Source organism: Anopheles arabiensis, chromosome X (assembly GCF_016920715.1).
Source record: "Anopheles arabiensis isolate DONGOLA chromosome X, AaraD3, whole genome shotgun sequence".
NCBI lineage: Eukaryota > Metazoa > Arthropoda > Insecta > Diptera > Culicidae > Anopheles > Anopheles arabiensis.
Genome location: NC_053519.1, coordinates 24,258,993 through 24,326,142, shown reverse-complemented (window position 1 = coordinate 24,326,142; position 67,150 = coordinate 24,258,993). Strand labels below are relative to the sequence as shown.

Below are 67,150 nucleotides of genomic sequence, written 5' to 3'. Positions count from 1 at the left end.
GGCTGGGAACTCCTAGCTTATCGAGTTTAGCGAGAAGAATTGCGTGCGGAAGAGAGTCGAATGCTGCTTTTAGATCTGTATAAATTGCATCGACTTGAGCTCCGGCATCAATTTGACTAGTGCAATAGGTTACAAATTCAACCAGGTTCGTGGTAGTCGACTTTTTGGCACGAATCCATGTTGATACGGACTTAGGTAGCTGCGGCATGCATGTAGCAGATTTTTGTATATCACTAGTTCGAACACCTTGGCAATGGCACACAAGGATGTAATACCCCGGTAGTTGATGGCATCTGTCCTGTCGCCCTTTTGTAAATAGGAACCATCCAAGATTTCCTCCATGCTTTGGGAAAGTAGCCATTGGCTAGCGATGCATTGAACAATTTTGCAAGGATAGGTGCTACTGTCGTTTGACAGCGTTTCAGCACGGTAGAAGGAATTCCGTCGGGTCCAGGAGCGAAGGAAGGCTTTAGTTGCGCTAGGGCAGATAAAACGATCTCACTGTCGATGAAAGGAGTGCTCATGTTAATTGCTCCAGCCGGAGTGTTGACGAGAGCAGCATCAATGGTATCGGTATCATTCATGGCCGGTGAAAAGCAATCTGCGAAGCGATCCGCGAAGAGATTGCACATTTCATTAGTGTTGGCACTTGTTGCTCCTTTGTACGTAATGGATTTCGGTGTATGCGTGGATTTTGTTTTGCTGTTGTAGAAGCGCCAAAACGAGTCAGGCCACCTGCAGAGGTTACGTTGAATTTTACTCAAATATCTGCGATATCGAAACCTGTTATAGCTGCAGTATAAAGAGTGCGTGTCAAAGTAGATCGAGCGGGATCTTTGGCAGCGGCGCGTTTGGTAGTGACGATAAGCAGCTCTTTTTACACGTTTGAGTCGTTTGAGTGTGCGGTCCGCCCAGGGGGGGTTAGGTTTAGGACGCTGAACTGGGACGCATACAACAAAGGCTTGCAGCATGAAGGACGAGAATGAACATACTGCTTCGTCAAGTGAAATAAAATTGGAACAATGAAAGCTATTGTTAAACATTGATATCATGTCGTTCAGTTTCACATAGTCAGCTTTAGCAAAGTTATAACGATAAAATGCGGTTGTCGTCGAGTTTTGTCGAGTCGTCGAATTGCGTCGGGTCGACGAGTTAATACGTATATTGAAGTCTAACGCCGGATGGTAGGAGTCAAGAGGTACAAGCGGAACAACACTTGGAAAGACAGGCGAACACAATTTAGCTGCAGCATTGTTAGCGTAGAGCAGGTCAAGCATGCGTCCGTGCGAATTATTGATGTGATTAAGTTGCACTAATCCGTTAAATTTAAATCCATCCACAAAAGTGTTGTTGGCCAGTGAGCGCGCAGTTGGTTCATAGTGCGTGATTGATGAGTATGCTGGCGAGGACGAAGGATCAGCTGTGGACCAGCTTATGCTAGGCTGATTGAAATCGCCAATAACAAACAGCAGATCCGAAGGCTTCAGTGTGAGAGTGAAGCTGCTGATACAATCATGTAGAGAGCGAAGAGTCGATATCTCGGAGCTAAGCTGCGGTGGAATGTATACTACCATGACGTACAGATGTGCGTTATTACAGGCGACGCGCACACAAATATACTCGAGAGAACGATCACGGGAAGGTAATTCTATCGACTCGTATGCGTTAGAAACGGCTAGCAAAACACCACCACCGCGAGAGCTAGAGCCGCTGAGAGAGCGATCACAGCGGTAAACAGAGAAGTTGTTGTTGAAGAGAAGAGCAGATGGAATGTTGTCAACAAGCCAAGTTTCCGTGAGTGCGATGAGATCGAAGTCAGCCTCCGATACAGCTAAGTGAAATTCTTTTGTTTTAGTACGCAAACCTCTAACGTTTTGATAATAGCAGCTTAAATACTCAGCGGTAGCGTTGTCATTGTGGCGGTTGGATAAAGCGGGTAAACGGTAAGTCAATTGAGCTGCGTTGTCAGAGCATGAGGCTTGGCGTGTTTGTTGCGTGCAATGAGCGGAACTTCGTCTAGTTGAGAAAAAAGCGATCGATTGTAGACTGGTGTAGGTGCGGAGATGAAGCACGGTGGTTTTGGGGCGGTCCAGAAACAAGTGTTGAGTTGGGTGCTTCCAAGGTATCATTCACCGGGGGGTGACACTGTTGTGATGATGTTGTTTCAGGATCAGGTGGAGTAGACGTGCGTGCGGCTAAACGGTGAGTCGTTGTTGGTGTGCGTGTGGTGTAGCGGTGTTCAGTACTAGTAGCTGGTGTGCGTGTAGTAAAGCGGTTTCGGGTGGCTATAGGAGATGAGGTTTGGTGGTCGTGTTGACGGGATTGAAAAAACTCACGTACACCGATACCGACGGGCCAGGTGGATGGTGTGAGTGCCACATCTCGAAGGATAGCCGGTACCCTCACTTTGAATGAAAGCCAATTCATGCTGTCCACACTAACCCCTCTTCTCAGCAGGCAATACGCTATAACGTCATCGGTGGCTAAGCGACGCTTTACAGAAGCGACCACTTGTTCCACGGTGACGGCCGTTGATAAGCGGGATAGGCGGATCCAGATCCTATCTGTGAATGGCTCACGAGGTGCAGCTTGAAGCGGTGATGATAACGGATCGGTTCCCACCAGTTCATGCGGTTGTGTAGGTGCCGGCTGGACGGCAATCGTGGTGTTGGTGTATGCGTTTGGCGATGACGCGGCACAAAGGGTGTTGCCGCGACTGTTTACAATTTTGTTTACACCAGGAGATGCCGAATCCTCGATTATACGCCTCCGCTTTCTACCAGTAGCTGGTCGAGGATCAGAGTTCCGATTGTGAGGCGTGGATGCAGTTTGAAGGAGGGTAAAACCACTGCGAACTTCGGCGACAATAGGCTCAACGAGCTTGCCAATAGCTGCTACAGCTGAGTTGAGGGCGGCTTGGAAACCGACCTGGGCGCCTATTTCTTTTACCGAACGGCAGCGCGGATTTTTAAGCATGTTAGTGCAGCCAATGCAGCTCCAGTGCAGGTCGACATTGGACAATACTGCGTCAATCAGCTCGGGGGGGCAATTTGCAACAGCCGCGGTGGAACGTAGCGTCACAATATGCACAACTGATGATGCAGTCGGTGGCCTCTAGCGGTTCAGCACACGAGAAGCAAATAGCCGCCATCGCGAAATCACGCGTAATCACAGCACAACACTGCTAAGCCGAGCAGGAAAAAACAGCAGGAAACCACAGTTGTGATGCAACTAAACAATTCGCCAAGACGAAGCGATGATGTTAAACAGTTTAATAGTCCGTAGAAAAGGCAACAATGCGATGCGACGCAGAAAACACAAGAGAGTTATTGAAAAATCACGGAGCGCGACGGAAATGCGGCCGAACAATTAAACGTCAAACGTAGCGGTATAGAATTATCTAGTTTTTTTACAAGCCAGATTAATGGCAAATGCCAAAAAATAGATTTGAACACATTTTAACCTATTTTTGTGTGTTTACAAATAAAAAAACAAGTTGGTTGACTGAGTCAAATGAGCTACTTTGATCTACACCGAGTGAAATTTTGAGCTATTTTTCGTCGCGCGCGACGTTGTCGCTCTATGTCTATTTGGATGGTGAGAGATGACCCCCACAATGTCGTCCAGCAAAAGCGATAAAAATCAACCTTCTAAATACATTATCCTTGCTCTGAAGCATTTAACCTCCTAATATTCAAACACCTTGCTAGAGTCCACCACCTGATATTTTTAAATCCACCTTGCTTCTATATACATACACTTTAATGAAAAATCAAATACAGGTGTCCCCCGAGATACGACGGTATTTGGGACCGAAAAAATGTCCCAAAGCAAGGCGTAAGTCGAAAAAGTCGTATGTCGAATATCTATGAATATAAAGTTTATAACCGAAGTTGAAGAGTTGGAATCTATTATATCGTGTATATGATTTAAAATAATGTTCGATAATGTAATAATTATATTTTAAAAGACGTACACAATATAGATATTCAAGATAGAGTAGTTGTGTAATCTTTAGAAATGTGTGTATAACGGTTATTAGCCCAGAAATTCAAAAAATACATCCATTTCTTGTCAATGACAACTTTTAACTGTCAAAATCAAAATCGTCGTATCTGCGAATCGTCGTTACTCGAGGGGGTCGTAACTCGGGGGACGCCTGTATGCCGAAATCTGTCTCGAGTTTTCGGGTCTCGATACACACACGCACACACACAGCGCAGGTTAAGTGACCGTTCACTCTATCATGTCGCGATTCCCCACCCCGCCCGGCGCTAGCCCAAGCGCCACAGATTAAGCTTAAACGACTGGAAAATTGAATATCCATAGAAAAAAATGAAAGCTCCACAGCTTCATTGGTTGGATCAATAGATGGCGTATTAAAACTAATCTGCTATCCGAACGTCCGATCTGCTAAACGAAGTCTTTCTATATTCCGTTTAGGTAGAGTGCTTGAGTCATTTAGAAGCCGTTTAGTGGTCGTTTAGTGGATTTGTGGCACTTGGGAGGGATGAGGATGCGCTACATGATAGCTGAACCAGCCTTTCTTCCGATAAGGTAGCCGTACTCGCTCGTGCGGGTGGGGGGGGGGGTTGGTGGAGGGTGCGTGCGCGACATCGGGGGCGCGTGCTCGCGCGCGCTTTCATAGGTGCGTGCTGGCGTGCGCGCTTTCGTGCGTGCGTGCTCGCGTGCGCGCGTACGTGCATGTGTGCGTGCATGAGTGCGTGTGTGTGTTTGAGTTTGAGCGCGCGTTTTTGTGTGTTTGTGTGTGTACATGCGTTTGGAAACCCCAAAACTATTTGATTCTGATGCGTACATTTTCATCCGCTGCGGCTACAAAGTCGGTGCATTTTCGATCTCGCTACCTGAGAGACAACACAATCATTGGCATTGGCATCTTTGCGATCGGCTCTGCTGTTGGAGGTATTAAAAAGACACATGATTTAAGCAAACGTGCGTGTGATTTGTTGCACATTTATTTCTAATTCAGCTAGCGGACGCAAGTGGAAACAACATTTTGAATTGAATCCATACAAAAGAGGATTCTGGATTTGTTTATTACGGTGAGCGTATGGTGCTGCACCTGCCCGTCCAGAATCTGGAGGCTTGTTGGTTAGGAGTAGTTATCATGACGCCGATTGACCGGCAATGCCTTGGAATGGGTTCGGATCGGTAGGTTCATGTTTTGGTCGAGTGCATTCCGTGCATTTGTCGCGCCACAGCGGTAGACCCGGCAGCACCAAAAACAAAACAAAAACCTTTCCCGAGTGTGGACTGCTATGCTAAGTTCTTCTTCTTCTTATTATTATTGTGGTACTCTGCTATTCCAGTCCGGTCGTGATCGCGTACATGAATATACAGGACGATCTGCTCGTCATCCCTTGACAGCACCGCTGTCATCCGTGGATCGGTTGGTGTCATCCGATCTGGAACTATCGTTCAATGTAGTGATGTGCAATCTAAATATTATTGCAATACCACATCACTCCCTTTTGTTTTTGTTTACATTATTTCTCAATTAGTTCACAGTTTGTTTATTTTAACTTATTCTACTATGTAATCATTAAGTTTAGGAGGAACTTTCCTTACTCGCTGGTTTCGGCACCTCATTTCTTCTCCCTCGTTGTTACCTAAGTCCTTCCCGTTGTTTTCCTGTTTTTCGTTGCTATTTTCCTGTACTTTGTTTGACTGGCCTATTTTTTTTTAAGTGTGCTGAATTTCTTACGAAAAATTTTCCTGTCTCAGGATCTGTTATTGTTGTCCTAGGACCACTTTTCTCTAGTACCACAAATTCAGTCGGATTAAACGTGGTTTGTAATTTGTTTCCAGGTATCAAATTCTGCGCAAGGACTGTGTCTCCTTCTTCTAACGTTGATTCCTTAGCTCTTCTTTCCCTGTCTTCGTTTTCTTTTCCTTTCCACTTTTTAGTTCGGTCCCGATCTTGAATTTCTTCTCGGCTTACCGATGTTTCAACATCTTCAAACGCTGGGATCTTTGATCTAATCGTTCGCCCGTACATTAACTCTGTAGGTGTTTTCCCCGTGGTCGAATGTGGTGTGGTGTAGTACATCATTAAATATTCGTGAAGGTCCGTTTTCCAATCGCGTCCTAACGCTGAACTTATTTTTAATCTTTTAAGCAATGACCTGTTTTGCCGCTCCACCAACCCGTTTTCTTGCGGCCAATAAGGTGTGGAGTGGTTGAGGTGGATCCCATGTCTCGTGCTAAACTCTTCTAGTTCTGTTCCAATTAATTGTTTTGCGTTATCTAGAGTAATCGTTCTAGGATATCCTAGTCTCGTGAATATGCCGTTAAGTCTAGTTACTGTTTCTTTTGCAGTTATTCGTGTCATTACTTCGATTTCCTTATAGCGGCTGAAGTAGTCTATAATAACTAATAAATAAGTTCCGCATGGCATCGGCCCTAAAAAATCTAATGCTAAGTCTATCCACGGTCTTAACGGGAGGGCGCGGCGCGTCATTGGTTCTGGTCTGCCTGGGGCTTCTACTAGCCTACAACCTTCACAAGTGGCTACCCGTTTGGTCGCATCTTGGTCCATACCTGGCCACCAAACTCTGTTTCGAAGGCGGCGTTTCATGACCGACTCGCCTGGATGTCCTTCATGTGCCAGGTCGAGCATTCTCTCTCGCAGTGCGGTTGGTATTACCAGCTTATTTCCCCTGACCACCATTTCCCCTATCATACCTAACTCTTCTTTAAATGGTATGTAAGCTTTAACCTCCGATTCCGTCCATATGCCCGTCTGTAAGCACATTTTTAGCTTCCCTAGTATTTCATCCTTTCTAGCACTCTCTTCCACTTCATCAACGTCTATAGCCGCTGATTCTATTACCGCCCCCACCATAAACTTATTCTCTTCCTCAAACGGTTCATCTCTCTCATTTACTACCAATCGGGATAATGGATCTGCGATGTTTCCTTTCCCTTTCCGATACTTTACTATAAATCTAAATGATTGCAGTCTTAAAATCCATCTTTCAATTCTGGCGCATGGCCGTGCTGCCGGCTTGAATATGGTCTCTAGTGGTTTATGATCCGTCTCTAATTCAAAAAGACGGCCGAGCAAGTATGGTGCGAACCGTTCTACCGCCCAAACCAGAGCTAATGCCTCTCTTTCGGTCTGACAGTAGCGTTGCTCGGTGGCCGTTAAACTTTTGCTTGCATAAGCTATCGGTCTTGGTTCAATGTCGGTTGGTCCGTTAAATTGAACTAGCACGGCTCCTAACGCAACAGGTGAAGCGTCAGCTATCACTCTAGTTCTCAAACTGTTGTCGAAGAAGCACAATAGCTTAACATCTGAGACCATCTCTTTTAATTTCTTGAATGCTTCTTCTTGCCTTTTTCCCCAGATAAACCTGGATTTTCCATGGGTCAGTTCGCGTAACGGAGCTGTTGTTGTTGCTAAATCAGCTAGGAATCTGCCTAAATACGTAATCAACCCTAAAAAACTTCGAACTTCTTCCGTCGATGAAGGTGCTCGAAATTTCTGCAGTGCTTCTACCTTCTTGTCGCTAGGTTCTATGCCTTTGTTTGAAATTTTATGCCCTAAAAATTCAACAGCTGTAACCTTGAAAATGCATTTTTCCTGGTTTAGCAAAATTCCTTTCTCCTTTAATATTCCAAGTACTCTTTTTAGCATTTCATCGTGTTCCTCTTCCGTATTTCCATACACTAATATGTCGTCCATATAATTAACGACGTTGCTACTAACCGTGGCAAGCATTTGTTCCATTATTCGTTGGAACACTTCTGGTGCAATTACTATGCCAAACATCAACCTTTTGTATCTATACAATCCTGTATGCGTAATAAAGGTAGTGATGTATCGACTGTCTTTATGCAATTCTACCTGATGGAATGCTTCCTTTATATCTAGCCGAGTGAATAATTTGGCTGCAGAAAATCGCGGAAGAAAATCTTCTATTGTTGGCATTAGGTGCCTTTCTCTTAATATTGCTGCGTTTGCCCTACGCATATCAACACAAAGGCGAAGATCCCCATTATCCTTGATAATTGGTACTAACGGAGAAACCCATTCGCATCCTCCTTCCACTGGTTCAATTATATCTCTATCTAATAGATATTGGATTTTTTCCTCAATTTTTGCTAATAGAGCCACAGGTGGCCTTCTGGGATGTTGGCAAATGGGTTGAACATCTCTGTCAACGGGAATTTTTACTATCACATCCTTAATCTTTGGAAAAGGCTGCTTTGTTCTTCCCTCCACAGCTCTCACCCCGTGTGTGCTTGGTAGTCCAATAAAAAGAACTCTTAGTTCCTGTCGTGATCTGGCCAAGCCACCATCCTTTAAAGCAACCTTTCGGATTCAAGAAATTAAGGAACACACGGTGTCATGCTCTTCCGTTGATTAATCCAACACGACTGACGTTTATTCGCATTTCCTGTCATCTCGAATGATCTTTCACGCTCGTCCTATCTCTCTCTATCTATCACTTCCTTGTCTATCCTAAACCCTACAATCTACTTCTTCCGTACTCTCAACAGTGCAATAAATTCAAAAATGTATCTTAAGTAATAAAATAATTTTACTAATAACTATCACTGCTTATATTTAATTGAGTTTGAAAAAAAATATTAATATGTATAAGGAAAGAAATTGTGGCACCTAATACATCTCCATGTCGTCCCACCAAGCAGGTTTACAACGATTTCTCTGTGGTCTTGATGAGGCAGCAGATGTACTTGTTGCGTTAGGGGCCTGAGTATCATTATCTGTCGCTTCATTGTGATTGTTTACATTACTGGGGTATAACTTGAAATCTTGTATATTCATAGCAAATTGATTCCCGTTTTCACCACGAACAACAATCTTTGCTCCTTCTCTTGTTAAAACAGTAAAGGTCTCTTCAGAGAATAATCGATCAGTTTTAGTCCTTTGGGGTACAGCTACTACCACTTTATCTCCTACGTTTATACTGCTTTCCTTCGCGCCTCGTCTATCATCAGCATATTTTTTGCTAATTAATTTAGCATGTGCATCGTCTTCTCTTATGTCCATTCTATCTACACCGGTTTTTCTCTCCCACAAACCAGGAAACGACCCTCTATAACGCCATCCAACAAGAAGCTCAAATGGAGTCGCGTTTAACCTAGAGTGATGTTTACGCGTGTTATGTATCTGTACGTATTCCTGAAGCGCTTCATTCCAATTCTTTTTTTCTACTTTCGCCGCTGAAACTGCCTTTATTATTCCCTGGTTCTGACGTTCGACGGCCCCGTTAGATTGTGCACTTAACGGAATCGACTTATGTATTTTAACTCCTTTTTGTTCCCAAAACTCTATGAATTCTTTGCTTTTGAATGGTGGCCCATTATCGCTTTGAATCACACTAGGTAATCCCCATTGCTTAAATATATTACAAAGCGCTATATTAGTTGACTTGGCATCAGTGGATTTCAAATGTACGACATGTAAGAATCTAGAGTAGGTATCTACACAGACCAAGAAATGTTCCGAACCACATCCTTGTAAAGATAAAAAATCGATTTGTAATTTCTCCCATGGCCCTTCTGGAAGCTCTCGACTGGATAAAGGAACAGGAGGATTTCTTCTGGAAATTGCTAGACAAGTAGCACAATTACTGACGAATTCTTGGGCCTCTTTAGACATATTGGGCCACCAGAAATGTTCGCGTAAAATTCTTTTAGTAGCTCCACATCCAACATGTCCTTCGTGAGATGTTTCGATTGCCCTTTTCCGGAGATATTTAGGTAATACAATAAAGTTGTTTTTGAAAACTAGAGCATCAAGACTTCTCAATTGTTTTTCAAGACATTCGTACCTTCTTAGATGACGAGGCCAATGACCTGTTTGAATTGCCAAACGCACTTCAGCTATCTCCTTGTCTTCTTCTGAAGCCAGTTGGATTTCTGACCATGTCATACTCATGTTAAATGCATCAACCGTGTATAATATGTGCTTATCATCGTTTTCATCGAAGGGTTCATCCGCTTGACAATTGCTAATCAATCGTGAAACAACGTCTGCAATATTCTGATCACCAGGAACACATCGGGTTTCAAAGTTAAATGGTTGTAACCGCAGAGCCCACGATTCGGCACGAGTAATAGATCTTTTTCCGGATCGATATTGTCCGCCGAAGATAAACATATTCGCAACCGAGTCGGTCCAAACGGTAAAGTTAATGCTCGTTAAGTAGTATTTGAACCGTTCAACTGACCATACTATGGCTAACGTCTCTTTTTGGGTATGAGGGTATCGTTGTTCTGTTACCGTCAATGATTTGGAAATACATGCTATTACACGAGGTACACCTGCAGAATTGAATTGGGCAAGAACTGCTCCGAGACTGAATGGTGACGCATCCACGAATAATTCTGTTCTGTCCTTGTGATCAAAATAACCCAATTTGTCGATTGAATTTATAGCTGCGTTCCTTATATCAATGAACTCAAATTCTTCTAATTCAGTCCAATAAAATGATGATGAATTTGCAAGAGCTCTTAAATGTTTAGTTCTCTCTGCTCTATGAAGAGTGAATCTTTCGAGGAAATTAATGAGGCCTAAGAAGCTCTTTACTTCTGATAATGTTTCTGGCCGTCGAAACCCATCAATGGCTTTTCTCTTGTCTTCGTCGACTCGTCACCCATCGTGAGAAAGTAAGAAACCTAAGAATTTAACCGTTTGTTTACCGAAAACGCATTTACTGGAGTTTAATAACACGTTGTGTTTCTGTAGACGTGAAAGTGTATAGCGAAGATTATCGTCGTGTTCTTCCTTCGTATTGCCGAATACAAGGATATCATCAAGATAGTTTACCGTTCCGGGGCAATCTGCAAGTACAACTGTCTGAAGTATTTCTTGAAAGATATCAGGAGCATTGCATAATCCAAAGGGTAATCGAATGAAGCGGTAAGTATTGTTACCTGAGAAGAAATTGGTTAAATGTCTGCATGATTCATCTAGCACAATATGGTAGAATGCATTAGTCAAATCTATAGTAGAGAACCAACTAGCTCCATTAAGTTTTGATAGAATTTCTTCCAACGTAGGCATTCTAAATGGGGTCCTCATAATACATTTGTTCGGGCCCCGTAAATCGACTACCAAACGAATGTCTTGTTTACCTTTCGGAACAACTAACAGCGATGAGCAAAAAGTTTTATCCATGCCGCTAGTCACCTTTTCAATTATATTAGATGATAGAAGGTTTTCAAGTCGATTTTCAACTTCGGTTATGAATGCGGGGGGAATATTTGTATATACCTTTCTAGATGGTGGCAAGCTTTTATCATAAAAAAGCATAACTGGAGGTACATTGAATTTTGAAAAATGTTTCAACACACCTACAGCATTTACATCTCCCGACTCTAATTTGTGTCCTGTCCTATGATATTCAAATGATACAATGGGAACGCTTAAGCCAAGCTGTAATACACTATATCTTGTCGCAGTCGAACGCCCTAAAAGTGGTTTTGCTCCTGGTATGACATAAAATTTTTCAATTGCGGAAGGCCGATCAGGGGAAATAAACAGTTCAGCGAGGAATGTAGCGATAACTGAAATAGGTTTACTTGTAGCATATGCCCTCAACGGTTTATCCGTGCCGTTTTTCAATTCATAAATTGGATGAGAAATGGTATCTCTCATTATTTGATCAAAAATATTATCACCGACAGTATTCACTTCGGCCCCAGAATCTATCAAAAACTTTACCTCAACACCCGCTACTGTACATGTAATTGATCACGTCACGTACGAATCCAACCCGCACATTGATACCTTTGTTGGGCTGACGAAAATATTTGGCTCCGATAGCTTACTTGAGCTAGTTGGTATTGAATAATTGCTCGTACGCATGTTGATATTATAAACTGCTGGAATTAGTTGAAGAGTTGTCTAAAATGATACAAAATGCCGATTAATGTCTAATTCAAATCCATCAAGTGAAAAGTTTATTAATTTCTTCTGTGCACAACTACTATGTCATTAATTCATTTCTTTGATCAAAACTTACAGCTTCCTCTTCTTGGTCGTTGGACGCAACTGCTGCAATTTTCCTAATTTTAGAAGCGGGCGAACCATCTCGATCTCTACCGGTTTCACGTTTAACACGAGATGACGTACATGCTCTTTGAATATGCCCTTTAGCTCGGCACAAATGGCAAAACTTCGCAATGGCAAAACAGTGATCCGGTTGATGACCTGTGCTCGTACAACGCCAGCACGGTTTAGATGAAGACGAAACGGGTCCACTCATGCGTGAATATCCTCCGCGGCTACGCGGAAAATATCCTCTGCCTCTGTAGCCGAATGTTGATGTTCGAATCTCTCCTCGGCTCGAACCCGGAACACCATACGACACCGCCAATACATTTGAAGCTTCTTCCGTAGGATACTTCTTGCTAAAATTTTCCTCTGCTTGTTGTTCAATCTCGACCGTACGCACACGGTCCAATAACTCTTGTAAAGAGTTCCCTTTACGGGCAGCTTTTCGGGCTACTTCGCGGACTTTACGGTTTCTGGCATGGTTCTGTAAAACATCTGCTACAGTCTCGACAAGTTGGTCATGAACATAACCGCAAAGTTTGGCAATAGTTGACACACGACGCACATATTTTAGGTCAGATTCGTCCTTATTCTGCGGCAACGATCGAAGTTTCTGCCGCTGGAATAGCAAATAATCCCTTGAACCAAAATACTCCTCAAGGCGATAAATTGCACTGGAATATGGCTGGGTAAGTGCATCAGGCCCGCCTTTATTAGATGTGTTGTTCAAGATGTCAAGCAATTTTGAGCCCGCTTTCATTTTAAAAATGTTTGCTTTCGTCGACTCTTCCTTTATTCCTGCTAATGCCATACCCGATTCGAGGATCTCACGCCATCTATTGAAGGAAATTTTGTCAATTTCCTCATCTCCGTCTAAGGCTTTGCATTCCCCAACTTGTAGCGTAGAAAATGAAAGCGAGGGAAATGTTGAAGCTTCCTCTATTCCTGGTTTGAACGAACACACACTATGCTCGTCGTCATCCTCCACCGTCCACCCGGAATCCCGCAAGTTTCTTGGCATGATTGTAACTTTATAAATGTTATCTCCGTAGTTTAATTGACAAGCCGTAATTAAACAATATGCAAGTAGATTAACAACGCGACTTTTGTGTAATCAGGAACCTTTGTTCAGTTAACACGTTGATTCACGTTTCCGCCATTTCATCGCGTCGCTTGACATTACTCACACCAACAAGTGTGATCTCCCTTCAGAAACGGTGAAAACTGCTGAACCGGTTCGCTGATGATAAACTTAACCCTTACCACCGTGTGTAACATGAACGTGGGCTAACCCTAGACATTGTAACGATCATCATTATTTGATTGTTTATTATTATAATTATAAACTGAAGTATTACTTATTTTTGTTGTATATATATATATATATATATATATATATATATATATATATATATATATATATATATATATATATATATATATATATATATATATACAATATGTTATATATTGTACATATATGTTATATATGTTGTATATATATATACTATATATACTATATATATATATATATGTATATATATATATATATATATATATATATATATATATATATATATTTTTTTTTTTTTTATTTTTTTATTAATTCCTATTGGAATGTGTCTTAATATTTACGATTGCATCAATCCTATTGAAGGATATGCTTTAACACTTATAACACTGTTGCAACGATTTTCGGTGAAATGTGCATTAATGTGGTCTATTCCATCGATCCTCATGGAGGATGTGCCTTAACATTTAATTTCATTTTTTTTTTTGTGTAACATCAATTCCTGGTGGAATGTGCTTTAATGTGGTCTATTGCGTCGGTCCTCTTGAAGGATGTGCTTTAACTCTTCATCTCTGATTATTAATATTATTCTTATTATTATTATTATTTTTATTTTTTTTTGTTACATCGATTCCTGGTGGAATGTGCTTTAATGTGGTCTATTGCATCGATCCTCTTGGAGGATGTGCCTTAACATTTAATTTCATTTTTTTTTTTGGAACATCAATTCCTGGTGGAATGTGCTTTAATGTGGTCTATTGCATCGGTCCTCTTGAAGGATGTGCCTTAACTCTTCATCTCTGATTATTAATTTTATTATTATTATTATTTTTTTTTTGTTACATCGATTCCTAGTGGAATGTGCTTTAATGTGGTCTATTGCATCAATTCATACAAGTATGACCGTTTTATAAGTAAGATTATGCGTCAGCACTATAAGGCACTGAGTAGGAAAATTATTATGTAGATGCCTTTATTAATTTAATTGTTTAAATTATGCATGTTATTATTATTAATAATAAGTTAACTTATTGATTGATTTATTTATTTATAAATTTATTATTTAACTCATTTTATTATATTTTGTTTATTTCATATCGTTTTATTTATTTTATTTCTTATAAACATTCTAAGAAATAATTTATTATTTTATTTATGAAGTATTATTTTTTTTTGTTTTATTTTGTTTATTGTTCCTAATTTATGTCTTGTTTTACTATGATAGTAAATACTACTTGTATTTAATGCTCATTAATCACTTACAACGTGTTCCTCAAGTAAATTTTTTTTTTATTTTTTTTTTTGTAACAGACCCCTTCAGGAACGTCTAAATCGTTTATATTGTTCAATACTTGCTAGTGTGCGTATCTTCTTCATTGATATAAACTATGTCACTGCCACATACGCACCACGTTCATCCATATTCTCACTTGTTTTGTAAAATACGCAATACCCACAATAACCAACCAAATCCTTATATTTACCATGCGTAGATTCGTCCAACTGCGCCATTGTCGTGATCTGGCCAAGCCACCATCCTTTAAAGCAACCTTTCGGATTCAAGAAATTAAGCTACACACGGTGTCATGCTCTTCCGTTGATTAATCCAACACGACTGACGTTTATTCGCATTTCCTGTCATCTCGAATGATCTTTCACGCTCGTCCTATCTCTCTCTCTATCTATCACTTCCTTGTCTATCCTAAACCCTACAGTTCCATTGCCGTTACCTTGCCTAGGAGACATTGGCGTTCTCCTTTAACTACAAATAGATCAGCTACTTTCTCTATAGTTTTGCCTTTGTCTTCTATTGAAAGCTTTGCAGCAAATTGCCCTAACACTACTAACGGTTCGGGATTGTCCCCATAAGGTAGAAACACTTCTCGACACTTTTGCGTTTCTCCAAACCGTTCGGCCTTATAGGTTTTCAAATATTCCCAAGCTTTTTCTGTGATAATGTTTTTGTTACATCCAGAATCGACCAGCATTTGTAAATTAACTCCTCCTACTTTCACCCATAGCAATTCTTCTCCATCGCTTATGCTATAAATGAAATTTCTAACCCTTTCCGATTCCTCTTCCACATTCGCAACTGCCCTCACCCTCACCACTGTTCGCGGGCGTTTAGCCGTTTGGTGGAATGCTTCAGGTCGCCGTTTCAAATTGTTCGGCGTCCGGCATTGGGCTCCGAAATGACCAACCTTTTTGCATTTGTAGCATTCCTTGTTTTTGGCTGGGCACTGGTAATCACCTGAATTGTGATCTCTTTTCCCGCAACGTGCGCACCCTAAACCTCGTTCGGTCACCCGGTTGACAAACGAGTTGCTTTGCCGCTGTTCCCATCCTAGGGCGTCATCCTTCCCTGGTGCACTCATTGCTCTTGCCTGCCTTTTCACCGACTCGTATGAACTAATCAAACGGATCGTTTCATCCCAATCCAATGACTTTTTCGCCAGTAACCTTTCCTTGAGCTCGGACGGAGCAAATAAGATTACCTTGTCGATCACGCTAATCGCTCGTGCTTCATTCTCGTTGTTTCCGAAGTTGCATTTCTGTGCCCAACTCTGGCACCGGAAAGCAAACTCCTCGACAGTTTCCGAATGTTCCGGTTTTAATGTCCAAAACCGGTTCCTTTCAAAAACATCATGCTCCTTTGGGCAGAAGTAATCGTTTAACTTCTCTACCGCCACCAGGTAAGGGTCAACGCATTCCTCCCCTCCTCCCTGTACGTCCGCTCCAGGAATGGATGTAAAAACTTCTTGTACATCAGGGCCAGCTTTCGCAAGGAAGATATTTTTTATCCTAGTGCGATCCTTTTCGCCAGTCGCGGCGATAATGTACTCGAAGTTACGCCGATATTTCACCCATTCGTTCCTAACAGCGTTTCTCTCCATCGCTTTAAAGAGAAATGGTTGTACGTTCCATGCGTCCATTTTCCTGTAATATGAAACCATTTTGTTATGTTTTTATAAACCAGTAATTTATCAGTGCCTCCATTTTCTTTCTGTTCCATCTTTCTAATAGTTACAAACCACCATTGCTTTCCCTTTGTACTGCTCTCCGGCAGGTACATTATCCCCTTTCCTTTGTTTTTTTTTTTCATCCTTTTTGTTACTGCTCTCCGGCAGCCTACCATTCCTTTCTACTGCACTCCGGCAGTTTCAGGATCGACTCAACGATTTCTCTTGACACCCTTGGCCATTCCCAAAATGCTCTCCGGCATTCCTTTATCCTTTATCCAAAAAGATATGCTTGTATGCACTCCGGCATTCCTTTCTTTCTTGTTGCTCTCCGGCAACCCTATCTACTTGGATGCTGCTCTCCTACAGGCAACCAATTACACATACACAAATTGACACAACACAGTTATTTAACATTTTCACAACTACCACATTTATTTCCAAACCTCGATGTAAATTTTTTCACTTCACTTCACTTGTTTAAACTATTTTCCTCGTCGCCAATTGTGGTACTCTGCTATTCCAGTCCGGTCGTGATCGCGTACATGAATATACAGGACGATCTGCTCGTCATCCCTTGACAGCACCGCTGTCATCCGTGGATCGGTTGGTGTCATCCGATCTGGAACTATCGTTCCATGTAGTGATGTGCAATCTAAATATTATTGCAATACCACAATTATTATTGTGGTACTCTCAATGTTCGTCTGTCTCGGTCCGCGTCCTGCATCAAACTTGCTTTATCATGTCGTCCCTTTATAGTGATGGTCCTTCATCCAGTCCCCTGTTCCATGTTGTAATCCCATCCGGATTGATCTAATCCGATCTTCTTTGCACCGCTAATCTTTGTCATCATGTTGTGGTGATGGGTAGCTACAGTTGCCGTACCACATCACTTTCTTCTTTTTTTTCTTTTGCACTGTTTGTTATGAATTCATATCTCTTGTTTCTGCATTATTTCTGTTTACCTGCCTTTCTCTAATACAATTCACAACCTAATGTTATCTCACTAATCAATTTCGTAATCCGCTAATTTGGCTGGAGCTTTCCTTTGCCGTTGCCCACGACTCGTTGTTTCCTCTAAATTATTCCTAGTTTCTTCTCGAAGTTCTCTGAGTTCTGATTCTCTGATGTCGGTGTTGGTAATTTTCTTTAAGTGTGCCGAGTTTCTTTTGAACTTTTTACCCGTCTCTGTATCCATAATAGTCACCATCGGCCCTTCCTTTTCTTTTACGAGAAACTCCTTTGGATTAAACGTGGTTTGCAGTTTGTTTCCTGGTATTGTGTATTATAGAGTTGTGCATCATTTTTTCCTACCACCACTATAGGACTCGCCCACGCCGATGTACGTGTTGGTACAAGTATACCGTCATCCACTAATTTAGTTAGGTTGGCTTCTACTTTTTCAATTAGAGCGAACGGCACTGAATACGCTTTGTGAAATATGGGTGTATAGTTTGGCTTTAACACTAAATTCGCTTCAAATCCTTCTATCGCTTCTTTATGACCACCGTTTGTTAAATTCGGAAACATTTTTTTTTATTTCTTCAAGCCATTTATCGGTATCAATTTGATTTAAATTAAAACTTTTTCGCCAATTAGGAAATAATATGTCTAACGCATCACGACCTAGTAGAGGATTCCCTTTGTTTTCAGTTGCGATTACTGTTATTTCTAGACTGACCGTTTTACTCTTTGTGCTTACATTTACACATATTTTTCCTAACGGTACTACACGTTGACCCGATGCCGTAATAAAACGCAAATGTGTTTGTTCTAATTCGATATTGGCAAATTTTTCGTTATACACACTCTCCGGTATGACTGTATTACACGCACCACAGTCTATCTCAAACGCAACGTCTTTCTCATTAACTTTTAGTACGCACACTTCTGGACTACTAATCGCGTTATCATCGAATATGCGTGTTAGTGACACATCCCTATATTCCGATCGCAAACTATGCACGTTAGTATTTCGGCAACACGACGACACATGACCATACTTCTTACAAGTGAAACACTGCCACATACGCGCAGGACATGTCTGTGGATTATGCGCTCTTCCACATCTGTAACACTTGCTCTCCTGCTTATGCGCACTGCTCTGTTGATGTATAGGTGTACTGCTTCCACGGTAGTAGTGCACTTTCGGACCGACGCTTCGTTTTGGCGCACACTTTATCACCGCCATCTCCCTCGGTTTCTCCTTCGCTGCAAACGTTTCGTTTTGTTCATCTGCAGCTTCCCACGTTCTGGCGATATTTTCTGCACTCTCGAATGTTAAATCCGACTCTCGTAGAAGACGTTTTCGTAATCCTTCATCTCGAACACCAGCTACTAGTTGATCTCGCAAGCATTGTGCTAAACAGCTCGTGAATTTACACGATTGTGCGAGTGCTTTTAGTTCAACGATGTACTCTGCAACCGACCGATCTTTTTGCAGACAGTTTCTGAAGTTAAACCGTTCCGCTACTACGTTGACTTTCTGTTCCAGCTGCTCTTGTAGCTTAATGCAAAGCTTCTCATAGTTCACCGTTTTTGGCTGTTCAGGCAACACCAGCTTTGATATGAGGCTATACAGCGACGCTCCACCCAAGGTCAGCAACATAATCGTCTTCTTCGATGGTTCCACCTCGTTTACTTGGAGAAAAATATCCATACGTTCCAAGTACTCCCTGATGCTCTCGCCCATGACAAATGGTTCAATTTCACCGATTAACGACATGACTTTAGACTTGTGTACTTTGACTTTTTCGGTAGCTTTATCCTCGTCGCCAACTATTATAGAGTTGCGTGTTGCTTAATCGAGTACTGTTTTATGACTGACGATTTATTCCTATCCTTACATATACATAGATATACTTATCTCTAACGCTTACACTATACGCTATATAACACTATACGCTTACGCTATACCTATACTTAGACACTACATTGTGTTTTGTGTAATTACTATGTCTCCTTCTGCGATGGACGATCTTCGCGCCTTTCTTTTCCCATCTTCAATTACTTTACCCTTCCATTTCTTTGCTTGATCCTGATCCTCAATCTCCTCCCTAGATATGGCAGTTTCTATGTCTTCTAGTGCCGGTATTTTAGATCTGATAGTTTTTCCGTATAAAAGATCCGTCGGCGTTTTCCCTGTAGTGGAATGAGGTGTCGTGTAATACATCATTAGGTATTCCTCCAAATCTTTCTTCCACTCCCTTCCTAGACCTGCGCTAATTTTTAATCTTTTGAGGAGCGATCTATTTTGGCGCTCGACCAGCCCATTTTCTTGTGGCCAGTATGGTGTTGAATGATTTAAATATATTCCATGCTCTCGGCTGTAAGCTTCTAACTCGGTACCAATCAGTTGTTTAGCATTGTCTAAAGTTATGGTTCTAGGGTACCCTAATCTTGTAAACATTTTCGATAATTTCCCGACCGTTTCTCTAGCTGTAATCCGACTCATTATTTCGACTTCTTTATATCGGCTAAAGTAGTCTACTACCACTAATAAATATGATCCGCATGGTAATGGTCCTAAAAAATCAAGTGCTACATCTACCCATGGTCTTAAAGGTAATGGCGGCGCATCATTGGTTCGGGCTTACCCGGAGTTTCGACTAATCGACACCCCTCACAGTTTTTGACATGCTGCTCAATTTCTTTATCCATTCCGGGCCACCACACTCTGTTTCTTAAACGGCGTTTCATCACCGATTCTCCAGGGTGTCCCTCATGAGCTAAGTCTAACATTCTTTTGCGGAGTGTATCCGGTACTACTAATTTGTTTCCTCTAATAACCATTTCTCCAATTATTCCTAGCTCTTCTTTGAACGGGATGTACTGTTTAAGTTCTATTTCATTTCAACAACCCGAGCGTAGACTGTTTTTAACCTTTCCTAGTACTTCTATTCTATCTATACTGGCTGCATTTTCTAACTCCTGGACGTCAATTGCGGCTGATTCCATTATTGCCCTTATCGTGTGATTTGTTTCTTCCTCGTATGGTTTATTATCTGTGTCCACTACTAATCGTGAAAATGGATCGGCGATATTATCACAACCTTTCCTATACTTCACCACATAGCTGAAAGACTGTAACCGTAATAACCATCTTTCTATTCGAGCACAAGGACGAGATGACGGTTAGAAAATGACCTCCAGTGGCTTATGATCTGTCTCCAGTTCAAATTTACGACCTAGTAAATAAGGCGCAAATCGTTCCACTGCCCATACTAGTCCTAACGCTTCTTTCTCGGTCTGACAGTATCGTTTCTCTGTTTCGGTCAGACTTTTGCTCGCGTACGCAATTGGCCTTGGCAAATTATCCCCTGCACCTTCGAACTGCACTAACACTGCACCTAATGCAACCGGGGAAGCGTCAGCGATAACCCTGGTTCGCAAATTGTTATCGAAAAAATGTAAAAGTTTTGCATCCGCCACCAATCCTTTCAAAGTGTCAAACGCATCCTTTTGTTTCTTCTGCCATTCAAACTTTACACCTTTACGCGTTAACTCGCGTAATGGAGCTGTTACTGTGGCCAAGTTTGGCAAAAATCTACCTAGATATGTGATAAGGCCTAGGAAGCTTCGAACTTCTTCCGCGGAGGAAGGGGCCCGAAATTTCCGTAACGCTTCTATTTTCCTCTCCGTCGGTTCAATTCCTTTGCTCGAGATTTTATGTCCTAAAAACTCGACCTCACTTACTTTCATAATACATTTCTCTTGGTTTAATAGTATTCCTTGTGTCTTAATGGCTTCTAATACTTCTCGTAGGGCTTCATCATGTTCTTCCTCGGATTTTCCGAAGATGAGTATGTCGTCGATATAATTTACGGCATTTTTGCATTTCGCCAAAACTTGTTCCATGATTCTTTGAAAAACTTCCGGCGCGATCACTATTCCAAACATGAGACGTTTATACCGGAAAAGGCCCATGTGAGTGATAAATGTCGTTATAAAACGACATTTCTCATCAAGCTCTACTTGATGAAAAGCATCTTTCACGTCCAATCTACTAAATATTTTGGCTGAAGCAAATCTCGGTAGAAAATCTTCTATGGTCGGCATAAAGAGTCTTTCTCTCACGATAGCAGCATTAGCTCTGCGCATATCTACACACAAACGTACATCCCCATTGTCTTTCATGATTGGCACTAATGGTGAAACCCATTCGCACCCTCCCTCTACAGGTTCTTTAATGTCTGCCTTCAATAGGTACTCTATATTTTCTTCAATTTTTCCTAACAACGCTGTTGGTGGCCGGCGTGGGTGTTGGCATACGGGTTGTACGTCCCTATCGATAGGGATTTTAAGCTTTATCCCTTTTATCTTAGGAAATGGTTTTACTCCTTGGGATTCTATAGCTCTTACCCCATAGGTACTAGGTAATCCTATGAACAGAACACCTAGATCCGTAGCTGTAATGCGACCTAAAAGTGATTGCTCACTTCCTTTGATAATGTAGAATGTCGCCTCTCTGATAATTTCTTGCCCTTTATCCTCGATTCCAACTATGGCTTCAAATTTCCCTAAGACCGTGAGTGGTTTGGCGTTTCTTTGCAATCATTCGTTTCGCCCCATCTTTCTAATGAGTTTGATTTTAAATATTCCCAAGCCTTCTCACTGATAATATTCTTGTTGCAGCCCGAATCCACCAATACCTGTAACATTACTCCCCCGATCTTAATTCGAAATCTCTCGCCACCGTCACTGATATTGTAAATAAAGTTTCCATTTCCCCCTTCACTTTCACCCTTATTATCTACGGCTCTAACTTTTTCTGATCTAAACCGTTTGGTTTCTCTGTAGCTTTTCTGATCATCTCGCCTTTTCATCGACCCTGGTGTGCGGCATTGCGAACCGAAATGACCAACTTTCTTGCACTTATAACATTCCTTGTTACGAGCCGGACATTTCAAATCTAACGGAGTGTGGTCCCTTTTCCCGCAACGAGAACATTATCCTCTGCCTTGCACCACCCGGTTAACCTGATCGTGGATTTGGGAGTAGTTTCGAACCTCCTCTCTTCCAGGTGCCAATATTTCCCGAGCTTGTCTTTTGATCGACTCATACGAACTGATAACCTGTATCATTTGCTCCATATCCATCGCTTTTGGCTGAAGTAAACGTTCCTTCAATTCGTTTGGAGCGAATAAGATAACCTTGTCGATTATGCTATTTGTCCTGGCCTCCTCTTCGGTCTTCCCGAAACAGCACTTCTGAGCTACACTTTGACACCGGAAAGCAAACTGCTCAGTTGTCTCGCCCTGCTCCGGTTTTAAAGTCCAGAATCGGTTTCGTCCGAAGACATCATGTTGTTTTGGGCAGAAATACCCATCCAACTTCTCTATAGCCACCACGTACGGGTCAATACCCTGGCTCTTGTCTTCCGTCACTTCTGCCCCTGGCAACGATGCATAAATCTCCTGGACATCGGGTCCGGCTCTTGCCAAAAAAATATTCCGTATTTTAGTTCGATCTTGTTCTCCAGTCGCGGCAATGATGAAATCGAAATTCCTTTTATATTTCACCCATTCACTCCTTATGGAGTTTCGATCCATCGACCTAAAAAGAAAATTAGAAATGTTCCAAGTGTCCATTTCTTGAAACATCCATTCATCATTAGCACATGTTTCAGTTCTATTGTTCTTTCTGCCTCGCCATTTTCTTTTCCCTATCGGTTCTCCGACCGATCATTTTGGCATTTCCCATCTGCTCTCCGACAGATAACCTTGATTTATTATTTTATCCCCTACTCCAATTGTTAAAATGCTCTCCGGCATTCACCACCTAATTTTGCGATCCACGCAATTACGGTGCGATTCTAATATGTTTGCTCTCCGGCCTTTCTTTCCTTTTTTTTTTTTTTTTAGTTTTGTTCTCCGACAATCCTTTCTTTCCGATCACCCGCTCTCCTGCCGATGATCATAACACATATACTATGACACGGTACAATTGGACAATCACAACTATCACATTTATTTGTTAACCTTTTGTTTTTCACGTTTTCACTACTTTTCACTAATTTCCTCGGTTTTACTTTTATCCTCGTCGCCAGATGTGGTACTCTCAATGTTCGTCTGTCTCGGTCCGCGTCCTGCATCAAACTTGCTTTATCATGTCGTCCCTTTATAGTGATGGTCCTTCATCCAGTCCCCTGTTCCATGTTGTAATCCCATCCGGATTGATCTAATCCGATCTTCTTTGCACCGCTAATCTTTGTCATCATGTTGTGGTGATGGGTAGCTACAGTTGCCGTACCACAATTATTATTGGCGTAATCGCCAACGCGGTCTCGTAGTACAGTCGTCAACTCGTACCACTTAACAACATGCCCGTCATGGGTCCAATCCCCAAACAGACCGTGCCGCCATACGTAGGATTGACTATCCTGCTATGGGGGGGAATCAATTAGTCACTGAAAGCCAAGCCCACAAGTGAGTACAGGCAGGCCTTGACCGACATCGGTTGTTGAGCCAGAAAAAAAAAAAAAAGCCAACGCGGTCATGCCGGCCTTTTCAGGACTTGAGTACCACGTAGCCGGATAGTCAATTCTTGCTACGGCGGACGGTTCATACGCGGTTAGAACCCACGACGGGCATGCAGATGTGCGGAATGATGGCGGTGTCGCAGACCCGCTCCTATCCAGCGTGCAACTTGCATACTGCCACACTGTCTCCTGCTCGATGCATACGCTGCAGGCAGGGGGAAGGATGCACCTCCACAATAAAAAAAACCCCGTCATGAACTAGCGGCGGATCTAACGGTAGGCAGACTAGGTGGTCGCCGAAGATCTTTAGTCTGTAGTATGCAGTATGCTTACAAGTGGACAGAGTATTAGCGACAAGGGCCCCGGAAAGATGGTCGTTGGGGCCCCGTGGCTGGAGAACCATTTGCACCTCCCCTCCCCCCATGGCGACAACAATTTTAGGGCCTGTGACCGATGATCGTAGGGGTCTTATGGTCACCCCCCTCGTCCCCATCCGCCGGCAATTTAAGTATACTGTTCAATATTCCAACAGCTGTGTGTCAGTACCCCCTTCTCCCGGTCATCAGTTACCATTGACAGGGGCCTCAATTCGTCTTTCCACCTTTCATCAACACCTTCCTTTATTTGACCGATGGATCATAACATTCCGGAAGAAATTACATTTGGGGACAGTTTTGCATACACACGCACACTCACAACCATGCGCAGGATGCTTAGCATATCTATGTAATCCACAACAAACGAAATCAACAGCTTAGTGTTATGCTTAATGCTTAGCACGTTCAGTTCGATGGCACCCGAGCCGCAATGATGGGTGATTTTTGACAGCTCTACGGTGACATCCCCCGAAATGCTATTTCGCGGGGGAACTCAGTGGTACTCAAGTTGAAGCCATCTTGGGCACTCAATTTCCATCATGGCTGCCGCTAGTTCAAAAAAACGACAGTTGGTATAAAAAAATGCTCTAGTGCAAAAAAACATAGTCCTACCTACCCCCCATCTTTTTGCACTTTTGCTTTTATACGTTGCATATGTGCTTTATCTCTTTCACACAAGTAGGCACACATAGGCCCCACCGTGACGTCATATTCACCCCATCAAGCATGACCTGTCTATATGTGCCGACTGTTAATTCTGCATTGTTCTGTTCTACCGCATTTGAATTCTGTGAATAGAGGAAATTTTGTTAAGGTATTTTTTTATCAAGAGGCATACTTACGAAAACTCCACTCCGTACCGGCTCTGTGACTGTCCAGAAGCTTATACGCTCAGGTAAGTTGATGAGATGCTTTCAATCATGTTAGAATCTAATATTAATCAAACGCCAACGTAACAATTATCTTTTTAGGAAAATGCAAAACATTTATCATGATCATCGATATGCAACATTCGCATCACAGCCGATTCTGGAAACCGAAATGATGGAAATTAGCACCTCCAATCCATCGGTGATCCATGCTCCACCGTCTGTTCCATCGGTCGTCCCCGCTGTTATTCTTGATTCGACATTCTTGGCTGTCTCATCGTCACCACCACCTATATTCGTTTCGTCAGATATGTTGACCATCCCATCGTCACCGCCACCCATCACTGATGTTTCCGGTACAGTTCTTTTCGGTGGATCTATGCCCAGTTCGTCAGGTGGATCCATGCCGGGACAGCGATCCTCCTCCGGACCGTCATTGTTGACCATCTCATCGTCACCGCCACCCATCTGTGATGTTTCCGGTAAGTTTCTTTTCGATGGATCTATGCCCGGTTCGTCAGCCATACCGGGACAGAAATCCTCTTCCGGACCGTCATTGTTGACCATCCCATCGTCACCGCCACCCATCACTGATGTTCTCGGTACATTTCTTTTCAAAGGATCTCTGCCCAGTTCGTCAGCCATGCCGGGACAGCGATCCTCTTCCGTGTTAGCAGAATTGCAATGAATTAACGCAGCACACTTGAGGGGTAGAGTTCAGAACGCAGAGAGAGAGTTTTATTCAACATAGCAACTTACTTTATACCCTACCTCCTGTCATTTAACATTATATTCATGCCAGGTAGCATCACGCCTGACAGTGGTAAACCATTATTCCACACTCCTCCTCATGAATATATTGTTCGATCGGATCCTACATTAACGAGTCCTAATCCTATCGATAATTCCTTAAGCTTTTGTGCTCCTAGAGGTTTAGTTAATAAATCGGCTAACATTCTATCTGAAGCACAATATTTTAATTTAACAATATTCTTCGTGCAAAGATCTCTTGTGTAATGGTATCTAGTATCGATGTGTTTCGATTTTCTTTTTTCATGATGTAATGATGTAAAATCAATACAACTTCTATTATCTTCGTAAATTAGAGTTGCTCCTTCTTGTTTTAGATCCATGTCCTCTAATAACCTACGTAGCCAAACAGCCTGTTGACTTGCTTCCGAAAGAGCTATGTACTCTGCCTCCATTGTAGACATCGATACGCACGTTTGCTTTCTACTAGTCCAGCTAATAGTGCCTCCTCCTAAACGGTATAAGAATCCGCTACAGGATTTTCTATCACTGGTATCGCCTGCCCAGTCCGCATCACAAAAACCTACAAGTTCAATTGTTTCATTTGAACTTCCTAGCTTTAAAGCATAATTGATCGTATGTAGCAAATATCTAACTACCCTCTTTGCTTCAAGCCAATCTGCTTCGGTAGGCTTGCTAACAAACCTACTTAATATGCCTGTAACAGCTGCTATGTCTGGGCGTGTATAAGTTGCTAAATATAGCAAACTACCTATAATTTTCTGATAAGTATCATTACTTTCCATTTCTTTACTGCTCATTCGATTATTGAAATGGTTTGGATCCATAGGGTATTTGGAATCTCTTGCCTGGTCTAAATTGAAACGGGATGCTATTTTTTGTATGAAACTGTCCTGTATCAAGCTGTAAAAACCGTCTCTATTCTTGATTACACGCATCCCTAAAAACCAGTTAATGTCCCCTAAGGATGATACTTGTAAAATTTTACTAATTGATTTAACAACATCTTTGATCATTTCCTCATTATTTCCTGCTATGATCATATCGTCGACGTATATAAGCAAATATATTATGTTATCTTTACGCCTCATTTTGAATAAACATGTATCTCCTATGCATTGATCGAATCCTGTTTGCATCAATATACCGGATATCGTTTGATACCAGACTCTTGCAGCTTGCTTGAGTCCATACATACTTTTCTTTAAGCGACAAACTAACTTTTCTTTTCCTTTCTTTATGAATCCTTGTGGTTGATACATATATATCGTTTCGTTCAGCGTTCCGTATAAATATGCTGTTTTTATATCCAAGTGTTTTACGTAAAGTTTCTTATGCCCTGCTATGGTTAGTAATATTCTTAACGTGCTCTGATTTGCTACTGGTGCCGAAACTTCTTCATAATCGCATCCTTTTCTCTGTCCGAAACCTTGTGCAACAAGTCTCGCTTTATAACGTTCAACCTCTCCTCTCGCGTCCAACTTTTTCTTAAAAACCCACTTGCATCCGATAATGTTACAGTTAGGTGGAGGATAAGTGAGCTCCCACGTGTTGTTGCTCTCGAGGGAATGAAACTCATCATCAATAGCAGCTATCCACTCCTCCTTTTCCTCGGAAGCAACAGCCTCATTATAGGACACTGGCTCATCGAAACTCGTCTTCACCAGACCTAAAAAATAATCAGAAAATTTAGCTGGTGGTTTACCTCTTGTTGAGCGTTTTGAAGAGGTTGCAGCAGGTTCGTCTTGGCCATCAGAACTCGATGCAGAATTTTCGTCACTTTCTGCCGAATCGAATTCCTCCTCCTGCTCGTCAGTCGGGCTGCATTCGTCATCAACGTTATCAGGGCTACGTTCTCCATTAACGTCATCAATGCTGCATTCGTCATCAACGTCATCAGGGCTGCATTCACCATTAACGTCATCAGGTCGAAATTGTTGATATCGGTTGGAATCAACGTCGAATTCAACCACCTCAGCCGGACCACTATTTCCTTGCTCGGATGATGCAGACGCTTCGTTGAATATAACGTCACGGCTAATCACTATACGATCGGAGCTCGTATCCACAAGCCTGTACGCTTTCTCTTGAACACAATAGCCAACTAGTCTCAATCGCCTTGCTTTGGGCTCCATCTTGCCTCGTTTTTCTGTTGGTATTTGTGCCCACGCTTCACACCCAAACACTTTAAAATGGTCGTAAGATGGCTTTTTACCGAACCATTTTTCGAACGATGACATACCAATTGTACGCGATGGTAGTCTATTTTGAGTGTATGCGGCAGTGAGAATGGCTTCGCCCCAGTACTTTATATCCATGTGTGCGTCTTGCAACATGCACAATGCCATTTCTTGTAGGTGCCGGTTTTTTCGCTCGGCGACACCATTTTGTTGTGGCGAATATGGCACTGTTAGTTGGCTCGCTATGCCTTCATTTTTGTAGAAATTTTGTAGCGTCTTTCCCGTGTACTCTCCACCATTGTCCGACCGTATGGCTTTCGGAACCATGCCAAACTGGGTTTTGCAAAAGGCTACAAAATCCCGTATAAGTCTCTCCGCGTCGGATTTATTTTTCAAGAGATACACAAACGCCATCCTCGAATAATCATCGATAAATGTGATAAAATAGCGATTACCACTCGGTGTATGAGGAAAGGGACCACATACGTCAGTGTGAACAATATCTAAAATATTTTCACTTCTTTTGTCTAGCCGCTTAAATGGCGATCGCGCCATTTTTCCTTCTAAGCAACTCACACACACACTCTTAACACCGCACTCCTTCAGCTTAGGATCACCATTAAAAAGTTGCTGAATTATCTGTGTGTCGCGATGCCCGAGCCTTCTATGCCATAAATGTAGACAAGCATCTTCTTTTCTAGCGGTTGTACTCACCAAAGCATCCACGCCGCTGCTCAGCTTGTACAAATTTCCGCATCTCTCCGCCACGGCGATCACTCTGTCCCGCAGCTTTATTTCACATGTATTCACATGAAACACCACATGCATGCCTTTTTTCACCAAACTGCTTACAGATATTAGTCCGCTTGCCAATTTCGGTACGTATAGCACTTCACACACTTTTATTGCCGCTCGTTCTCCATCCTGGTTCACACACACTAATGTCCCGGAACCAACGCCTTCGATCTTAGCTTTTCCACCATCGGCTAGTGTTACGTGCATTTCACTGCAACTCTCCATTCTTTCAAAGAAAGTTCTATCGCTCGTCATGTGTCGCGATGCACCACTATCGACGTACCAGTTTCCTGGCGCTGCACTGTTTGTCATCCAAGCCATCGGTTCTGCCGCTTCGCTGTGAGCGACTTTCGCCGAATTACCGCTCTCACCTTTGCTTTGTGCTTGAGCACGGTTCAACAAACGACAATTTCGCTTCATGTGGCCAGCCTTGCCACAATGGTAACACACTACACTTGTATTAGTGTCTCGCTCAGACCTTTTGTATTTGCTCGCCGATACACGAAATACTTTGTTTTCTTGTGAACCACTACACGCGCGTTCACGTCGCTTCTCTCCTTCAGCAAGTAATTTGCTCTTCACCAACTCTAATGTGAGATTATTGGCGGAAACCTGTTCTAATGCCGTCGTTAAAGGATCGTACGATTCCGGCAAAGAACACAATAACATGGCTACTTGCCATTTTTTCGGTATTGGCTCTCCTAAATCTGCTATCTGCTGGACGATATTGGAAAACGTCTGTAGGTGGTTTTCCATGTCGCCTCCTTCCGCTAATTCCAGGCGCGTAAGCCGCTTTAGCAGGTACACCTCCGACCCCGTCCCGTGGTACTCTTTCAACGCAGTCCACGCATCCTTTGCCGTTGCCGCGTTTCGCACTAAACTCACTTGGTTATCATCTACACACAAACCGATTGTCGCACGAGCACGCGAATCTTTTAGGCTCCACGCAGGCGTCACTGGCTCAGGTTTTTCTTCACTTATTGTGCACCACAGTTCATCGCGTTCGAGGAGCATTTGCATTTTAAACCTCCACGTTTGGTAGTTTTGGTTCGTCAACCTTTGCACAATAAATCGTTGGGAGTCCGCCATTTCGCCTGGGCCCATAACCTGTTAGCAGAATCGCAATGAATTAACGCAGCACACTTGAGGGGTAGAGTTCAGAACGCAGAGAGAGAGTTTTATTCAACATAGCAACTTACTTTATACCCTACCTCCTGTCACTTAACATTATATTCATGCCAGGTAGCATCACGCCTGACAGTGGTAAACCATTATTCCACATTCCGGACCGTCATCCTCGCCCAGTCTGACGTCTGTACCTGGTTCATCTTCATCATCCGGCGCGTATAATAATTCACTTGATAAAAAAGTGGACATTCTTATAAAACTATCGAAGCAGACTGCGGCTGAGGTCAAAATTATGTTTAATGCAATGAATCCGAGAGCTGGGACAACCTCACGCAATACAGCCATCACTGCCATTGAAACAAAAGAAGAGTTAGAAGCCTTTAATGCTAACTTAGAGGTTAATACGTATATGGCTGAGATGCTATGCTCGCTTTTGTATGCAATTGACCATATAAAATATGTTAAAGAAAGACTTGACAAAATAATAGATCTATTGTTTTCTAGGGAATTTCTTTCAAAATGTAGTTGGTCAGGGATTGGTCGTCCCAATCAAAAAGTCGCATTTGCTGCGTTTGAAAATGTATTCGTTTTAATCAAATTTGCTGGAGGAAACAAATTTCTTCAATTGAATGACGACTACGTGAAGAAGATTTTAGTGAGTAAAATGGATCATGGGAAGGGAAGAAATGAAACAAAAACGTTGCGGGAAATCGTTTCACTTAGAAGCTTAGAATATTATAAGTAAATTTGTAAAGATTCACAGAAATATAAAAAATGTAAACAATTATTAATCAATGAAATCAAGTAATACATTTATTTATGAACCAAATTTAGTAACATATAAAAAGTTCCTCCATCCCTATTAGTTTATAATTGTGAAGCAATACATCTGCATTCTTCAATTATAATCCAGCTAGCACCACGAGGAGGTTGGGATAGGAGTTAAAGATACGCATGAAGTATCTTAGCATTTGCTAGCCAGCTGAAAAAGAAAAATAATACAAACAAAATTTTTAATATTGAAAAAAGCTCCTCTTTGCCTATTTCTATTGCACTATCTAACTAGCTAGCTACTCTTGAAACGTGTGCGTTAAAGGACTAAAATGAAAAGATACTCCTCCATCTAACGATATCGCTACAAACTTACATTTAACATCCCTAACATTTATCCTAACTATTTCAGATGATAAATCATCTACGCTAGCTATGTAATTAAATATTACTTCTGAACTACATGGATACGTGAAAGCTGCCCTTTTCTTTAAAATCTGGTGCCCTCAATAACGAACGTTCCTGATAATTCGGTTGCCCTGATGTAACGAACTATTTCATTATTTCTTGTTAAAAACCATGCGTTTCTATTTCCCTGTCTTAAAACAAAATCTGACCTCACGTGTAAAATTGCCTCTTCCTGTCTTAATTTTATATATGGATAAGTTAATTTTGTTTTCTGTGTACTTGTTTCAATTCTACTTAGTTCGCCTATCCTACCTACGACTTGGCTCAAGCAATTATTCCCTGTCCTGACAAATCTTTTAATTTGCTGATATTTGTTTTCGGCTGGGAACGTTGAAATTGTTGGAAGGGGTCCGATATTTTCTACATCTTCTTGTACATGCAATAGAGTATCAACATTGTAAGTCATAAACTTACGGTCATAAATTGAACTAAATTCTGAAACAAATTGATCTAATAATGACCCTGCGTACTTCCAATAGTCTTGATAAATTTTAGAGGAAAACATTGTAATACCTACAACCAACAGTTTAAAATGGTGATATGCCCTGTCACTTATTCTGCCTTTTAGAAGAGGAACGCTGATGTGATGTAGGAAGGTTCGGTATTCGGACGCCTTCCAAAATTTTAAACATTTAAGGGACCTTACTGCTCTCTGAAATTCTGCCGGTAATTTAATTTGAACTAGAAGCCCTGAAATTTCATCCTGCTCATCTAAATTCCATTTCTCGTTTATAAAACATCCTGTCGTAAAACCTATCACTAATTTCCTCAACACTCCATAATATACTAAATGTAAATCGTCCGAAGTAGGTAGTCTTAATACTATGTTTAAGTGTTTAATATCTAACAACGGCGATGGGCGTATCTGATGTCCTATGGAGTAATCTCCATTTCTAAATTCTTCGTTCGTTCGTGCTTCTGCTGTTCCCTCGAAGATCATCCTTCCTATGTAGCTTCTACCCAAAATTTTGCATTTATGGCATCCTTGTATGCCATTGTGGTTTTTAACACCTAAAATCGATGGAATACAATGTTAATGTGTTAGATATCTTTCCTTTTCATGAAATCGTACAATCGTGAATACTTACATTTGATGAACGCTCTAGCAAGGGCGTCTGCAAGTATCGCTCTTAGTGAGATGGAAATACGTTTTCCATTTATAACTACTCCGTTGTCCTGGACATCATTTATTTCTGTTACCAGACGGCGCAGATAATCCTCTGCATTATCCGGTTTAGAAGTTCCACAAAATATTCCAATAGTCATTATTGGAACGTCAGGAATACCATGCAGCTGCATCAAAATGGGCCAGAACTGGGTAGTTCCGCTATTATGCAGAGGAATACCATCCATAGAAATATTCAATTCAAATGAATCTACAGGAGGCGGAGTAGTGCTGAAATAAACAAAAACATTAATGGCTAGTAAAATAAGGTAACAGTTGAATTGATGTTACTACCGAAACTGTTCTTTCAGATATTTATCTATTCCTTTGTACCACATTTGTCCACCAGCCAAATTTTCAATTTCTTTTCCCACGCCAACAGGAGTCTTCAGAAATGTCCTGGAATCTTTAGGAACATAAAAATCAGTTGTTTTTAGTATTGCTTCTAAGAAATCATTAATAGCGGCATGCGTGATTTGATGTTTCAGAGCCCACAATCGCATCGTTTCAACAAATACTTGATTCTTGTGGTCTCTATCAAATTCACTATACTCATCCTGATCTTCAATGTCGCTTTCGTCCGACATTTGGTGGCAGCTGTGACCGTCCTCTTCTTCTTCCAACCATTCAACAAATTGTTCCTCATCATGGGAGTCATTCAACACATCAGGTTGAGATATGCAAAGGCGGTAGATACGGACGTCCTCATCATCTTCCAACCATTCAATTGATGGATCTTCATCAAAGCATACGTTTGATATATCCGGTTGACCTGTGTAAAGTAAACGCAATAAAATAAATATAATAAAATTTGATATATTAATTAAGTCAAGATTTAAAAAAAATATCCGAAAATTCACCCTTATATTAAGAAATTCTACTTGAATGGCTCTAATCAGACCTTCTAATTATCTGGCGAATTTTAAATTTCAGTCATGTAACAACTAAGTAAGAGAAAAGCAGGGAGGATGCTCATTTTGGTTACTTGTTTGTGCCTCTTTTATGTCAGCGGTGGGGGAAGGGTCTGAGAGGCTAAATTAATTCAAGAGGATATCATCACGCATAGGGTGCCTCTTTGATGACGGCAGCAGCTAACACTAAAATAAATTAACATACTTTCTCCGAGGTCTCCTTATTCTATTTGGCGAAACGTCCTACGCGGACATACCGGGCTTTTCAGGTTCTCGAGACTTATTCACTACCAAGCAAACGGATTGTCATTCCGTGGGATGGGGGGTCAAATGAGGCTTAAAATCACGACGGGCATGCTGTTAAGTTGTGCAGGCTGACGATCGTCCCCGTGACCCCTAAATTCCCCTTGGAAAGCATTGAGCATCGTTCTAATAAAGTAGTTTTCTCTATTGGTTGGTGGATTGCACCGTCCCACACACTACACATTTGTGCAATTAACTATCGTATGATAGCTTGCACAATTCACTACTTTCACTGCACTATATTAAAAACTATAGCACCAAATGTACTCACCATGAACTTCCTGGCTTGAAGTCGATATAGAAGCTGTTGCTAAATTGTTTTCTGCTTCCCATTCCTGTTCCAAACGCGTCCATATTGCTTTGCCGGTTGTATATTTTTTCCGAATGGTATGTACTTGTTGGGCCTTATCCATGATGATAATAACCTAAAAATAAACAAATAAAACAAAATTGTGCCGCAAAATCACGAATTGTGCTTGCAACGCAAAGAAAATTGGGTTGTATTTCTTTATTGGTCAAATAAAGAAGGGTTTTCAATGCGTTTTTGGCAGTAATGCGTGCTGATGCGTTAAAAGTGATTATAAAAATCGGTTTGTTTTGGCGCTTTTCTATTTTGTTTACTTTTTCTCACGTCACATACGAATTTGGCAACCATTCTTCCACCCCGCATCCAGGCGCTTCATACGTCTCGGCCTGTTGTCTGCCAAAATGACATTCGAAGCAGGCTCATGTGCTATCTCTTTCCCTCATTTCCTTCAGAAGTCGCTCAGCTCTGCGGCTCGGGCAGGCCCCAGGGACTGCCAGTGGACTTTCCAGTATGCCGGTTTTACAATCAGCTTGCGTTCTAGATGCCGGCGGAACGGAATGTTGATGAAAATCAGCGCTGGGCTGAACGTGTTAGAGCGAATTAGGGTTCAGCGCGTTGCACAGCAAACCATTAAACGTGAGCTAGCGATTCTGTAGTCATTTTTACATTGCAGCGTTTGAACTCATTGCCCTTTTTTGATTTGATTTGTGAAAATGCAACTTCATCGCCGCAATGTGTGTAAACGGTTTTTTGAGCGCCACAGCAACTCATGAGCATTGTCCACACGCGAGAAAGAGATAGCGCTATGGAGGGGAAAAGCATGGACGACGGCTGACAGCGATTGGTCGTCTGACGCACTAACACATCCAAACCTTCGACAGCGCGCTCAGGCGAAGGGAATGAGGCGGAGCCAGGGACGGGTAGCTCGACGAGCTGCTCGACAAATTTGCCGTTGGAGAGAAAAGAAAGGCATGATAAAATTCTCCGAACGCCATGATTCTTTCCGTCGCTTTGCGCAGCGGGGTTATAGTTGGTCATGTTCCCTCTTTATTCTTAAATAATATCCAGTTTTTATAAAATAACGTCACACAAAATTAGCTTTTTTTTTGTGTTAGAAACTAACAAAGAAACCGAATTTTTTAGGCTTAGGCGTGGTGCCAAAAAATTAGTTTTTATTTTAGGCGTTTTGTGGCTTGTTCTCTCGGTGAGTTCGTTTTACTGAAAGGGCAGAAACTGCCGTTCGTTCCCTATTTAAACTCTTTTTGTCCTATCCGCGATGCGCTTGGCTGACAGTTCGGCGGAACCCTCCATCCAAAAACCATAACTATGAATGAAAAATAACCTCGATGGCATTGTCCATCGATAGAAGAGCGTCTACACACACAAATTGACAATTTCAAGCGTATCGAGTACTAATCGAGCAGATATGGAAAAACAATTTCGAACAAATGTTACTTGGGTACTGTCATTTCTCGATTAGCATTTATCTGTCAAACTCAGGCTATGACATCAAAATGCCTCTCGTACGTGTAATAAGGCAAGGGAATTGTTCTGTCACCTGTAACATTTATTATTTAATTTATTGATATTCTTGGCTTTATCCGAACGAATCATTAGTTGTTTTCCATTTTCCAGCGAGTTTCCAGTTTTTATTCATCATTATCAAAAAAATCAATATGCTCAATTGACATTGACAATAAAAATCTACTCTGGAGCAAATCAGAATTGAGCGTGCTGATTTCCGTTTTTCTGACTGGCATCTGTACAACCGTGTTCGAAGGATAGATTCAACCCAGTCAGACAGTTTTCTGTTAGTTTACCCATTCGAGCAGTTTTCTGTCTGTCATACAGGGTTTTCCAAGCCACTTCAATGTTGAAACTGAAAAATCAACCACGTTAAACGAATGCTGAAGGCTGCACGGGTGATTTCAAGTCTGAAAAGCCAGTTCAATACAAAAAGTTTTGTTTTCAAAATCGTAACACTATTTTTCAATATCGGTATAAGCCATTTCAATCTGTCAGTTTGGCGGGCTCTCGCCACTATGGGATAGAAGGAATTGAAATATGTCAAAAGTGTCGTTTGTTGCAGTAAAAAGATATAAATAATAACATAAAAAGTATTGTTTTAATGATCTTTTAGTGGAAGAAGACGTCGGCGGTGTGTTCAAACTGTTATATGTAAAAAACAGCCGGGAAATTACGTTTATTAGTGCTATTTGTGCTAAAAAATACATAGTAATCGTGTGTACAAGTTAACGAAAAAGATTGAATATAACCACTGAACAGTAATAAAATAAATTTCGTGTTATTTGCGATTTTATTGGACGAGATTTATATGGGATTTGACAGATAACGTCGGACGTGCGATTTCGTCGTCCGACGTTATCTGTCTAATCCCATATAAAAATTTGACAGGCCGTCCGATAAAATCGCATGCGCCACAAATCCACTAAACGACCTCTAAACGGCTTCTAAACGACTCAAGCACTCTACCTAAACGGAATATAGAAAGACTTCGTTTAGCAGACGGCAAACGACTCATGCATTTTAAAAATATCAAAAAAGCTGGTGGCGCTATCTGTTGGTGGGATACCCCAACCAGTTGAGTTTCATCGCTTGGAGGAGAGCTTTCTCATTTTTTCTGTACTGTTGTATGGTTTCGCATTGAAGTTAAACATCGCTAGAACTAGAACGGCGATACGATTATTTAACTACTATACTCCAACGGAAATCACCAGCACTGAAGCAAGTGAGATTTGAGAAATGGTCGTTGGTGTTGATACCCACGTACAGTATCGGACAGAATGATAGGACCCTAGTTTTGTCAACGCAGCATGCACCCGTTGGGACAGGTTTGTGTGTGTGTGTGTGTGTGTGTGTGTGTGTGTGTGTGTGTGTGTGTGTGTGTGTGTGTGTGTGTGTGTGTGTGTGTGTGTGTGTGTGTGTGTGTGTGTGTGTGTGTGTGTGTGTGTGTGTGTGTGTGTGTGTGTGTGTGTGTGTGTGTGTGTGTGTGTGTGTGTGTGTGTGTGTGTGTGTGTGTGTGTGTGTGTGTGTGTGTGTGTGTGTGTGTGTGTGTGTGTGTGTGTGTGTGTGTGTGTGTGTGTGTGTGTGTGTGTGTGTGTGTGTGTGTGTGTGTGTGTGTGTGTGTGTGTGTGTGTGTGTGTGTGTGTGTGTGTGTGTGTGTGTGTGTGTGTGTGTGTGTGTGTGTGTGTGTGTGTGTGTGTGTGTGTGTGTGTGTGTGTGTGTGTGTGTGTGTGTGTGTGTGTGTGTGTGTGTGTGTGTGTGTGTGTGTGTGTGTGTGTGTGTGTGTGTGTGTGTGTGTGTGTGTGTGTGTGTGTGTGTGTGTGTGTGTGTGTTATATTTCAGTTAGCCGATCGCTGCATCGTCAACTTTCTCAAAGATTCTCAAAACCGATTTTGTTCCGATTCGACAAACGCTGAGGACGAGGGTTTCTCAAAAGCACTCATGAGTGCTTGAGAAAATGAGTTTTGAGAATCCCCATGGCCCCCCGGCCTAAGGGAATGCCGAGTTCATTGCTGTTGTGCGCGTGTCCATTTCGCATCGCTGCGCATGCACATTCATCAACCAGCACACCTGCGTTTTCGTCCAAGGAACAAGCACTGCTGTCGATGCAAACTTTACTTTTTATCCAAGTGTAAACGCACGATGTTTCACATGATAACAAACATTATCAGAATGCTTTCAACGCAATCTGAAACCATGTCAAGCTACGTTTCGTCAGACAAAAACCTGCGCACTCGCACTCACACACACACACACACACACACACACACACACACACACACACACACACACACACACACACACACACACACACACACACACACACACACACACACACACACACACACACACACATACAAGTAACGTGGTAAAACGATTGTACGATACTGTATCTGACCACACAACCATTCATATACATTTTTGCTCAGAAAGTTAGAAGGCTATATAGGTCATGATAAGATTAAACTTGTCGAAACACATTGCAAGAAAAGGATAGCAATATAATGATGAGTTGTAATCAGTGCTGCAAAATGTCATGAGTATCACGAGATTTTCACCAACGAAAACAATGAACATTTCCGTGGTAGCTTGATAGTCAATAAAAGTGCGCCATGACATCCTGAACACGACATGTGAATTCTTGAGTCCAACGCGATACTCTGACTGACAGACTTAGCTTAATGCCGGCGCAAGCATTATCATGATTTTTTTCTGGCTGTGAACAGTGCTGCCAAATGCAACTGTTTCAATCATCAACACTCATGACTGAAACGAAACTCAAATCAGATCACGTACACAACTGAGATGATCAGTGACTATACTCAAAAAGTTGGAAAATCAATCACATGCTTGGTGACATTTAGTTAAGCACCCAACTTTTGATCACTCACTTGGTCACGACATTGTTGTCGGCGTTAATCGCGACATTCTTGAAATATACTTGGCGCGTAGGCTCTAGCAACAAAATGAGCATGCTTTCTCCCTCTATCTGCTTTGATGGTCTGTTGGGTCAAACAGAGCGAGAAAACATGCTCATTTTGTTTTTTGGAACCACTCGCACGCACCGCATATCTCCCGTGACCATCGCGATGATCACCGACTGCAAATGTCGCGACCACGTGATTGAATACGAGTTGGTTGCACACAATGTCACCAAGCATGCGATGGTCGCACCAACTGTTTGAGGCTCGCCTCTGATCTTCGCAGTAGAGCTCGTTACGCTGAGATGATTTTGTTTCAGCCAGAATTTGTCATGACTATGTCAGTGACATTTTGCAAAATTGATCACAGCAAAAAAAAAGTCGTGATATAGTGACTGACCAAGCGATGGTCGCAAACATGTCATGAGCATGTATTAGTCACACCAATCGTTCTGAGTATCACCTCTGATTATCACAATTGAGTACGTGACGCTGATATGGATTTTGTTTCAGTCAGATTTTTTTATGACATTGATAGTGACATTTTGCAGCACTGGTTGTAATACGCCATCTATTGATCAAACCAATGAAGATGTGGAGTTTTCATTTTTTTCTATGGATATTCAATTTTCTAGTCGTTTAAGATTAATCTGTGGCGCTTCAGGAAAAAGCGTTGCCACCGCCCTAAGCCAACCAAGTAGTGATCGGAATCGATATTGGCTCCTCGATATGTTCTGACATTTAACAGACTGTCGTTAGCGGCTTATTAACACGTGGTCGATCTGGTTGAAGGATTCTCCATCCGGGTGTGTCCACGTCATTTTGTAGATGTCCTTCCGCGCAAATTTGGTACTTCCTACAACCAGAATGTTCACTGCGGCGAACTGGACCTATCTACTATAGTTATCGTTTCTGTGTTCATGCAGACTGTGACAGCCAGCCCGACAGACAAATAGAGCGAAATTTACAGGCGAGGGGCATGTAGTAACAGCCCTACTAGCAATGAGAATGTAAAAGTGTGCGTCTTTCAGGCGAGGGGCATGTAGAAGCAGGGGGAGACGGCTGGAAATACGCGGAATTGCTCGGAGGCGAGAGCGTGTTTTGCTTTCTACACAGTTTTTGCACTCACACAATCACACATGTGTGAATGTGTGCGTTCACTTTCAGCCAGCGCGCTCAGTTTGGTTTTCTCGCAGCGGCTTGCTGGTGTCGGTGTTTCGCTCGCACTAGTGCAGCGAGTGTTCCTCGTGCGTTCCCTTTCTTGCTACCACACAAAATCGTCAGTACAGTTCAAGCCTTCGCAGTGTGAGGCCGCGCGCGTGTTAGCCTAAGTCCCGGGCGCTCGATGTAATCTGAAGTGAAGTGTTGAAGTGTTGTTTATTTCAATTCACATTATTACGGCCTCGGCCGTATTTTCGATTGATGAAGTGTTGTGCGCATTGAAATAAAGCAGCGTTAATCTTTCATAATTCAACATGAATATGTAAATTATGCTGCTTTGTTTCAATGCTTTTTTACAGTATTCAACATACATGTATGTTGATACAGACAGTAAGGCGGGTGCTTGAAGTGACGATTTTTTTTATTATTTATAATAAAAATATGTGTGGTTTTGTGGCAAGATTGTAATTAGCGATGTGTGGAACTGTGCCTTAAGTTTCAATAAAGTGTTAAAATATCAAACGAGTTTTATGTGTTTAAGTTTTATTTCGATGAATGCGATTTTATTACGCTGCAAATCAAAGTGAACGAAAGCACACAGCGCACAACGCACAACGAAAGAAACGAGGGGGAGGGGGTGTCCAGCGCAACGCGCAAAGTGCGGCAACAGGGCAGCGCAAACCGAAAAGAACGCGCGGGAGGGGGTGTTCAGCGCAGCGCGCAAGTGCGGCAACAGCGCAGCGCAAACCGAAAGAAATGCAAGAGAGGCTGATCCGCGCATCCAGCGCAGCGCGAGAGGAAAGAAACGGGAGGGAGGGGGTATCAGATGATCAGCTGTTTTGTATCGCGGGAGCGACCCGTGTAATTTGAAGGCAAGCGAGAGAGCGCTGCGCGCGCTTACTCTCAATTCGAAAAAAAAAAAATCACTGCCACTCGACTATAGCGGACAATACAGTTTCGACCGAATCCCTTCCCCCTGTTTCTACATGCCCCTCGCCTGTAAATTTCGCTCTCTTTGCCTGTAGGGAGGGAGAAGGGGTCCGGTCGAAGTTGTATTGTCCGCCTTAGTCGAGCGGCAGTGATTTTTTCCGAATTGAGAGTAAGCGTGCGCAGCGCTCTCTCGGTTGCCTTCAAATTACACGGGTCGCTCCCGCGATACAAAACAGCTGATCAGCTGATACCCCTCCCTCTCGTTTGTTTTCTCTTGCGCTGCGCTGGATGCGCGGATCAGCTGTTCTCCCTCTCTCGCGTTTCTTTCGGTTTGCGCTGCGCTGTTGCTACATTTTGCGCGTTGCGCTGAACACTCCCTCCCGCGCGTTCTTTTCGGTTTGCGCTGCGCTGTTGCCGCACTTTGCGCTCTTGCCACATTTTGCGCGTTGCGCTGGACACCCCCTCCTCCTCGTTTCTTGTTGCGCGTTGTGCGCTGTGTGCTTTCGTTCACTTTGATTTGCTGCGTAAAATCGCATGCATCGAAATAAAACTTAAACACATCAAACTCGGTTGATATTTCAACACTTTATAGCAACTAAAGACACAGTTCCACACATAGCTAACCACAATCTTGTAACAAAATCACACATATTTTTTATATAAAATAATACAAAAATCGTCATACTTTGCACTTCAAGCACCCGCCTGTATCCCGTTGTTCATGTTGAATACTGTAAAAAAGCATTGAAATAAAGCAGCGTAATTTACATATTCATGTTGAATTATGAAAGATTAACGCTGCTTTTTTTCAATGCGCACAACATTTCAACACTTGAAAATCCGAGGCCGTAATAATGTGAATTGAAATAAATAACACTTCAACACTTCACTTCAGATTACATCGGGCGCCCGGAACGAAGACAAAGTGAGGTGAATACACGAAATGACAATTGACAACTGACGTTTCAACCAAGATATCGAAACTTGGTAAGAAGAGATGGGACGGTTACCCAACACCTTCCTTTTTTAGTAAAGCTGGTACGGCTCGTAACGAGTTGGTGTATGATGTGGTCTTCTTGACAGTCGCAGTTGCCCATCATGTTGTTGATATGTTGATTCTTCAAGTTCTCCCAAGAATTCACGCCGCAAGAAATCATCTACTTCCGGTTCAATTGATGGTGGCGGTACGCTGGACGTTGTTGTATTGCTGGCAGGTCTCAGGTTCCATGAACTGAAAAGGATGTCCAATGGAATGGGTTGTTCTGCAACTTCTGGAACTTCTTTGACATCGTTATATCGCCGCTTTAGCTGATTGTTGTGAGAGCGGATAAGGCGCTGGCGTTCAGGCAGCCATACGTTGTACAAGACGCTACCAATTCTTTTCAAAATTTCGCCTGCAATCCAGGTCCAAGTGTTGGAGTGGTGGACTTGGGCATATGCTTTATCCTTAACTGCGAAGTGTTTTTGCTTTGCTCCATGCAAGGTGTTGACCGGTAGCAAGATAGAAAAATGTCGAGAGCTTCGTCTATATCTTCCTCTCCTCCGGCTTGAATTTTATTCAATGCCCTTTTGAAAGTGTCAACTAATCTCTCTACTTGGCCATTACTTTGAGGGTGTAATGGAGCGGTTTTCAAATGTATGATTCCGTTTGTCTAACAAAATGTCTCAAAAGTATCGCTTGTCAATTGAGGGCCATTGTCTGTTACCAAGACCTCCGGATTTCCAAATCGGGTAAAGATGTTGCGAAGCTTTGAAATGGTTTCTGATGTGGTAATTTTCTTAGTTGGATTAATTTCCGGCCACTTGGAGTAGGTGTCTATCACTAGAAGAAAATATGTGCCATTTATTGGCCCTGCAAAATCTGCTTGCACTCTTTGCCACGGTTTTTCTGGTATTGGCCACGATTCCAACTTGGTTTTGGTGTCAGTTTTTGCTACCGAAGCACATGCATGGCAATTTTGCACAAGTGTGGTGATGTGTTGATCTATACTAGGCCAATAAACGATGGTGCGCGCTAATGATCTCATACGATCAATTCCCGGATGCCCTTTGTGTAGCTGATGTAGGACTCTTCTTTGAAACTTTGTTGGAATAATTATTCGATCATGGTACATCAAAATTTTTTGAGCAGAATAAATCGAGTCTCTGCGAGCAAAAAACTGCATGACTTCCGGTGGTTCTGATTGAGTGCTGCTTTTAGGCCACCCGTGATTAACATACTGTATTATTTTTTTTAATGTGTCGTCTTTGCCAGTTTCGTCTGCTATCATTTTGTATGTTACCTGCAGATGTTCTATGGCTTGCTCCACTGTGTTATAACGGTTTCTATTTCGATCGATGCAATGATGTTATCCTCATTTTCCTTTACATGTGGATCAGGACAGAATGTCCGCATGTTCAAAATTGTCTGTTTTGCAGTGTTCGATACGGAAATCATACAATAGCATTGTAAGCGCCCATCGTTGGAGGTGATTTGCCGTATATTGTGGAATACCGCGCTTTGATCCAAATATAGCTAGCAAGGGCTTGTGGTCGGTTAGCAGAACAAATTGTCTTCCATAAATCATTCTGTGAAATTTGGTAACTGCGAACACAAGACCCAATGCTTCTTTTTCGATCTGGCTGTATTTCGTTTCTGCTGGAGTCAAGCTTCGTGATGCATGGTAAATAGCTTTCTCTGTACCGTCTGGAAATCGATGTGCTATACGAGCCGCTATGCCGATATTTGAGGCATCAGCTGATACCACACTATCTAGTCGAGAGTTGTAGTGTGTCAACATAAGTAGTGATTGTAATATGGTTTTAAATCGATCAAATGAAATTTGGCATGCTTCGGACCATTCAAAGGTAGAACTTTTGTTGCTTCCCGCAACTGGAATAGTGCTCGTTCGAATGTTTTGATTAAAACAATGCGCGGTTTCTTATAACGTCGTAACTTGTGTATTGCTCGTGATGTTACAAAAAAATCCGTACTTGTTCGAAAGAGACTTACAGGGTTTCCCACGATTTATTGGTGGGATCCCATTAATTTTTGGTGGATTCCCATATTTTTTTCGTGCGTTCCCACGATTTTTTGGTCGTTTCCCAGAATTTTTTGGTCTAATTGTATTGATATCCAATAGGAAAATACCAATAAATTATGGGATCGAACCAACAATCTATAGGATACGACCAAAAAATCGTGGGAACGCACCAAAAAATCATGGGAACTGACCAATAAATCGTGGGAAACCCTGTATGTTCTCCGCGGCCATCCCTTTTATACTTTTCTACTTTCTCCCGAAGACACACACTCTCTCTCGCTCTCTCGTCCTAATCCCGAAGAAAGGTCGTTTCCCTTAATTCCATGTCTCTTTACCTATGTGGCTCCCTCTCGTGGACGGTATCGTAACCTATACGGTTTGTTTGTTTACATTTTGTCGGACCGTTGTACAACACTCCCCCCCGTGTTTTGACGTGTCAATACACGCTAGTTTGGTCCGACCTCTATTTTTGCAATCTTAACTGCTGGTCTTTCTAATAATCGCCCACTTGTCATTTGTACGAGCACACGCCTAACCTCACCATCAGGAGCTTGGTCTGCCCTAACTATTCGTCCTTTTGGCCAACTTCTTCTTCTTCTCTGGCTCAACAACCGATGTCGGTCAAGGCCTGCCTGTACCCACTTGTGGGCTTGGCTTTCAGTGACTAATTGATTCCCCCCCATAGCAGGATAGTCAATCCTACGTATGGCGGCACGGTCTGTTTGGGGATTGAACCCATGACGGGCATGTTGTTAAGTCGTCCGAGTTGACGACTGTACTACGAGACCGGCCAACTGCCCCGTGGTAAATTTTCATCGATAACTAGCACTAAATCGTCTACCTTTAAAGGATTGCATCTTGTAAACCATTTACTGCGCTTTGTTAACGTCGGCAGGTATGATTTGATCCATTTGTGCCAAAACAGATCCGCGTATTGTTGTGACGTTTCCCACGTGTTTTTAAACGCGATCGCTGCATCATTAAACGCGGTGCAGGGCTTAACGCCCGCTGAGCTGCCTATTAGAAAATGGTTCGGAGTAATAGGCGCATCCTCCTCCCTATCAACCGGTACCTCTGTCAACGGACGGGAATTGATTGCGTTCTCGACTTTCATCAACCAGTTGCGAAAGATTTCATCGGTGGGGTTTCGAGCAAAACGAATTCCGTACAGCGTTTTCTTAACGGACTGAATTAGCCTCTCCCAGGCTCCTCCGAAGTGTGGCGCACCTGGGGGATTAAAAGACCAGTTAATAGAAGGTATATTGATCTCGTCTATAAGCTCATCCTGATTAATCTTTTGTAGAGATTCCCGCAATTCACGTTCCGCTCCTACAAAGTTTGTGCCTTTATCCAAGAGAATGAGTTCATCGTCAGTCTCCGACCCGATCGGACGCATCTAATCGTTATCTGCGATCACTGATATAGAACACACACACTAGTAAAACAGACAACTACAACAAAAAAAAATAGCTAAGGCGTTAAAAAGGCTAGCTCGGCCCATAGCCATGGGCTGCAGCAAGAAAGGATCAGCATCGAGGGACGCCGTGCCTTCGTGCTCATACATTACGATACCAAACGTTACCACAAGTAACGATTACGACATTCTTAGCGAAGATGAAGAAGCTCCATCGATAATTGCCGCATCGGCAACGGCAAAACAACAAAAATCAAAAATACCACCGATCACAGTCACCGGCACACAAGTAGGAGATGTGCACAAAAAAATCACCTCCGTTGGTGTAGTGAACTACACAACAAACTGCACATATAAAGGTGTAGTGGTTAACACTACCACATCTAAAGATTTTAAGCTTGTAGTGGACGTGTTGAAGCGCCACAACAATTCTTTCTACACGTATCAACTACCGGAAGAAAAAACAACGAAAGTGGTAATCTTTGGGTTACCCGAGCAAGATACAGAATACATTAAAACCGTTCTTGCTGAAGTCAATATCGCACCATGTGTAATCAAAAAACTCGAACTCAAGAAAAAACGCTACGACGACCAGTGTATGTATCTCCTACACTTCCCTAGAGGGTCAATAACACTGAGCGAGCTGAAACAGGTTAGAGCAGTAGATCATCACCGAGTATACTTTGAGTACTACTCTAACAAATACGGTCCAATGCAGTGTACAAACTGCCAGCGCTACGGACATGGTAGCGCAAACTGTTATCTTCCTCCAGTGTGCGTAAAGTGTGCCGATAAACACACATCCAAAACGTGTCCACTAAGCCAAACAACAACCTGTCCAGACGGTAAAATAGCTCCAGCCAAATTGAAGTGCGCAAATTGCAGTGAACATCATACGGCAAATTTCTCCGGCTGCCCAGCTAGGCTACGGCTTAAAAAGGTAACACCAACACCTTCTCGCTCCAGAGAATTTACGTACAACGAGACATCGTTCCCTCGTCTCCCCAACACACCAACACGTTCCACTCCCTCAAACCACGTGAATTTCTCTGACCTGTTCCACCAACAACAAACACGTTCAAACAATAATCTTGACTTTGACCTCAACGAGATAGGGCAAATCGTTAAAGATGTATTTTCAAATCTGAGCAAATGTAGCTCAAAACAAGACTTAATCGCAGTTATTGTTCAAATATCAGCAAAATATTGTTTTCCTAACCTCAAATAATGTACTTAAAATCATTCACTGGAATGCCAACGGTATTTCAAACAAAAAAGACGAATTTTTTAACTACCTTTTGAAAAAAGATATACACATCGCAGCACTAAGTGAGACATTTCTTAAGAATGGTACTCGTTTTTCGCATCCCAATTATCATACTTACAGACTAGACAGAACTCAGGGAGAAAAAGGTGGAGTAGCTTTAGTAATATCTAAAGCTATCAACCACGAAGTAAATAGTGACTACAAATTAAAAGTACTTGAAGCAATAGGAATTACCATCAAGACCCAAAACAGTAAAGTGACCATTATTTCCATATATAATCCAGGTTCAAACAATGATCACAGTAGTTTCAGGAAGGACATCACAAAACTAAGCAAAATATCAAATCACTTTATTATCTGTGGTGATTTTAACGCACGTCACCGTTTCTGGAACTGTAGCAAAGCAAATCAGATGGGAAAAACCCTTTTCGAGGAAAATCAAAGAGGAAAATTTTCTATTGTACATCCTGAAGAGCACACCCATTATCCAAATGACCCAAACCGTCTCCCTCCAACCATAGATCTACTATTAACTAACAAACCCGAAAAAATTTGCAACATTCTTACCATACAAAAATTTACCTCAGATCACTTACCTGTTTATTTTGAATATAATATTGGCCTAATACAAAACAAACATATTTCTGGAATACCGAACTACTCAGAAGCAAACTGGACTTTATTCAAAGAAATTTTAAATAATCGCCTCAATACAAATAATCTAAATCTCCAAAATATTAACACATCAAACCAAATAGATCAAATGATAAAATATTTCTCAAAATTAATTAACTACGCCCACACTAAGTCTGTCCCATTCATAATACCAGATAAATTTAAAATAATTCTACCCCTTAATATACTTCAAAAAATTAAACATCGAAATGCAACAAGGAAGCAATGGCAGAAAGATAGAAATAACACTATACTTAAAACAACTTATAACACATTAAAAAAAGAAATAGTATTAGATATAAAAAACTTACGAAATCAGAGTTGGACAGGCAATCTTGAAAAAATTAATAACGACCCAAGCAAATCTAGACTATGGAAATTTGTTAGAATTATAAAAGGTAATTCTGCATTTATTCCGCCCTTAAAAGCTAATGGAAAGTATTATATTACAAATAATGAAAAATGTGAAATTCTGAGAGACCATTTTGAAAAAGCTTACAGAACAACGTTTCCAAATCAGAGCCCAAATGAACATCACATCCAAGAGACAAATAGTAGATTCTTTTCCTACCATCAAGCACAACCCAGCAACAACTTCGATCCCATAAACTTTATTAAACCAAAACACATTAAAAACATCATTTATAAGTTGAAATCAAAAAAATCTCAAGGGCCAGATCAAATCAATAACCATTCCCTAAAACAGTTGCCTAAAAAAGCCATCGTATATTTAGCGTTTATTTTAAACGCTTGTACCAAAATCCACTATTTTCCTCTTGAATGGAAAATTGGCAAAGTCATCCCAATTCCAAAACCCAAAAAAGACCATAAAGACCCTAAAAGCTACAGACCAATAAGTTTACTCAGTTGTTTGGGTAAAATTTTTGAAAAAATTTTACACAAAAAATTATCAAGCATCTCAATCAACACACCATCATACCTTCTTACCAATACGGTTTTCAACCAGGGCATTCAACTACTAAACAAATTGATAGATTAACCACAAACATCAAAACACAGCGAAATATTAAAAAATCCACTAGTTTTGTGATGCTAGATCTAGAAAAAGCGTTCGATACGGTATGGCACCAAGGGCTTTTGTACAAACTAATTTCTTTCAATTTTCCTCCGAACATCATTCAACTGATTCAGTCATTTTTATCCGATAGAAGCTGTTTTGTGCAAATAACCTCTTCGAAATCAAATGACATTCACCCACCTGCCGGATTACCCCAAGGCAGCGTGCTGTCACCCGTTCTTTTCAACATATTTACAAGCGACCTGCCTAAAACAAAATCTGTAAAAAAATATTGTTTTGCAGATGACTTTGCTATGAGTAGTTCGGATTCCAATCCAAAATCTATTATTAAAAACCTCAACAATGGGATTAAAAAATATGTGACATTTTGTAAAACTTGGAAATTAAAAATCAACGAGGAAAAATCTGAGGCCATATTTTTAACACGTTGCACTAGCGCATATAAATTACCAGATCGTAATCTAAAAATAAGTGACTGGGATATTGCTTGGAAAGATAATGTAAAGTATTTGGGATTGTTTTTGGATAAAAGGCTCACCTTCAGGAAACATATAGAGGAAAAAGTTATAAGTGGATCAAGACTTATAAAAATTTTGTATAGCTTCATAAACAAGAATTCTAAATTGAACTTAAAAAAACAAACTGTTACTTTATAAAACCGTAATTAGGCCAACAATTCTTTACTCATCTAAAATATGGGCAAATTGTGCAAAAGTTCATATAAATAAGTTACAAGTATTTCAGAATAAGTTCTTGAAAAGAGTCCTAAACCTTCCCCCATGGCATAGCACATTTGATATACATAGAATTACTGGTTTTGAACTAGTAAAAAATTTTGTTCGTAACACATAAGTTTTGTAATGCCAGTGAAGGCACAATTGTAAATAGCTAGATTATAATGTAGATGTAAAAATAGGAGTAAGGACTAGAACGTAGGATTATCTTAAGGTAAAACAATCAGAGGGTTTTTTTTTCTAATTTTTCCCGATCTACTTCAATTCAGGTAAAGATGTACAATCCAAATACGCAAAGCGTTATAACAATCAGGTTATTGAGTAGAGGTCAATCGATCGGAACCAATGTATAATTCGTGGAATATTGTTACAAAACAAATCAATAAATTACTTACTTACTTACTTACTACTTATCCGAGAGAATAACATTGGGAATGCCGCGCCGGGCAATAAAGTTTCGAAAGGCTAATATGCACGAGCTCGTAGTTAACGAATGTGCTACATCGATGTGAACCGCACGTACCGTAAGACAGGTAAATAATACTCCCCATCGTTTTTCCGTCTTTCTACCGTTGGTGACGTTAAAAGGACCAAAATAGTCTACCCCAGTGTAGGTAAACGGTCTCGCAAACGGGGACAGGCGAGTACTTGGTAGATTCCCCATCATTGGTTCCTTAGGTTTAGCATTTCTTATACGACATAGTTCACACCTTGCCTTTACCCTGTTGCAGACTGATCTCAAAGCGGGTATGTCGTATAGCTGTCTTACTTCGTTCATAATCGTTCGCTGATTCGTATGCCCATAGCGCCAGTGGTAGCCTCGAATGATCAACTCAGTAACGCTGCTATCGTTGGGGAGAATGATTGGCCGTTTAGTATTATCTCCTATGTAGCGGCATTCATCGATTCACCCCATGACCCGTATTATTCCATCGCGTTCTAAATACGGGCTACGTTTGGCCAGCGGATTCTTCTTTGCTAATATTGCAGTTCCATCACCAGACTTTTAAAGTGTTCGATACTCTTCGGGGTATGCCTGCCGCTGTGCTTCAACGATGATAGTCTGTTCAGCTAACATTTTCTCATAGTTTGTCAACCGGCCTGTCGATCGGCTGTGCATGGGTGAACTGGCGTTGTTCATGAATCGCCACATATATGCTACCATGTTTACTAGCCTCCTCCAGCATGAAAACCGACCTAGATTAAAGAGAGCTTCTCGTGTGCAATGTATGTTAACGGATTTGCGTTTCTCTTCTTCAGTGCCGTTTCTTGTAGGTTACTCTTGAATCCAGGATGATTCGGGAGTAGATAGAAATGGTGGTCCCGCAACCCAGCGGCTGGTTATAAACTGGCAGTCGATGTTCGACCACTTAGTTCCTTCATCGGCAACATTATCTTTCGTTGATACCCACCGCCATTGACGTACAGTCGTTTTATCTAGAATTTCTGCTACTCGATGGGCTACGAAGGTGTGGTACTCGCGGTGATCTGCGTTCAACCAGTGTATTACATCTTCAGAGTCGGTCCAGAATGTTGTGCTGTTAATGGGCTCCCGGTGTGCAGATATTATGTTGTGTGCGAGCCTGGTGCCTAATACTGCTGCCTGAAGTTCGAGTCGAGGAATTGATACGTATTCTAAGGGCGTCACTCTAGTCTTTGCCCCTACTAGAGATACTTCGATTACTTCGTCTTGCTCGTATCGGAAGTATGCTACTGCGGTGTAGCCATCACGGCCGGCATCTACAAATATGTGTAGTTGAAGGGCATTTACCTTTAATATAGAGAATTGCCTATAGCATCGCGGAATATATAGTTTTTCAAGCTTTGGCAATCCATTGATCCATTTTCTCCATTTAACTAACAGATTTGAAGGTATCGTCTCATCCCATTCTACTTTTGCTCGCCAAATCTCTTGCAGAATTACTTTTAGGTAAAACAAATAACCAGCAATTAGTCCGAGTGGATCGTACAGTGACATCAACACACTAAGGATCTGCCTTTTGGGTGGTACTATTTCTTCCTTTAGAAAGGCTTTAAGTGCTTCGGGGACCTTGAATTGGAAAGTGTCTGTAGAGGGATTCCACCACATTCCTAAGATTTTATGTGACACTGCAGTGGCTTCAAGGCTGAGATCTTTACTTTCACAGGTACTGCTTCCTACGATGTCCAAAACCTCCTTAGAATTTGACATCCAGTTGTGAAGTGGAAATCCACCCTTCATGTGGATATATTCTACTTGTTTAGTGAGTTGTACAGCTTCACTATCCGTTTCCACACTAGTCAAGAAATCGTCTACGTAATGATCTTCTTTGATGCTTTTTACCGCGAGTGGGAATTGATCACTGAATCTTGCTGCGTTCGTATTTTTCACATACTGAGCACAACTAGGAGAACATGACGCACCAAATGTCATCCGTCGCATAATGTACTCTTGAGGTTCTTGATCTGGACTCCAGCGCCATAGAAAACGTTGGCTTTGCTGATCTGTACTATTTATGCAGACTTGATGGTACATTTCGCTTATGTCTGCAGCTACGGCAATTTTATATTCTCGAAACCGAAATAAAATGTTAGGCAATGGGGAGAGAAGGTCAGGTCCAGCTAAAAGCGCCGAATTCAACGAAACACCTTTAAACTGCGCTGCGGCATCCCATACGATCCTTAACTTATTGGGCTTGTTAGGATTGAATACCGGAAATATTGGCAAATACCATTTTCTAGGGTGATAGATTTCCTTTTCGCTTTGAGATAGTCGCTTAATGTAACCCTTTTCGACATATTCTCTTAGTTTTGTGTTCATGTTGTCCCATAGATTTAGACGTTTGACGTTTAATTGTTCGGCCGCATTTCCGTCGCGCTCCGTGATTTTTCAATAATTCTCTTGTGTTTTCTGCGTCGCATCGCATTGTTGCCTTTTCTACGGACTATTAAACTGTTTAACAACATCGCTTCGTCTTGGCGAATTGTTTAGTTGCATCACAACTGTGGTTTCCTGCTGTTTTTTCCTGCTCGGCTTAGCAGTGTTGTGCTGTGATTACGCGTGATTTCGCGATGGCGGCTATTTGCTTCTCGTGTGCTGAACCGCTAGAGGCCACCGGCTGCATCATCAGTTGTGCATATTGTGACGCTACGTTCCACCGCGGCTGTTGCAAATTGCCCCCCGAGCTGATTGACGCAGTATTGTCCAATGTCGACCTGCACTGGAGCTGCATTGGCTGCACTAACATGCTTAAAAATCCGCGCTGCCGTTCGGTAAAAGAAATAGGCGCCCAGGTCGGTTTCCAAGCCGCCCTCAACTCAGCTGTAGCAGCTATTGGCAAGCTCGTTGAGCCTATTGTCACCGAAGTTCGCAGTGGTTTTACCCTCCTTCAAACCGCATCCACGCCTCACAATCGGAACTCTGATCCTCGACCAGCTACTGGTAGAAAGCGGAGGCGTATAATCGAGGATTCGGCATCTCCTGGTGTAAACAAAATTGTAAACAGTCGCGGCAACATCCTTTGTGCCGCGTCATCGCTAAACGCATACACCAACACCACGATTGCCGTCCAGCCGGCACCTACACAACCGCATGAACTGGTGGGAACCGATCCGTTATCATCACCGCTTCAAGCTGCACCTCGTGAGCCATTCACAGATAGGATCTGGATCCGCCTATCCCGCTTATCAACGGCCGTCACTGTGGAACAAGTGGTCGCTTCTGTAAAGCGTCGCTTAGCCACCGATGACGTTATAGCGTATTGCCTGCTGAGAAGAGGGGTTAGTGTGGACAGCATGAATTGGCTTTCATTCAAAGTGAGGGTCCCGGCTATCCTTCGAGATGCGGCACTCACACCATCCACCTGGCCCGTCGGTATCGGTGTACGTGAGTTTTTTCAATCCCGTCAACACGACCACCAAACCTCATCTCCTATAGCCACCCGAAACCGCTTTACTACACGCACACCAGCTACTAGTACTGAACACCGCTACACCACACGCACACCAACAACGACTCACCGTTTAGCCGCACGCACGTCTACTCCACCTGATCCTGAAACAACATCATCACAACAGTGTCACCCCCCGGTGAATGATACCTTGGAAGCACCCAACTCAACACTTGTTTCTGGACCGCCCCAAAACCACCGTGCTTCATCTCCGCACCTACACCAGTCTACAATCGATCGCTTTTTTCTCAACTAGACGAAGTTCCGCTCATTGCACGCAACAAACACGCCAAGCCTCATGCTCTGACAACGTAGCTCAATTGACTTACCGTATACCCGCTTTATCCAACCGCCACAATGACAACGCTACCGCTGAGTATTTAAGCTGCTATTATCAAAACGTTAGAGGTTTGCGTACTAAAACAAAAGAATTTCACTTAGCTGTATCGGAGGCTGACTTCGATCTCATCGCACTCACGGAAACTTGGCTTGTTGACAACATTCCATCTGCTCTTCTCTTCAACAACAACTTCTCTGTTTACCGCTGTGATCGCTCTCTCAGCGGCTCTAGCTCTCGCGGTGGTGGTGTTTTGCTAGCCGTTTCTAACGCATACGAGTCGAGTCGACCTTCCCGTGATCGTTCTCTCGAGTATATTTGTGTGCGCGTCGCCTGTAATAACGCACATCTGTACGTCATGGTAGTATACATTCCACCGCAGCTTAGCTCCGAGATATCGACTCTTCGCTCTCTACATGATTGTATCAGCAGCTTCACTCTCACACTGAAGCCTTCGGATCTGCTGTTTGTTATTGGCGATTTCAATCAGCCTAGCATAAGCTGGTCCACAGCTGATCCTTCGTCCTCGCCAGCATACTCATCAATCACGCACTATGAACCAACTGCGCGCTCACTGGCCAACAACACCTTTGTGGATGGATTTAAATTTAACGGATTAGTGCAACTTAATCACATCAATAATTCGCACGGACGCATGCTTGACCTGCTCTACGCTAACAATGCTGCAGCTAAATTGTGTTCGCCTGTCTTTCCAAGTGTTGTTCCGCTTGTACCTCTTGACTCCTACCATCCGGCGTTAGACTTCAATATACGTATTAACTCGTCGACCCGACGCAATTCGACGACTCGACAAAACTCGACGACAACCGCATTTTATCGTTATAACTTTGCTAAAGCTGACTATGTGAAACTGAACGACATGATATCAATGTTTAAAAATAGCTTTCATTGTTCCAATTTTATTTCACTTGACGAAGCAGTATGTTCATTCTCGTCCTTCATGCTGCAAGCCTTTGTTGTATGCGTCCCAGTTCAGCGTCCTAAACCTTACCCCACCTGGGCGGACCACACACTCAAACGACTCAAACGTGTAAAAAGAGCTGCTTATCGTCACTACCAAACGCGCCGCTGCCAAAGATCTCGCTCGATCTACTTTGACACGCACTCTTTATACTGCAGCTATAACAGGTTTCGATATCGCAGATATTTGAGTAAAATTCAACGTAACCTCTGCAGGTGGCCTGACTCGTTTTGGCGCTTCTACAACAGCAAAACAAAATCCACGCATACACCGAAATCCATTACGTACAAAGGAGCAACAAGTGCCAACACTAATGAAATGTGCAATCTCTTCGCGGATCGCTTCGCAGATTGCTTTTCACCGGCCATGAATGATACCGATACCATTGATGCTGCTCTCGTCAACACTCCGGCTGGAGCAATTAACATGAGCACTCCTTTCATCGACAGTGAGATCGTTTTATTTGCCCTAGCGCAACTAAAGCCTTCCTTCGCTCCTGGACCCGACGGAATTCCTTCTACCGTGCTGAAACGCTGTCAAACGACAGTAGCACCTATCCTTGCAAAATTGTTCAATGCATCGCTAGCCAATGGCTACTTTCCCAAAGCATGGAGGAAATCTTGGATGGTTCCTATTTACAAAAAGGACGACAGGACAGATGCCATCAACTACCGGGGTATTACATCCTTGTGTGCCATTGCCAAGGTGTTCGAACTAGTGATATACAAAAATCTGCTACATGCATGCCGCAGCTACCTAAGTCCGTATCAACATGGATTCGTGCCAAAAAAGTCGACTACCACGAACCTGGTTGAATTTGTAACCTATTGCACTAGTCAAATTGATGCCGGAGCTCAAGTCGATGCAATTTACACAGATCTAAAAGCAGCATTCGACTCTCTTCCGCACGCAATTCTTCTCGCTAAACTCGATAAGCTAGGAGTTCCCAGCCCGCTCGTACAGTGGCTTAAGTCGTACCTAATTAATCGCACATACATCGTGAAAATTGAAAAGCACATGCCCAAAGAAATAGTCAGCAGCTCGGGTGTGCCACAAGGAAGCAACATTGGCCCGCTTCTCTTCATATTGTTTATCAACGATGTTACCCTCGCTTTACCTCCCGACAGTATCAGTCTGTTTGCCGACGACGCAAACAATTTTGCGCCTATTAACAACACAGGTGATTGTACATTCCTGCAAGACTGCATCGAAATTTTCTGTTCGTGGTGCAAGCGTAATGGACTGACTATCTGCATCGAGAAATGCTACTGTGTGTCTTTTAGTCGATGCAGGAGCCCAGTGACTGGGACCTACTTCATGGACGGCACTGCAGTTAATCGACAGAATCATGCCAAAGACCTGGGCGTTCTGCTTGACTCTAGTTTGAACTTTAAACAGCATATCGATGACGTTGTAGCCAGAGGAAATCAATTACTTGGCGTGGTTATCCGGACAACTAATGAATTCCGCAACCCCATGTGCATCAAAGCTGTGTACAACTGTATCGTTCGTTCGGTTCTGGAATATTCGTGCGTAGTCTGGAGCCCAACTACCGCTTCTTCAATTGCTCGACTTGAGGCGATTCAACGTAAGCTCACGAGATATGCCCTACGCCTACTTCCCTGGCAGGATCGCAATAATCTTCCTCCGTATGCTGCGCGGTGCCGTCTTCTAGGCCTTGAACCTCTTTCGGTTAGAAGACGCAATGCACAGTGTTCTTTCATCGCTGGATTGCTAAATGGCTCTATCGACTCATCGCCATTGTTGCATCGAGTCGATATCTATGCACCATCCCGAACACTTAGGTCTAGAGAAACTCTACGGCTCGCTCAACCCCGTTCCAGTGCTGGTCGGTCAGACCCTATGTTCCGCATGTCGGCTGTCTTCAACACTGTCTCGGATTGCTTCGACTTCGACATCTCAACTCAGTGCTTCAAGGAACGTCTCCGGCTTTTGCCGTGGCCGCAGTGAATTGCGATGCAAATCTTGTTTTTTCTATGTATTTTTTTTTATTGAACTGTTACATCTTAATTAGGCCATACGGCCCGTTGAAGATTAATAAATAATAATAATAATAATAATAATAATAGATGTTTTTCTCGATTCATTCGTCGTTCGAGGCAGTTTAGTCTCTTTAGAGCCATCGAATAGTTGTTCGGCAGTTTTATTTCATCGCCTCGCCACAACAGACCGGACGTGTATCGGTTCCCTTCCAACGTTGTTTTACTATTAAGTATTTCTAACGCTCGCTCATCGCACTTCGAACGAAACTTTCCTTCTTTAGAATTGACTACGTCATCTAACGCAAAACATCCTCTCATTGCAGCATCTATTCTTTTTTTTTTTCAACTGGAATAGTGCTCGTTCGAATGTTTTGATTAAAACAATGCGCGGTTTCTTATAACGTCGTAACTTGTGTATTGCTCGTGATGTTACAAAAAAATCCGTACTTGTTCGAAAGAGACTTATGTTCTCCGCGGCCATCCCTTTTATACTTTTCTACTTTCTCCCGAAGACACACACTCTCTCTCGCTCTCTCGTCCTAATCCCGAAGAAAGGTCGTTTCCCTTAATTCCATGTCTCTTTACCTATGTGGCTCCCTCTCGTGGACGGTATCGTAACCTATACGGTTTGTTTGTTTACATTTTGTCGGACCGTTGTACTGTCACAACAACTTTCTTTAAGTAGTTCGTCCAGTGGCTGACGAAGGGTACGCATCTCTCGTATGTATTTCCCGTAGTAGTTTATTGCACCCAGGTACGATCTTAATGTGGGAATGTCATAAGGCGGAGGCATGTTCGCTTTCGCTTTTACTTTTTCTGAATCTGGTCTATTTCCATTTTTATCAAGAAGTTGGCCCAAATACTTCACTCGATGCATGAAAAACTTGCTGTAGAATAACTGCTTTACAGAACTTATTATAAAACACACTATCAGCTATAGACACTAGTGATGCGCGTTGCGTTCCGAACCTGCCAGGTGCAATCCGTTCCAGCATTCAAGCATCCGGACCGCGATCCTTATTTTTAACCCAAGCAGGTTCAAACTGAACGTTCCGGTAAAGAACGGCGTTCTCTTCTCTTTTGCTTCTTTCTAGTTTGGACACACACACACATTCTGTTTATGTGAGTGATAACAGCGCAAGCCATACTCTCTCAGTCAAAGAGATAACGGTACAACACCTAAGCCGTGAAGCCAGAGAAGGATAGAGATTTGTGATTGGTGGGAAGCTAATCGCCAAAATTTAAAGAGACAATCCTGCACTAGCGGTAAGCGCAATGAATGAAATGTTTCTCTTCTGCCATATGGATATTATCAGTATAGGTGCGTTATTTGGACTGCATTGTGGTAGTCAATGAATTGCTATGTTTTGGGATCTAAGCTGCTTCGTTGCGCATGCATCTCCAATGAACTCCTTTGAATTTTTACCTAAGATCTTCTTTGTGCAACTAAATATTTAGGGTGGATGACACGTTTACCTTCCGCAATAATTTCTTTAACGCCGTTTATCGCCCCGTGAAACAGCGCTATTCTTATGGACAATTAAAGTGCACTACCGGACACTTTCTCACCGGTAGTTCACCGTACAGTATAATGTCAACCCTACAGAAACAACTTAAAAGACTATGTATTTCATATAAACCAAAGTTATTCGATGCTATCTGCTTCTATTAAGAAATATTAATTCAATCAGTGTAGTGTAATTTAATCCATACGAAATTTAAAAACCCGATTAAACTAGTAAGCTTTTTGATTTTGCATCAAAATTTCATTTGTGTTGCAACAGATTTCTGATTTACTTCTTTATTTAGAAGTATAAAAAGGGAATAATGAGTAATTTTAGTAAAAACAAAAACAACAACATGTCTTAACCTTTCAATGAAAAAGGAACTGTATAGTGGGCTACTTAAGTTAAGCGTTTATATTTTAGTAGAAGAATAGTTTTACACATTCAGTAAACTATTATTTAGCTTTGTTTTCATTGAAACTGTGTGATTACTGCACAAAAACTATAATACACAATATTCAAAGAATACTTTCAAGTTAACCATATATAAAGTGAGCAACTGAAAAAAGCGTAACCATGGCAGGTCATCCTGCGTTCCCTTGAACCTGCGTTCCGCGTTCCGTTCTTTTTCTCCAGATTGACAGGTTCGTTCCGTTTCTCAATTTTCGAAACTATTCTCATCACTAATAGACACATTGTAACACACTTCGGAAAGCCAAATCACACTATTGCAACATATTCATTATATTACATCAGCAAATCAATCCACACCATAGCAACATACCTAGACCATACCATTCATAGAAAAAAACCATTGAGACACATTTATCGAAAACAACCGAAACGCGCAACATAAGCAATTCAAGCGTTACTGCGGCAAAGTGGACAAACAGAGAACGCATAGCAACTTATTGCTAAAAGCGCAGTGTAGGTAATGATCGACGAACGCACTCGTTATTTGGCTAGAACAGTTGAAACTTTCCAGAACCTTCGTAAAATCACTAAAAACGCAGCATAGGCACATAATGATAGACACCTCATTCCAATAAAATGTATTAATTGTACTTCATATCAATAACCTTTAATTAGGACAAAAACACATTCCAAAACCAAATGTACGAAACCCATTGAGTATAAATAAAACCAATTCCGGCCCTGGCAAGTCAGATTCGTTGGGACTGCCAAGATAGGACGTAACGCTTCCTAAAAACTTCGTGTACCAACTTCTTTCAAGAGTTTAGTTATGTCCCCTTACCCAAGGTAAGGCTTCTAAACTCCAACATTTCCAGTAAGGGAAACTCCTTCCGGGTTTCCATGACCGCCTGGACGATCAAACCAATCCGCTTCGAATAGTTCGTTCCACCTCAGCTCATGTCAGTAAAGACTGACTCCCCGCAAAAACGGTGCACGACGGCCCCGCGTACGTTCGATCACATTACACTTGCATTTCTCAAATTTGACCGTAAACCCGTTCTCTTTCAAACGTTGTAATACATGATTGAGGTTGCGTTTAGGCTCTTCGTAGGTGGCTCCTCCTTCTAAAATATCGTCTAGATACGGTGCCACATGAGGAAATCCACTAAGCATAGTGTCCATTATTTGTTGGAATGCGCTTGGAGCACTTTTTACACCTGGAGAATTGAATCGATACAAACCTTTGTGCGTGTTTATAGTAATAACCCAAATAGCCAGCTCGTACTTTATAGCTGATTTAGGGCTATTTAACGAAAAATCGTTCCGATGTCGTACTTTGTGGCTGATTAAAAGATAGACGGTACTTTGCGGAACTATGGAGCTTTTTAACAGGCACATGGTACTATTTGGAACTTTGCGGCTGATTAACACTATGTGTAGGGTTCACGATGGAACTTTAAGGCTTGTTAAGAACGTGTACCGAACTTGGTGGAACTTCATAGCTTTTTAATGCATGACATCGGTACAAGGTGGGTCTTGTCAAAGTGTCAAAGACAGACGCCGCCAATCATCTCATTGCTGCTGTACAAGTTAGATTAGTTCTTTGAAGAAGAGATTTTGAAGGAAGTGATTGTGATTGTACAGTAAATTGTGATACGTTTCGTGTAATTTATGAATATTAAGGATTTAAAAATATACACATGTACACAAACAAAACAAATCCTGTTGTTTATTTCATCGATGACGCTTGCTTGAAAATAAACACAAAGAAAAATAATCCCCGGCACCGTAGCTTAAGCAAGCTGCTTAGGCGCTATTTAGAAGGACCGCCTGGAACTTTGATGCTGTTTATCTACTGCAAAAGGCGAATTAGAGCAGCGATCTTTAGCGTGCCAAAATGAGCTGCTTAAGCAATTCTGGCTATTTGGGAAGCTTACTGCTTTCTTCGTCAACTTGTACAGTATCGGACAGAAAAATAGAACCCTGGTGTTTTCAACGCACCATGCACCCGTTGGGCCAGGTTTATGTGTGATTTGTGTGTGTGTGTGTTTGTGTGTGTGTGTGTGTGTGTGTGTGTGTGTGTGTGTGTGTGTGTGTGTGTGTGTGTGTGTGAGTGTGTGTGTGTGTGTGTGTGTGTGTGTGTGTGTGTGTGTGTGTGTGTGTGTGTGTGTGTGTGTGTGTGTGTGTGTGTGTGTGTGTGTGTGTGTGTGTGTAGTAGTAGTAGTAGTAGTAGTAGTAGTAGTAGTAGTAGTAGTAGTAGTAGTAGTAGTAGTAGTAGAAAGAGAGTGTGCTTTTTAATGTGTATTTGCAAGTGCGCGGGTTTGTGCCTGAAAAACGTACACACTTAAAAATATTTCACGACCTCGGTTAAAAATACTGCCGAAATTTGTCGGCTCTTTCGATTCTTGCTGATATGTCAGTTGAAAAATCCCAGTAGCCGAAAATCAGTACCATTTAAAACTGAAATATCAGTTAAATAAATATTCCAACCGAAACACGGCAACCCAACTTGCCGAGAACATACGTTAACACTGCTGTCACCGAGCTCGTCCGTCAAAATAACCGAGATTTCAGCTTTACTGTTTGGATTAGCCGAGGCTCGGTATTTTATCTGTCATTCGCCATTCTGTTTATCTCGTGCTAATGAAACGAAAACTTTTCGGAGTGATGTTGTGATGTAAAAGTAAAAGTGTAAAAATATAAGTGAAAATGAGTCTCTCAGCGTGATAAAAAACCGAGTATCAGTAGCGTGCGATCGAGCACGGGTATGGAACGGGGTTGGGGTTAGGAAACTCCATCAGCGCACGCAATCGGTGCTCTTCAGAGCGTCACTCGGAGCAGTCCCTATTGAAGGAACATATGTGGAAGCTAATCCGATTGGTTCAACCTTAGCCAGGCCGTTCAGACTTCCAGGATTCATTTCCGGTCACCTACACGAGTAAGTAAGTATCAACACTCGACCACGTAAAATCTAAACAGGGTTCACTCAGAGTTGTTTCACTCTGCCCGCTTTACAGAACCGTGCCTGTACCATTCCCTGCTCCTTGCCCGGCTCATTTTCCTGTAAATATACCACATCCAAACGCTGTGCTCCATCCGGCGGATGAACCAATGCCAGTCCCTACGCTTCACACCAGAAATCTCATAAGAATAGGGTGACTTTCTGCCGTCCTGCTACAGTAAGGGGCACGATAGTGACATCATGCTGCAGAAGGTGTACACCGGCCATCATCATAGGCCTGTTACTATTTATGTTACCTAAATAAACCCACTTGATACGCAAATAAAACCAATAAAATAAAGATAAAATGTTTTTATATTTAGCCGAAATCTCGATTTGCTCTAACCGAAAATCTCGGTTAAACGTAAACGTCAAAACAAAATGTCATTAACCGAGATGTCGGCAACAGAAATTTAACCGAGATTTTGCCGAGATCTCAGTTGTGCAGATCTCGGCAAAAATTAACCGAGATTCGGCAAAATTTTTTAAGAGTGTAGCTTGCCATGATGTCATATTGCGTTGAAAGTATTCTGATAATGTGTGTTATTATTATTATTATTTATTATTATTATTATTATTATTTATTTATTTACGTTTTCGGGCAGTAAGCCTAAATAACCGATACAAATTCTTAATTAGTAAACAACTTAAACATAATTAACACTAGCCCTTTACAACTGTCGAAGGTGAGAAACAGGGATATGAAAATCTGCAGATGATTCAAGTCTATTGTAGCTGACACACATTTAAATTAAAGGGTCGTTAGCGCCAAATAAAGAAGATCGAAATGGGATCCTGATTAAAGACCTGCTTCTAAGATCCCTAGTAGGTGCAGAGAAACTGATCAGATTTAAAATTTCAGGTGCATCAATAAGCCCATTTAATAATTTATGCATGAAAATACATTGAGCATTCTTTCTCCTGTGTTCTAAAGTTTCGAGACCAAATAACTGACACCTGACATGGTACGGGGGGCGTGGCATTTGGTTTGACCAAGGAAGACGATAAAACATAGCGCGTGTCGCCTTTTTCTGAACTTTTTCTATCATGTCTATATAGGTCACTTGGTTTGGACTCCAAACAACGCAAGCAAATTCTAGTATAGGACGGACTAGGGCACAGTATAACGATTTAAGACAGAAAGGATCTTTAAAGTCGGAAGAAGCACGTAGAATAAAACCTAACATATTTAATGCTTTTGAGACGATTGTGTGGAAATGGCACGATAATATAAGTTTACTGTTGTAACGACCAAGCGTTTTACGGTTGGCGGAAGGTTAATTGGCCGTTTAAATAAGATTTAGCACAATTCGGAAGAGCACACAAATAATTATACGCAGAAGTCAGTGGCTTACGTCTGTTCAGTTCAATGTCGCGCCAAGAAGAGAGCTTTATTCTATGACAGTTCATCTAGCACACCGGGTGCTCCAGCGGTCAAGGTATAACGCGTTTATACCGCTGCGTTCGGGGTTCGGGTTGAGTGCACAGTGGGCGATATTAGTCCGGACGTTACAGCTCGGCTATCCTGAACAATAAATTGCCCTCAATTTCCTAATCACTGGACTCGGTCCAACGTCGCAACTTATTCGCTTCTAGAACCCCATCGTAGGGTAGTTGTGTGAGTTGACATCCTTCTACATCGCGTACCACGTACCTATCATGGGGCAACACTTTATGGATGACGTAAGGTCCCCTGAATTTAGGATTGAGCTTCTTATTACCGCTATCGGTCGTATCAGAGTAACGTATAGCCACTAAGTCACCTTCCTTATAGCACTGTGGTGGTTTGTGCTTTTTGCTAAAGTATTCCTCATTCTTCCGTTGAGACTCTTCTATGTTTTCTAACGCTTTAGCCCGAATGGCTTCTAAGTCCCTAGAGGCTCGATCAAATTTCTCATCCAGGTATTCGGCTAACTCGTCTGGAACTTTACCGCGTTGCTCGACACCAAAGAGTAGGACAGAGGGGCAGAAGTTCGTAGATGTGTGGACGGTATTGTTTAAAGCGTATTCGGCTGACCGCAACTTGGATACCCAATCGGTCTGGTCTGGAGCATCAGATAGTTTGCTAAGGATAGGACGCAACACACGGTTCACCCGTTCTACCTGTCCATTGGCTTGTGGGGATCCGGTGGCGTTGAGGACATGGCTAATGTTATGCGATTCCAAGAAGTCCTCAAACAAGGTGGAGGTGAAACAAGTAGCTCGATCGCTAACAATCCGCCTAGGGCGGTTATAGTAAGACATATATTGGGAAAGGGCAGAACACACTTCCTTCGCATTAGTTGAGGAGGTTGGGTAAAGTTTAGTTAATTTAGTGAAAGCATCGATAACAACAAGTATATACTTCTTGCGTAAGGAAGAACTAGGGAGCGGACCTAAATGGTCAATATGGATGGTATCAAAGGGTAAGGGCTCTTTAGGGATGCTGTACATATTCCGGGCATTAGTATGATGAGGTGCAGAATAAACAATGCACTTGAGGCAGTTTTTAATGAATTTGTCGATAGTGGGCTTCATGTGGGGGAACCAGTAATGCTGACTGATTTTGCTGAAGGTTTTGTTTATGCCCAGGTGGCCAATTCGCTCGTGAGTGTGTCTAATTACATTGTCGACCATTTCCGAAGGGACATAGAATTGAGGTTGACCATCAGGTATGTCGCGATAGACAAGCCCATCTTGAAGTAAGAATCCGTCAACTTCTTCTGATTCTAACCGATGTTTGAGAGCTTCGATAGATGGGTCACGCGTCTGAGCTACTTGAAGCTGGAAGTCAAGGTCAATCTCACCGATGGCACCCACAGCTTCGGTGCGACTCAGTGCGTCGACATGAGGCATAGAAGTGCCTGAGCGATGACAGATGGTATAGTCGTAATTTTCCAGAAACAAGGACCACCTGGCAATCTTAGCGGAAGCATTACGGTTCTTGAGGGTCTCGACCAGAGAGTTGCAGTCAGTAACTATCTTAATGGGGAGCCCATGAACATAAGTGTGAAAGCGCTTAAGAGCGTAAATGATGGAAAGAGTTTCAAGCTCATAACTGTGTAACTTGGACTCGTCTTTTGAAGTGGTTTTGGAAAAGTAAGCAACAGGGTGCAACTTATTGTCATCCTGTTTCTGGAGGAGAATAGCGCCAAAACCAAAGGAACTTGCGTCACAGTGTAATTCGGTTTCCCGTTTTGGGTCGAATATGGAAAGGATAGGAGAATGCACAAGTTTGTCACGTAAGGTTTCAAAGGCATGCACGCAATTTGAATCGAAGTTAAATACTTCGTCCTTCTGAAGGAGTTTTGTCATAGGTTTGGCGATGCAAGAGAAAGATGGGACAAACCGTCGGAAGTATGAAAACAGACCAAGACAACGTCTGAGTTGTTTTAAATTAGTGGGCATAGGGTAATTAGTAAGTGCTTTAATGTGCCTATCACTAGGCTGAATTCCAGAAAAGTTGGCTTTGTAGCCCAAGTATTCTATTTCTTCATGGACAAATTTGCACTTGTCAAGACGAAGTTCCAAATTGTTCTGCTTAATCTTTTCTAATACGGACCGGAGAGTACTGAAGTGAGAGCTAAGATCAGTAGAAGCGATGATGATGTCATCGAGGTACACTACTATTCTACCATCATCAATGAATTCCCTTAAAATAGAATTAATAAAACGTTGGAATTCGGAAGGGGCGTTACGAAGACCGAATGGCATTTTCAGATATTCAAATTGACCATCTGGGGTCACAAAAGAAGTGTAGGGGATAGACTCCTCACTCATTGGGACCTGATGGAATCCGCTTTTCAAATCTAGCAAACTGAAGAATTTTTTTCCACACAGATGCTCCAAACAAGTTTCGATAAGGGGTAGGGGGTAATTGTCCCGAACTGTAATTTTGTTGAGGGGCCGGTAATCCACACACATACGAACCTCGCCACTCTTTTTCCTAACGAGGACAAGCGCAGAAGCATAAGGAGAATTACTGGGCCGGATGATGTTTTCTGCTAACAGTTTATCAACAATTTGCTTAACCTGCTGTCTTTCACCATAAGAGAGTCTTCGCGGCTTAGTAAATATTGGTGTATCATTAGTTAGATTGATTTTCATTGGATGTACGAGTGGTTTAGTGTTTGAAATATATTTGAGGTATGAATTCTTGATAATAGAAATAACAATTGAACGCTGCTCTAAGGATAGAGTATCTCCTAAATCCAGTTCATTTTCGGCTTCGATTACATCGAGCGAGCAAATACTCCTAATAGCATCTTCTAATTTTTCTGGAAGAGTTGTATCAACTTCTTCAAGTTCCGTCAACGGGGTTTTAGTAATACATGATTTTGAAAAAGATGAATAAGTAAGAGAAATGTTAAGAGAATTAAGTAAATCGCGACTAATAATGACAGGCCACGCAATTCCAGGTAATATAATAAAAGAATGTCGAACAGAATGATCCCTAAACTGGATTGTGCAATTAATTCGTCTTCGAGAATAAAGTGGTCCCTTAACCATAGTGCAGTATTCAGTTGTTGAAAGAGGTCCTAGCAGCCTAGCTGGTACTAATGTGTCACTGATGAAGCTCACAGGACTCCCTGTATCGAGAAGGGAACGGACGCGATTGAGGGTGGTACGCTTAGTAGAAGGGTGTAAAAATGTCAAACTCACCTCTTGGTTTGTGCCGAGAGTATCCTCCGCGCTAATACCGCCCTCAACGGTAGCGTTGGCCCGACGTTCAGGGCAATTGCGGTAGACGTGCCCAGTCTGGAAACAGCGGAAACATCCGCCGGGTGGGCGCTTCGGCTTGGAGCAGGCACTCTGAAGGTGTCCAAATCGGGAGCAGTTGAAGCAGCGGACAGGTTCCTGCGACGTTAGGGGCCGTTCCATACGGTTGTTCATCGGGGCCCGAACAACGGCGGAAGGGGGCTTGATGGCTCGAAGATGACGGCAAGACTCGAAAAGCTTCAGCTTCTTCCGGAAATCTTCCATCGTGAGGGGCATGAAGTGCAGGCTTGAAGTAATTGACGGGCTTCCCAATCCATCGATGACGATCGGGATCAGTTCCGAATCAGGAATGTCGGCTTGGCCAGCTATGCGCTGCATATCAAACAGGTAGCGGAGGGCAGATTCTTGGGGCTGCAGCCGACGATTGCGGAGTTGGCGGTACACAGATTCAGGAGTAGCGACGAAATGAAGGTTGTCGATAAGCTCCATTTTCAGTTCGTCGTAAGTGGTGACGTCAAATTCTTTGGCGACGTTAGCTGCCGTGCCTGTGAGGAGCCGAAGAGTAAACAAAAATTTGTCCGCATCGCATACTCGATGGAGTGAGAAAAGGCGTTCCAAATCACGGAACCAGCGGATGACATCGGAATTTTTCTCAGCATCAAGCGGCTCGATGAAGGATTCGAAATCCTTTACACAAACGGCGGTCGGTTGCTGCGCCTCGAGTTGATGCACTTTCTGACGCAATTCGGCTAACTGTAGCTGCATTCGCAGCGCTTCGAGGTGAGCCTCCATATCGTCGGAACAGCGGGGAAGGGCGGCAGCTACACCTTGAGCGGAGGGCAGATTAGCATTGGCGTCGGTGATGTCGTTCGTCGAAGCGGCATCATTAACGGCGTCACCGCCATTTTCATGAGGGAGATACAAAATGGCGGCCTCGGGATGGTTTGCGTAAGCGGAGGCTGATGCCATGGCCGAGGTGGTGGGCTGCGCTGCACGGGGGGAACGAGCGACCAGCTCGAGAGAGGCGTAAAGTTGCCGAAGTTGTGCGAGGGTGGCGGTATTCGGTACGTCGACGCCGGCTTCGATGAGCGCCCGGCGAAGTTCGTCTTTGCCCACCATTTGATGAGATGGCGTTATGTCACACGCACACACATACACAGACACACGTAGACCGGCTGGTTAAGCGGCTTGCAGGCGGTTTGTAGGCGACTTTTTGTTGGTAATCCCACTTCTGAGATGTAACGACCAAGCGTTTTACGGTTGGCGGAAGGTTAATTGGCCGTTTAAATAGGATTTAGCACAATTCGGAAGAGCACACAAATAATTATACGCAGAAGTCAGTGGCTTACGTCTGTTCAGTTCAATGTCGCGCCAAGAAGAGAGCTTTATTCTATGACAGTTCATCTAGCACACCGGGTGCTCCAGCGGTCAAGGTATAACGCGTTTATACCGCTGCGTTCGGGGTTCGGGTTGAGTGCACAGTGGGCGATATTAGTCCGGACGTTACACTGTCTAACATTATTCCTAAATCACGAACTACAGATGACCGCGGCACACTGTCTTGACCTATTTTGTAATTAAAAGTTATTGGAATCCTTTTCTTAGAGAAAGTAATGCAGTTACATTTTTGTACATTCACAAACATTTCGTTATCATGGCACCACGTCAAAAAACGGTTTATGGAATCTTGAAGTATTTCGCAGTGATTTGAATTTTCAACAGCAAGGAACATCTTAAGATCGTCTGCATATAGTAAAACATT

The 67,150-nt window shown here is 42.3% G+C and overlaps 5 protein-coding genes across 8 annotated transcripts in view; 1 reads left to right on the top strand and 4 right to left on the bottom strand.

Annotated features, from left to right (window-relative positions):
* Positions 1 to 8,380: 8,380 nt before the first annotated feature.
* Positions 8,381 to 14,940, bottom strand: LOC120906504 (uncharacterized protein K02A2.6-like). 2 transcript variants are annotated; one of them, XM_040318235.1, is made up of 3 exons: positions 14,828 to 14,940; positions 12,021 to 13,345; positions 8,381 to 11,902 (listed from the first exon to the last, which is right to left on the bottom strand). In XM_040318235.1, the coding sequence occupies exon 3, from the start codon at positions 10,151 to 10,153 to the stop codon at positions 8,648 to 8,650; it is 1,506 nt and encodes a 501-aa protein (XP_040174169.1). In that variant the 5' UTR covers positions 10,154 to 11,902; positions 12,021 to 13,345; positions 14,828 to 14,940; the 3' UTR covers positions 8,381 to 8,647. Both variants share the same exon structure in this region, with proteins under 2 accessions (XP_040174169.1, XP_040174170.1).
* LOC120906506 lies at positions 14,931 to 17,244 on the bottom strand. Its single transcript, XM_040318238.1, has 2 exons — positions 16,750 to 17,244; positions 14,931 to 16,280 (listed from the first exon to the last, which is right to left on the bottom strand). Exon 2 carries the CDS (start codon positions 16,274 to 16,276, stop codon positions 15,053 to 15,055), a length of 1,224 nt encoding a protein of 407 aa, XP_040174172.1. The 5' UTR covers positions 16,277 to 16,280; positions 16,750 to 17,244; the 3' UTR covers positions 14,931 to 15,052.
* Positions 17,245 to 17,325: 81 nt separating this feature from the next.
* On the bottom strand, positions 17,326 to 19,200 carry LOC120906505. The gene has a single exon (XM_040318237.1). The coding sequence runs from the start codon at positions 19,029 to 19,031 to the stop codon at positions 17,805 to 17,807; it is 1,227 nt and encodes a 408-aa protein (XP_040174171.1). The 5' UTR covers positions 19,032 to 19,200; the 3' UTR covers positions 17,326 to 17,804.
* Positions 19,201 to 24,468: 5,268 nt separating this feature from the next.
* On the top strand, positions 24,469 to 25,743 carry LOC120906723 (proline-rich receptor-like protein kinase PERK8). 3 transcript variants are annotated; one of them, XM_040318622.1, is made up of 4 exons: positions 24,470 to 24,731; positions 24,846 to 25,058; positions 25,135 to 25,514; positions 25,653 to 25,743. In XM_040318622.1, the coding sequence occupies exons 3-4, from the start codon at positions 25,139 to 25,141 to the stop codon at positions 25,718 to 25,720; spliced, it is 444 nt and encodes a 147-aa protein (XP_040174556.1). In that variant the 5' UTR covers positions 24,470 to 24,731; positions 24,846 to 25,058; positions 25,135 to 25,138; the 3' UTR covers positions 25,721 to 25,743. The 3 variants fall into 3 exon arrangements, with proteins under 3 accessions (XP_040174557.1, XP_040174556.1, XP_040174555.1); XM_040318621.1 differs by having other exon boundaries at positions 24,843 to 25,058; XM_040318623.1 differs by having other exon boundaries at positions 24,469 to 25,058; positions 25,666 to 25,706.
* A 36,290-nt stretch (positions 25,744 to 62,033) lies between these two features.
* LOC120906589 overlaps positions 62,034 to 67,150 on the bottom strand; it is a 5,804-nt gene continuing 687 nt past the window's right edge. The window contains exons 1-2 of the mRNA XM_040318373.1: positions 65,332 to 67,150; positions 62,034 to 65,258 (exon numbers count right to left, since the gene is read on the bottom strand). The exon at positions 65,332 to 67,150 is cut by the window's right edge and continues 687 nt beyond it. Coding sequence (XP_040174307.1) covers positions 65,247 to 65,258; positions 65,332 to 66,507 — 1,188 coding nt within the window. The 5' untranslated portion in view covers positions 66,508 to 67,150 and the 3' untranslated portion in view covers positions 62,034 to 65,246. The remainder of the gene's footprint in view (positions 65,259 to 65,331) is intronic.

Coding starts and splice junctions, on each gene's coding strand:
- LOC120906504 (XM_040318235.1), bottom strand. CDS start 10,153: ATGTTTATCTTCGGCGGACAATATCGATCCGGAAAAAGATCTATTACT.
- LOC120906506 (XM_040318238.1), bottom strand. CDS start 16,276: ATGGACGCATGGAACGTACAACCATTTCTCTTTAAAGCGATGGAGAGA.
- LOC120906505 (XM_040318237.1), bottom strand. CDS start 19,031: ATGTCGTTAATCGGTGAAATTGAACCATTTGTCATGGGCGAGAGCATC.
- LOC120906723 (XM_040318622.1), top strand. CDS start 25,139: ATGCAAAACATTTATCATGATCATCGATATGCAACATTCGCATCACAG. Junction 25,515..25,652: donor ACCCATCTGTGATGTTTCCG/GTAAGTTTCTTT, acceptor TTCTTTTCAAAG/GATCTCTGCCCAGTTCGTCA.